This window comes from Primulina huaijiensis, chromosome 13, assembly GCF_012295235.1.
Source record: "Primulina huaijiensis isolate GDHJ02 chromosome 13, ASM1229523v2, whole genome shotgun sequence".
In the NCBI taxonomy this organism is placed as follows: Eukaryota; Viridiplantae; Streptophyta; class Magnoliopsida; order Lamiales; family Gesneriaceae; genus Primulina; species Primulina huaijiensis.
The window spans coordinates 3439577-3511665 of NC_133318.1; the positions used below are offsets into that span (position 1 = coordinate 3439577).

The window sequence follows — 72089 nt, forward strand, 5'->3', positions numbered from 1 at the left end:
TCTCACCGGAGTTTCCGGCTGTTGTTGTGTCTGTATGTGTGCATGACAACAGGTGGGACAGGAACAGGGTCACGCAGAAGATGATTGAGAGATCGAGATAGTGTGGAGATTACGGGCGTAGAAGATCACTAGTGGTTTTTACTAGACATGTACTGAATTATAAACCCTAGTATGTTGATTTCAATAGAACATGTGAACGTTAGTTGAAGTTGAATAAAATGACAGGAATTTTATATATAATGTTTTGTGCTTATTTATATACATTTGAAAAAATGTTAAAAACAAAATTTTGACCCACATTTTCTAGCAAAGATCCAATTAATCCCAAAGATAATCGAGTTAGAGCCCGGGTCCCCACACAATTCTTCCCCAATTGTGACTCATGTGATATTACCTTCAGCTAAATATGTAGGAATAATGCTCAAAACTTAACTACCTCTAAGATGAGCTGCTACTGAAACAGATCACATTAACCTAATATTACTTCTTCATATACTATTTAGATTTTTCTCTCATCTAATACCTTGTCAAGATTATTTGCTTCTTCTACAAACATTTCATTTTTTCCAGAACTAAATCCACAAAATACACAATTTTTTTTCAATGTTTGTGCAGATGATTCAACCATGTTTTTACTTTCTTTTGGTCTACAAAAATGGAGAGAGAGAGATGAGATATTTTATAAGCTGGGTAATAAGATTTTATCATGACAAAATTATGGGGCTCAGCTGAGAACAGAATAAATAGTAGAAAAAATAATGACACACACACGCATATATATAATGATGTGATTGTGGCTCACAATTTTTCTCTTATTTTAAGTCTAGAAACGGCTTCGACGCTCTCTATGAGTCGAGGATATGCATCCCATCTGATTTTCTTATAAATTGGTAAACATGTTCTTTTTTAGTCAGATTCCCAAAACTATTACGATGACGCTCATCTTTGGATTGTTTCCATAAACGGAGAAGTTCAATATGCACATGTCTACTAGAATGTGTCTCAAAAGTCAATAAGAGGCCATCTAAAAACTCTTTACTCAGCTCATTCTTAATCAAATCAATTTTATCTTTTCTGTTTATTGAAACAAATCTCAAAGATCTACATCGTTTGATACAATTCATTCTTGCACACTTATGACATCTTCTAACTTTTTTGCCTTTCTTTTTTTAGCATAGGTGTTTTTTCCTAATCCAGACATATACCGAATGGGTAACGACTGTGGAAATTCTCCTCTTAATCGGACTTTGGCTTCAATTACAAAATGAATATCTTCTAGAATTCTTTTTTCATAAGCATTCTCAATCTTTCACACATGCCGTCGTAAATTTTTCTCAGAAATATGTTTAGAAACCAAAGGAAAATATTTACAAAATTTTGTGAGAATTTCATCTATTTTGAAAAGAAATAATGTTTTTTTTAAGTTTTGTATCAGCTATTAAGGGAAACTGATTTAACCGAAGGTGAGAGCCACGTAGTACCGTTATCCTCCACTTAACCGGGAGAAAAAATTAAGGAAACTTAAAAATAGAAAAACTAAATTAAAAAAACACAAAAAACATCAAGTATTAGAAAGTGGAATAAATTCGTCTTGAAAGATCTCATTTTCTAGAAAAGGTTTAAATCTTTGTCCATTTACTTTAAAAACATCATCATTTCTATGATTTTCAATGTCCAGAGCTCCATAGGACACATGTTTTACAACATATGGTCTTGTCCACGTCGATCGTAATTTTCTAGGAAAAATGTGAAGTCGAGAATTATAAAGCAAAACATTTGACGAATCTCAAATGATTTTCTAAGTATTGTTCTATCATGAAATGATTTGATTTTTGCTTTATAAATCTTTGAATTCTCGTATGTATTATTTCTAATTTCATTAAGTTGCAATTTGCGATGTTTGTTGACATCATCCATGGTCCAATTCAAAGTTTTGATTGCCCAATAAGCTTTATGTTTCAATTTCACAGGCAAATGACAATGTTTTCCACAAACCAACCCATAAGGAGACATATTTAATGATGTTTTAAAAACTGTTCCGTATGTCCAAAGTGCATCATTAAGTCGTAGAGACAAATATTTTTTATTTGAGTTAACAATTTTTTTCGAATTTTGCTTTATATATATGTTAGTTAGTTCAACTTGTCCATTTATTTGAGAATGATGAGGAGTAGTAATTTTGTGAGTAATATCATTGTTACTCGTGGAATTGAAAATTGAAACATTATTAAATATATCTTTGTTTAAGGTGTTTAGCAATTATTAAAAGGGCAAATTTGCAATAACTCCCCATTTACATTCTCAATTTTTTTCTCACTCTCCATCCATCTATTTCTTTGTTTAAACTCCCCATTTTCTAAAATTTTCAAAAACATCCTTAATTCTATGATTTTGGTACGTGGCATTATTACACATATCGAGCCTGTTCTTAAAAGCATATAGCTTCAAGACATACAGCTACGCAAGATTTTCAGCCTATATATGATATTCAAATAAGCAATTTTTTTTTAATAAATGGCCCATCATGCTTTCGTATAATAAATTGAACTATTTACCTCTTTGACCGAAATGCCGTCGGATTATATCCACCGGGTTTTATAGACTGCTCCTCACAGCCTAACCACGCAGTCGCAACATATGGTTCCTAACGCAGATTCCTTCAACAGCACCTAGCATAACCCTGTTTCGTTTCCTACCTCAGGGTGTATAGTACATAGTTCAATTTGAAACTAATACATGAGAGGGGAAAAAGCATTGGTTCTTTTATTCAAACATACGAAGTATTATTAAATAATAACCTCCTGTAGAGGACGAGAAACTTATTTAGCTACTGATAGTAGTTGAACTTACAAAACACATAAACTAGAAAGAGAAATATTACAATTTATTTCTGAAAGAAATTGAGGAAATGTTCGATGATCTCAACTTCATTCTTCTTGCTTATTTATAGAAGGCTCTCCGGATTTGAAAATCAGGCTTTAACTCTTGATGAGCCTTTACAGCTTGCATATGGACCATTTCCTGTAGTGGTTGAGTGGTCCCTTTACTTTATCATCGAGGTGGTCTCCGGTTTTGTCTATAGTATGAATCTAGACAGAGCCTTTTCTTCTCGTTTTATCCTCTGGTATATTCGGTCGATATTGATTTGAACTATGTTTGCACAAATTTCTTTGCCTTCATCTTTTAATCGTTTATGATAAGCTCGGAAAAATCTCAGGTCTTCTCTTTTTCTTTTGATACGTCTCTTGACTGCCTTAAGATATTCAAATAATATTGGCATTTTTCAAGTTTCGTATTGTTTCTTGTGGGTTTCTTTACCCCATTTTAACTTCTTTTCATAGATGATTTTTTGGGTTAAAATATCTTGTCTTTTTATTGGATTTACTTTATCTTTAAAGATAGGGAATCCAATGGTCTTTTGTCCTTTCCCACCGATTATTGGTGGTCCTTGTATTCCACTCACATGGTGGTCTTTTCTTTTTGTTAGTGGAATAGTCACATGTCCATTTTATCTTTGTCGGGGAATCTCTGACTTTCTGTGTCCCCGAGGAAAACGTGCTTGTGCTCCTTCCTCACTTGTACTGGTGTCGGTAAAGTGTTTCCGATCTGTTCTCAGCTTGAATCCTTTACCAAACTCTGGTTCTTTCTGGTTCTGATATTCTGGGCAGATGTTCTCCGACCATCTTCCCACATGTGCCATATTGCAGAATTTCCGGCGAGTCTCTTTGCTTGTCGATAGCTTGCTGTTCCACAGAAGATTTCTTTTCTTTTCAAATATGTCTTCTGCAAAACTTGTTGTTTTTCCTGTCATTGTATTTAACAGGAAAGATCCATTTACAGAATTTTGATAAAATTTAAATTAATACTTGACTTTGTCCATCTCAGTAAGACAGACCCATAAACCACATGCTCTTCTGGTAGACATGTCGTCTTCAGTTATTGAAGCAACAAGGGGTGTTTCTTCTGACGGAGGATCCTTGATAAATTTCTGGACATTTAAATCTGGCCTCCTTAACTTGATAAAATGAAAAGCTTCGTATGAGCCTTTCCCTGCTGGTTCTGGTGCTATAATAAAAAATATAGCTCCAGAATGTCTCATCTGGACAAATAATCGTTATTCGCCGAAGTTTTATGAACAGCTTCCTGGATCCATTTAGGTAGTCCTGAAATTTCTGGGAAGCTGGGTGATGTAGTATAAACTGAGGCAAGAGCCCCGAATTCATACCAAGCTTTGACCTCCTTTGGATATGAATTTGGTTTCATCCATACCCTAGGATATTTTCCGGAAACATCAACCCTTTTGGTGGTTGGGTTAATGCCTACTCTTGTTTTTAATTTCTCTCAATTTTGTTGGTAAATCTGAAATGGAGAAATTAGAGCTTTATTAGTATCAACCTTAGATTTACCCTTGTCCGTATTAGGTCTAAGGTTGATCTTTCTCTCTTCAATCTCCGATGTGAAGGGTTGACTTGAGGACTCGAGATAAGGATCTAGATTTTCAATTTTTCTTTCAGCCGACTCATCTGGAGATGATCCCGACTTAACACTTGTGCTGGGGGTATTTGAATCCCCTGCTCCAAGTATAGAGTCCTGTACTCGAAAATTCTCCATTTGAGAAACCAGTGGCTTCTCAATGCCTTGGAGGAGAGGCCTTTGTATTACAGACCATAACTGAGTATACGCCTGTAAACAACCTTTGATTCGATCATAGACCATTCTCTTATCGGCTTGTTGTAGCCTTCCCGCAACTTCTGCGTTTAAGGCCATCTTGTTGAACTCGGTTTGAAGCATTTCAAATTGTTCCCTCAAATGCCTCTGCATCTTGATGATGGCATCGATATCACCGCTGTCCATCTCTTGTTAGAAAATCTGCAAGAATATTTTCATGAGAATTAATTATCACAATATCAAAAATATAATTCTGACATAGTGCTTGTCATCTTAATAATCTGGCCTTCTCAAGTTTAGATTCAATTCTATTCCTTAAGAAAGCTTTCACCTGTATATTATCAACTTTTAAAGTAAATTTTTTTGCAAGTAAAAATAATGGTCATTTTTCAAAAGCTCTTTTTACTGCATAAAATTCTTTTTCGTTGATATGTCATCTTATGGCTTCTGCATCTGAGAAAAGTCCACTGAAATATCTGCATGGCTGTTCTCCTTCTGGTGTGAGCTTTGTTAAGACTGCCATCCACCAATGATCACTGGCATCTGCATATAATATCAGATCATCTCCATCTTGAGGAATAGCCATTTTTGAAAGATTTTTACAAATTTCTTTTAAATGGACAAGTCCTTCTGTGTTCTTTTGTCCATATAAATCTTGCATCTTTCTTTAATAATGGACTAAATACTTTCCTGTATTTTGTTAGGTTTTTTATAAACATCCCAACAAAATTAACAACTCCCGGAAAACTTTGAAGTTTTTTCATTTCTTTTAAATCGTTTGGAAAATTTTGCACCTTTTCAACTATATGGTCTTGCAAAATTATTCCAGACTTATCGATTTCTATTCCGAAGAATTCAATCTTTCTTGTGGCAATGACTGCTTTTTTTTTTCTGATAGAACCAGTCTTTTTTTTTACAAACATTAGAGAAAATCTTTAGATGTTTAATATGTTCTTCCATATTTTTAGATGCAATCAACACATCGTCAATATAGACAAACATAAATTTAAAATAATCTTTGAATAGATTATCCATTTTTCTTTGAAATATATGTGGTGAATTAGCCAATCCCATTGGTAATACCTCCCAGATATAGTGTCCTTGTGGTGTGGAGAAAGCTGTGAATTTCATGCTTTCTTCTTCCATCCGAATTTGATAAAACTCGGACTTACAATCAAATTTAGAGAATATCTTTGCATTGCGTAAGCAACTAATTAGATGTTCTCTACTAGGTATGAAGTACCCATCAAACTCCAAAATCTTATTAATTTCTTGATAATTAATAACTAGTCTGGGATTGTTCCTTTTTATTTCACCATGATTTCTTACCAGGAATCCTGGGCTGCTGTATGCTAAAATTCCTGCTTTGATCAAACCAAGGTTCAAATGTTCCTTGATTGTAATCTGCATATCTTTTTGATCAATTATATTCATTGGGATATGCTTGCAATTGACAAATTCATACTCTTTGTTTTCCTTAATCTTAAGGCAAGCTTTGAGTTGATTTTTATCCCACCATGCCAAAGGATCTTCATTATAATTTTCTTTGATCATTTTCTTGACATCTTCTAAGGATACATTAGATCAAACTCTACCTCATTCTTATGTAGAGCTATCCTAAGGCATTCTATTTCTACCGGTTGGAGTTCTTTGTCTGCTCTTAGTTGGAGAATTATTTCTCCAAACCGTCTAGAATCCTTTATTTTTGGGTTCAGAAGATTTCTTTCATCACCACGCTTGCTGCAAAACTGGATGGACAATTTTCTGTAAAATGCCTCTCTTAGTCTATGGACTATGATTTTGTGATTATATGGTGTTCTAAACACTAATCTTCTAGTCTCATTTTCTTGAGTATAGGACTTAAATATTTGGATGAAATTATTTCCTAGCAAAATGTCAGCTCCTGTATCATGAAAATAAATCGGTGGTGTTTTTACCTTATACCAAGGCATTTGTCCAGCTTCGCAAATTATTAGTTCAGTCATCTTAATCCCTTTACATAAGATTAAGATCCGTCGAGAGAAATCTCGTCCAGCAATCTTTGGTAGCTCTTCTTCCAAATTATTTGGAAAGACTCCCCTTTTTGCTGTACAGATTCCAGCACCTGAATCAATATAAACAGCAAAATATTCTGCTTGATATTGTTCGTACAACATTCCTACTAGAATGTATATCGAGAATGGGCTTGTGGACATTGGATTTTCCACATCCTGTCGTCTGCCATAAACTCTATTCCATGCTCTAGACGTTTCCATGGTTTATGTTCCTCGAGAAACTCTAGTCCAAGAACCAATTTATCTTGTTTTTTTTTCCGAAATTCCTGTGATATGAACTTACAATTCTCCGATATTGATCATTCCTTAGTAAGTTTCTATCATAAGTTGTTCTAAATAGTATATGGTATTACAAGGAAATTGATTACTTTGTTTTGTAATATCAAATACTATTTCTACTTCCTTCCACCCTTCAGGGCATCTAAGCTTTCCTATTGTGGAAAAGCTTTTTTGCTTTTGTTGGGTTTCTCGAACAAGTGCCTTTCCCCACCTGTAACTTGTAATTATATCTCTCTGAAAAGATAGTCTTCTTGATTCCAATCTAAGACTTTGATTCCTTTGTAGAAATGGCTTGTCTTGTATTTGGATATCTGTTTCCTGTATTAAAAGAAACTCAACTCTTTCTAGATAAATTGCATAAAAAACTTTTCCAAATATCTCAGGTATTTCTATAAACTTATTTCTAATAAACAATTTTGAATGATGTGTATTAGATAGAGCATATAAAATCTGATAGGTAATAGAATATGTTCTATTACCTTCTTTCATCAGTCTTTTTTCCTTGAAATTTTGGTGCAATGTCAAGGCTCGGCTAAAATCTCTATCTGCCAAGTTGTAGGAAATTCTAGGATAGATTACTCCTACAATCTTTCCTGCACAGAGATTTCCTGAGATAGTTCCCGGTACTGAATCTTGAAAGTTCCCCATTCTTTTATCGCATATAGCAATATCAATGGATGAATCTATTCCTTCTTTGAAAGTAGCTTTTATCATAATTTGGATTGCTCCGATATGAATCCAGGACATAGTCCTTGCTACTTCTATATTGAGTTTTTGTAATTCCTCCTTAATTTCTTCAGAAAGAATTAATTGCATCTCCATTCTATATCATATAAGTTCCATTGGGATTGCCATTTTCCTTCTGAAAACTTTATAGATTAGATGATGCTTTCTGTTTCTTAGGCCAAGACTTCCTAAGAATTTTTCTACATGTCCTGCAGAGAATCCTTGATATCTCTGTAGACTAGGCTTTTCTCTCATAATCATTTGGACCATATTATGAAATATTGTTATCTGGCTAAAGAATCCAGACAAATCCTCATATGTTTCGTGTCGGAACACCTCGTCCTCAGTCAAATTCCGATTCTGTTCCATCAGATTCTCCCTGACTTAAGACTTCTTCTTCTTCATATATACTTTCATCTGAGGCAATATCCTCAAATCTGTATACCTGAATAAGATCTTGGTAATAAACTGCTTCTTCAATATCCGGGGTTGGATCGAAGCATTTAATACCTCTTTTTTCATTTTCTAGACAATTGGTTAAGATATGACCTCTTGCTCTACATGTCCAACATTTACAATCTTTAAAACTTTCATTAGCTCGAGTATGAGCTCTTCTGAAAGTTTTCTTCGTAGTTGTTCTTCCTATGCTTCTAGATGTACTCGATGCTTAGGATGATATCTTACTTTTTGATGGTCTGCTTCTTTGTCCAGATTTATAAGATCTGGCTTTTTGTCTAGACCAATCTGTTCTTGGTTTCCAAGAACTTCTTCCACTTCTTGCATAAGGATGAGTCCTAAAACTTTTCCTCTTAGGCTTCTGTGATTTGCTTCCAATAATTGTTGGAAGATCATTTTCTTTACAACACAAATGAGTGCGTTTGTTAATACTCTTTATACGTTCGTAATTCTTTTGTAATTTTGTCAAATGGCACCCTGCCATTTTTCCTTTAAGAAAAGAGGCTCTTTGTACCAATGTATATGGATTTCCAGGCACATATTCTCTTATGAGCATATCTCTCCAGGGACTTGGCATCTTGGCGAAGTAGAGCTGCATTGCTATGTCTTCTTCGACTCCTGAGTTCCATCTATATTTAGTGAATAACATAATCTATTCATCTACTAAACATATATCATGTAATTCAAGACTATACAGAGCCTGAGTATATTTCTTTTTCTTCTCTGTATCTTGACTGTTAAAATATTCTACCCCTATAAATTGTGTTTTAAATAGGGTGGTCATTCTTCCGGCTATCCCGCTAAGAGATTCTCCGGCTATGACTGATTCTTTGGTTTCTACCGAAGTCATGTCCCAAGCAATTTTCACTGATCTCATAAGACTCATTTCCAAAAGTATAATGAATCTTTCTCTGTTGAGATCAAGTGTTCCTGCTGCAATTGTCATAGCAGATGTCCAATCATCTATGAGATCTTCTCTGTTTTTGAAATCTAATACATCCAGGTTAAGCATAACCCCATAAGGATGTATAGGTTCTAGAACAGATTTCCCATGGGGTGTTTGGTGCAAAGAAATTTGATTCTTCCTTGACCTTGTTCCCGCTGGGTGCGCTTCTCCACAGTATAAAAGTCTGGTTGGGATTCTCTCATATTTATATTTTGAGATCCCACACTTTCTCTCGGTGGTTCTTGCGAAGATGACCAGGTTATGGTAGGTTGTTCACCCCCAGTCGTGTTCATCTTCAGATCTACAACCTTGATATTTGCAAAAGATTCTGCAAGCTCTTGTAGATCCTCTAGACCAATCTTTTCTAAAATCGTCATCAGATTAATTTCTTTACTGAGACTGTTTTGATTAGATTGATCATCTTTTCTTCTTCAGTTAATGGTTTGGGCAGCACTTTAGCTTTCCCTCTTTGATGTAGCAACGGTTCAGTACCAAAAGATGGTGGTAACCCTCTTTCTGAAATTCTTCTACTAGAACTTGGTTGTTGTTCTAGGTTCTGAATTCTTGTTCAAGTATCCTTTAATATTCCAAGAATTTCTTCCTGATTTTCAAAGATTTTCTCCACATTCTTTGGTACATAATATAGCATATTGCTATAATTTTGTACCGTCTTTTGAATTTCTCTAAGATCTGCGGAGAGTTTAGAAGAATCCGGTACTATTTTTAAAAACCTGTTATTTTGAATCATAAGCTTACCTTAGGACTCTGATAGGTTTATTCTTGATATCTGGCCTTAGTTAGATCTTCATGTTGCAAGTATTCCAAATTTTTGGAATAGTTGCTGTAAAGAATTAATCTTGAACCTAGGTTTGGATTCATGTAATTTGAGAAAATTCTCCTCCTCAAACATTTAATTACTTGATAATAATAATTTTGTATGTTTGAAATAATTTTACCTATGCTCTGATACCATTTATCCCAGAAAAATCGATCATTATAATATATAAGGGTATTTTTGTTAATTTAAAACGTATTAGGGAGTTTGGACAAAGTTTTTGAGGTATAGAAAATTAGCATAAAGTTAAATTTGGATTTAAGGATTTAAAACCAATTTTTCCTTATTAAAATAGTAAGATTATATTTTTTTACCCTCCAAATTTGAAGGGAACACGTGCTTAGCTTGCTTTTTGTGGCGGGAATTGGAGAAATTTCAGGTTTGTCTCCAATGGAAGGAAGCAAAGGCGAGACGATTTTTGAATCCTTGAATCTCAGCCCTCAGCTCTTCATCAATGAGGTCCTTAATATTGTCGACGAGGTCCTCGAATAGGCTTTTGATCACTTCCTCCAGTAATCCCCTCGCCAATTTCTGTTTGCCGAATCGTACACTCAACTGAAATTACTTGATTTGATTTTTTTTTTTTTTGTAAAAAAAAATTGCGGTACAGGGAGGCTTCTACGCTGCTGAAAACTGAGGGCACAGATCGATCCGAAGAACTGCTACTACTTAAATTATAATTCACCCAAGTGTAGGTTGTCTGTAAGTAATATATTTCGTAAGTACTTGATCGATCCACAGAGAGGTTATTTTAAGTTTAAATTTATTAATTTATAGATTACCAAATGCAAGAACGAAGTTTATAAATTATAAATTTTGTCAAGGCTCGAGGATTTATTCTTGGTATATGCAATATTGTGTAACTAAAAGTAAAACAATGGAAATCACCATAAATAATGGTTCCAAGAAAATTAAATATTTAAACACACACCTACTATAATATAGTTCCCACTATAGAAAATACCGAATGCACCGATATTTTATATATGGTACCTATGATTATATATATAACTATATAAATATATAACTGCATAAAGTAAATGTTAAATTAAATCATTATATTTCATTTAGAACAACAGGCAGAGCCACGCTATTGCCTAAATGAAATATATGATTTAATAAGTTAGTTGCGAGAAAATAAAAGTTAGTTGCAAAAAGTAAAAGTTGTTGCAATAAAGTAAATGTTAGATGCGGAAAGTAAAAATTAGTTGCGATAAAGTAAATGTTAGATGTGGAAAGTAAAAGTTAGTTGCAAAAAATAAAAGTTAGTTGTGATAAAGTAAATGTTAGATTGTTAGATATTAGTATTAAATCATAATATTTCATTTAGAACAACCGGCAGAGCCATGCTATCGTCTAAATGAAATATATGATATAATTTTATATATATATATATGTATAATATAACAATAATAATTGATGAAATATTTATTGTATAAAAATTAATCAACAAATCAAGATAATCACTTCAATGGTATCAAACATTTGATGTAAATTGATAACAACAAATAATACATTTATATACAAACAATAAAAAGAAATTAGATAAATGAAAAGAAATAAAAAAAGAATATACAAAATATAAACAATTTTACTTCGCCGAGAATTCATCCTCTTCACCTTGACATAATAGATTTAACTTTCCATGAGCTTACTTTTGATCAACATTAAAAACATCACTCATAATTGGGAAAATGAAATATATATTGGAACTTAGAACTTTTATACACACTCACACTATATTTTACAATGAGATAAAATGATTCTCAAGCAAGCACAAGGTTTCTATTTATAGGCCAAATATGAGAAATGGTCAAAAATTTTATTAATGCCATGTAGTTGTAATAGTAGTCTTTGTCTCCTCCAACTTCAATTCCATGTCCCTTCTTTCAATGCTTTGTTCCATGACTTTAATCACCGAATTTGACTCTGCTCAAAACAGCAAACATGTGGAGAATTGTCTGTAGATAAATTTGGCCACTTGGTTCACCTCATTTGGTTAAATATTGAAATAGTTATGATTTTTTTACTATATGTTGGTCATGATGAAAGTAAATCTGTTCTCCTTTTGATATTTTCACAATTTGATCATTTTAACCAACTTTTTAGGCAATAATGTCTTCTACAAAGTTGTAGATAATTTCTCAAGGATTTCAAACATTTTTGAATCACCTCCATTGGAATTTTCTTGCTTGAGTTATCATTATTTTACCAACACGTAGAAAACCTGGAAATAAAACATATTTAGTAAGACATTTAAATATAAACACACAATACTAAAATAACATAATTTTATAATTTTAATGAAACTTAAATTTTAAAATATAAGTTTTAACATATAATAAATTATTAACTTTAAGTTTCATCAGGAACTAACAGAGGTTTTTCGGACTAACCCTTTTTTCTTTTAGTTGAATTTATGCTCTTGTGGTTGCGTGATGGTTTTTTCGAAATTTTATGGCTTAGAATTTTACCTTTTCTATGAATTTTTTTTTGCACCTGTAGGGGGTGGCTGACATTTGGAAACTGATCGAATTGGGCCTCGACCAGCGGATGCAAAATGGGAAGAATACATTCTTCGCTTTTGTTTTAGCGTGCCAGAAGAATATTTACTGCCAAAAGCCGTATGTCTTTCTCATTATCGGTTTTAAAATCTTTTTTTAATGTTATTTGTCTTGTCTGGATTGATTGAAAGGTGTTAGAAGCATATATTCCTTGGCGGAGACATTTTACATTGCCGTCATTTAGTGGGTGTTAAAGTATCTTGCAACTTATAACTTTTTACAAGCTGTCACGCTGCTGGGTTGATTGATGAAGCATTTGAGTTGTACAAGAAACATGATACTACCGAAATGTTCCAAGGTAGCAATAACTAGTGTCTGACCACGAAGAAAGATGACATTACTTTGTAGCTTTGTGGAGCTAAAAAATTTCCTCGAAGTCTCCATTTTCACTCTGGAACAATGCTTTTTGTATACCTTAAAGGCGGTGCAAGGTCTCCTCCATGGATACCACCTATCGGTGTCCAAAAACTAGATTGCGTTGGATAGGCTATCTGAACATGAGATAGTTTTTTCCTTTGACTCGAATTTCACTGTTTCATTACTTCAATCATTTAACGAAAAGCTACAAATTTGCTAGATAATGATTTTGTTGTAGTGATGAACACCTTCTTGATTGATTTGGGCAGAGTTGATAAACATGGCGTCAGAATTTCGCCCACGCCTGGGGAACCTGAAAAGGAGAAGAGGAGAAGAATTTCAATCCGTTGATGCGTTGCGCAAAAACCATCAAAATGGTAATTACTATAACAAACTTGCAGAGACTGTCTTCAGTTACTTACCTTTATTTTATACATATACCAAGAACATCTAGCTTATTTCTATTGATTTTGTAGGGCTGTTAAATGCTACAATTGAAGAACTTCAGGAGTTTCTGGATGATATAGCAACATCATAATTAGCTTCTGCATCGTGTTCAGTCCCTATAGTTATTCAAGAATTCTGGATAATTGGTTTCAGTAGTTGAATGGTTGTTTTTCCATTTAGTCCACGCTTATCACTTAGTTAATCAAGTGAAATTAAAGTGAGTTAGATATAAAATCATATATTAGTTCTGATTTTCAAGAAATATTTTATTTAATTTACAAAATATGAACAAAGGATTGTGTGGTGGTGTATAAATAGCGGCCAAGGGAGGGCGGCCGTAGAGCACCGATTTCGGAGATCGATATAGTTAATTCCATTTGATGAGATAAAAGATCGTTGTTGTATAAAATATGAATAAAAGGGAAAAATGTTTTTTTATTTTGGAGAGTTTGAGAGGAAATGAGAATGTGTAATATATACTTCATATGGAAAAAGATATGTCGTAGAGAATATGTTGGTTGGAAGAGTTTGGGAAAGAAATAGTGAAGACGAGGAATATCACATCTATGTTTCTATACCTCTTCCTCAATTATTTCGTCTTATGTCTCAGGATCAGAATTTGCCATCAAATTAATGTGGTACGTGGTAGACACAATATCTATTGTGGTCGATGCATTTGTCAAAATTGTGCGGCAAAGTTGATGAAGAAGAAGAAGTGATTTCATGTATTTTCAAACGGATGAGAAGTTATATAAATAGATCTTACACACCTCATTTCTTAGTATCTCGTTCTTAATTCTCTTTTATCTCATTTTATAGCATTTGAGTGCTTAAGTTTTATAATATTTGTGATATGTTTGTTCTCTTGTATTAAAAGAATGTGTTCTTTTTGGAAACACACTAAGATATTATAACTCACAAAATGTTATAATGGAAATCGTTTCATCTTGTTTGTGGTTTGACAATAATAATTTTTAGTAATTTTTCACGTAAATCTCGATGTCTTATTATTTATTTTCATATTTATATATCAAGATGCCGCACTTGGGACCACCAAGTGGTACCAAAGCATCGGTTTAAAATTTCTTAAAATTCTGAGTACGCTTCGTGGTTGCTGCCTTGACTGATCTTCCACATCAGAAAAGATTTTTTGAGATTTTTATTAAGACGAAATTATTTTTTCCAGTCTACTAAATTGTTGTTGACATAATGTCGAGAAGGTGCAAGATAACAAAGTTCAATGAGAAAATAAACAAGGAAGCAATTTTAAGAAAGAAGAAATTTTTGGCGGCTAGTGGAAGTAGACCGAGGGAAATCATGAACGATGAGAAGTGGAACGAGATGGACTGTGACTCTAGTGGGAGCCACATGCATGGTAGACCACAGTCGAGAAGTCAGAACAAAATTTTTACTGATTTAAATGTAACGGTAAAAGGTATTTCAAAAAAGAGTGTACAAATAACGATAAAAGATCTCAAGGAAATGTGGCCAGTTCCTCATACGGTAGTGAAATATTATTCAGCAAAGCAACAATGATTGTAGAGGATAGAAAAAAATTTTGTGACACGTGGATTATAGATTCAGGAACGACATGACACATGACATCTCATAGAGAATGGTTAGATCGGTGTGAACAAGTCTCAGGAAGATCTGTATTCATGGAAAATAATCATGCCTTGGAAATCACCGGGGTTGATATTATCAAAATAAAATTGTTTGATTGCACTGTTTGAACTATACAAGAGCTACGAGATGTGAATGGACTGGCGAAAAATATTTTTTTCTTGGGTTAATTGAATAATATCGAGTGCAAAAATCGTATCAAGAAAGAGATAATGAAAATTATGAAGGACGCGCTTGTGGTTATGAAAGCGGAAAAAATTGTTACAAATCTGTATGTATTTTTGGGAGAAATACACAAAGTTGCAGAACTAGCTGTTGCATCAATTGATTATGGAATAAAATTAAAAGTATTATGGCATAAGAAGCTTGGGCATATGTCAGAACAAGAGTTAAAATTCTCTCAAAACGGAAGTAGATGTTGGGGCTTACAAAATATCAACCCTTTTATGATAATTGTGCTGCCACTAAAAAAAAACATATTAAAGTTTGGTACTTCTACTGAAAAAAAAGCATATTGAAACTGATTCATTCTGATGTTTAGCAAGCACTGGTTGTATCATAGGAGGAGAGATATACTTTATCTTGTTCATTGATGATTTATCTAAGAGATCTTAGATGTATTTAATCAAGAAGAAATCAGATGTTTTCAATGTCTTCAAAGATTTCAAAAGCGCAGATTGAACTAGATTTTGAAAAAAAAATCCAGTGTTTGAGGACTGACAATGGAAAAAAAATATATCAATGACGAATTTAATGCATTTTGTCAACATGAAGGCATCAAAAGACAGTTCACGATTTCTTACACACCTCAAGAGAATGGAGTAGCAGAACTGATGAACATGACTTTGTTGGACAAAAGAAGAACCATGTTGAGTACTGCGGGTCTAGCCAATTCATTTTGAGTAGAAGCAGTCAAAACTGCTTGTTATATTATCAATCGTTCTCCTTAAGTGTCGATTGATTTGAAGACTCTTATGGAGATTCAAGACCGAGAATTGCACCACAAACTTCTAAAAGACTTGATAAAACATTGGAGTTTACATATGATGCATATTCGAAAGACAAAAACTTGTGTGAGACGATCTCACAGGTCGTATTTTGTGAGACGAGTCTCTTATTTGAGTCATCCATGAAAAAATATTATTTTTTATGCTAAGAGTATTATTTTTTATTGTGAATATCGGTAGCGTTAACCCGTCTCACAGATAAAGATTCATGAGACCGTCTCACAAGAGACCTACTCGGTTGGAATTATGTCACTTTTTTAATTATGTGTAATTTTTGATTTTGTGTATTTTAGATTTATTTCAATTATGTGTAATTATATTTTTTAATATGTATCAATTATTTTTGAAATCCCAAATTATTAAATGAAATAAAAACTTAATATTTCAACATTATCTATGTAACATCATCTCAATATTGTTAGAACATACAATAAAATTATCAACACTGACATCAGCATGAGATGATGTTACCAACTTAATCTGACCAACTTTCTCACACAATTGAACATGTTTTAAGAGACCAAGTTCTTGTGTTTATTTTCTAGATCAAGTGTAAGAAATATCACAAAGCAGATTTATTTTGACTATTTCACTGGAAAACTCACTCACACATTCAATAAATATAATATACTTTTTTACAATTATAAATAGTATAACAATAATCACATTTCTAGCTATTGCTAACATATTTTCACAAAACACAATCAATGTGTTCTCAATCTCACATTGTTCCAGTCGAATGACTAATTTAATATTTTTTAAATTAATTAATTAATTAATTACAAATTATCGAGTTAATTTATTAATAACTGTTTTTTTAAATAATAATTTTTTTTTAAAAAAAAAGAAATTTACATGACATACCCCACGTTTACAGAAATAGCGACCACGTGCGTATCCAAGAATAACGGTTACGCGACGTGGCAACTCTCTATCCGTCCACGTCACCGTGCCGGTCACGCAAACCTAGGAGTTTCCGAACACCACCTCCTCCAGGGCAAAATGGGTCAAATCACTCAAACCTCACCCGAAACAAAACCGTTTTTTTCCTTTGTCAAAACCGTTGCAATATAAGACCGCTGCATTCCACCATTCTTGCCGTATTTTTCTGGCCATTTTACGTTTTCCATTCCTCTTCTTCTTCTCAGCCAAAAAACACAAAAAAAGGGCAGAAGAAAAACCTTCGTAAATCAGATCTTGGTCAGAGTTTTCCTCTACGGATCTGATCACCATTTCCTCTCCTCAAGAGGTCATTCGAAGACGAAAAGATGGCGAAAATCAGCAACGGCATCATCACTGGCCTCAACGTCGTGACCCTTCTGCTGGCATTGTCCGCCATCGGGTTCTCTCTCTACTTCCACGTGAACTCGGAGTCGGCGTGCCAAAGGGTCCTCAAGATGCCTCTCCTCCTGCTCGGGATCGCCTTGCTTGTTGTCTCGGTGTCGGGTCTGTTGGGCTCGTGCTGCCGCATTTCCGTGTTCATGTGGTTTTATCTGTTGGTGTTGTTCTTGCTCATCGTCGGGCTCATAGTGTTCACGATCTTCACGATCATCGTGACGAACAAAGGCGTTGGGAGAGTGCTTTCGAACAGAGGTGTGGGGGATCACAAGCTTGGAGATTATTCGAGGTGGATGCAGAAGTACGTGGTTAATGCAGATAACTGGGATGAGATCAAGAGTTGCTTGGTTGGCGTGAGATTGTGCCAAAGCATTGAGGCTGGCAAAGAAGAGGAGTTTTACAGACAACATTTGACTCCTATTCAGGTTTTAATATATATATATTTGATTCATATCTGTACAAGTTTGTTTTCAAAAAGAAAAATTGGGCAAGAATTTTTGAAATTTTAATATGTTAATTAGAAGCAGAAGAAATTTATGAAATACGTAATATTGATAGATTTTATAAACATTCGTTGTGAATCTTGTGTTACAAAAATGAGCGAGATGTGAAATAAATTTCAAAAATAAAAAGAGCATTTTGAAAAATTATTCGTGAAATTTAAATATTTTTTTCTTTGATTGAACTTCGAACTTTCCTTATGATCCTGTTGCTTTTAGGCTTATGATTCTCACTAATATATAAATAATTCTTCATGATGATGTTAATTGTCAACATTGATTACCAGTCTGGTTGCTGCAAGCCACCGAATTACTGTGGCTTCCAGTTCCAGAATGCCACATTCTGGACCGTGCCGAAAGCCGGTCCAGCGCAACCCGACCCAGATTGCAAGGCGTGGAGCAATGTCCAGACCCAGCTCTGCTTCGACTGCGAGTCATGCAAGGGAGCCGTTCTGGAAAACATCAAGAGGGAATGGAGGTTGTTGGCGATCATCAATGTCTGTATGCTCGTTTTCGTCACCATGATTTACTCCGTCGGTTGCTGTGCTCTCAGAAACAACAAATCCAATGGAGGATACTGGAAGCATAGGCCAGGTCCTTGATCGGATATATAAGAATTTGCATTAGGTTTTATTAAGTACAGACACCCTTTGTTTGATGTGAAATAGTATGCACTAACAATTCGTAGCTAATTCTGTTGTTATTTATGTATTAACGAATGATGATCATTTGTTGTTTCATGACTTAAGCATTTATGTTTTATGAAACACATGAGCCTGGTTTATCTTCTTGTTATATAGGAATATTTTACTTTTTTTTTTTATGTTTTCCACTTTGCTTTTCTGCCCAAAATTCGTGTTTTTCGAAAAAAGCCCAGAATTCCCCATTGATGAAATGGACACAAATTTTTTATTGATGAAATGCAACGTAAAATGTAAATCACATTGGAATAGCATTTGCATTTCAGGGCGACTATCGCAAATCGCAATCTTAATCATATAGTTAGTACCGAAGCATCAAAACATTCTACAAGAATCTTTTGCAATTTCTACACACCACCACCATGGGCATAGTTTCATTTCAGAAACGTACAGGCTAAAAACAAGAAAATATACGCTACCAGCGATGTTAGAAGTTCAAGCGTCCAAGTCGGCTGCAACAAAGATGATGGAATGAGCGGAATCAGTAAAGAACCACTAATCCAACCCACCACAAGAGCTCCAAATCTGAAATTCAGTTAAAAATTCTCATCAAGTAAGAAAGCTACAGGTTGCATAAGGTAAAGTAAGGGGACGTGAAGTTTTTGCCACACGTAACTCACCCAAAAATGGCAGCTCTAGGCAAGCTTTTGCTCTTGTCATTGAGGAAGTATATGCAGGCGGCCAAAGATAGTGCGACCTGAAATTGAAAATAAGTTTGTATTTGATACATGCAGTACAGACTTTTCAAAACATTGTTGCATCTTCTTTATAACAAAAGAAAGTTGCATCAACAATAGCATGAAGTCAATTGTTAAATCTTTCAAATGGTCAGATATTGTAAGCCATGAGGCAAAGACTGATAATTCATACAATTTTCAAAAATCAGTTGGGGTTTATACTACAGGAATGAAGAGATGTAGATAAGCAATAAGAGACCAACCTATGATAGTCATTAAGTTTAAAAACGTATAAAAGAAGCATCAAGAGAAAAGCTATGGCTAGTGTCTAAAAAAAGGATTTTTCCTAGATATACTGAAGTGATTTAAAATACGTATCACATAGTAATAACTAACATTAATATGTCAGATAATACTGTTGGAGATCACACAATACATTTTCCTATTAAGATACAGTGTGATACCAGAGGAGTTGAGAAGAAGTGAGACTTATGAAGATGGACATTGGATGGATCATGGAAGTGCTTTAAGCATCTCATGCACTGCCAATTTAGTCATACTAGAAATCAATGAGTGATTAAAGGAGTCCAACTATCTGAATGTATGATACCATCTCAAATTTGTGAATGAAATTTCATTGGAAGGTAAATATCGAAAGTAATACTTTTACAAAATGAGATTAGATTACAAGATATAATGCAAATTTTGCAATCGACTAAGGTCTCAAAAACTCATTAATAAAACCTTCCAACAAACTAGCTCTAACATTTAAGATTATCTTCAGATCATGGCAATTAAAACCAGGTGACAGAAATTAAGTACTGATTTTGTGAACAAAACACAAAAGTAAAACAGACCTGGAAAGCAGGTCCAGCTTCAGCTGAGTTCATCACACTCCAGCATGCCATGAATGAAAACAGGAACAACCTTCTTAAAATGATTACAGAAGGAGGAAGCTCCACAAAACTGAGTAAGTTCTTAACCCAGGGTGGAGATTCTTCGACCTTCTTCTTTAGCTGGGTCTTTAAGTTGATCTTGGTTTTTCTCCTATTCTTGAAGCTGGTCATCAGCAGTTTCTCGAATGCAGCTTCAATTGATTCTACACTTCTCTCATGACCAGCATATTGGTCCAACAAAAAGTTCCGTGCACTCCAAATTTCTTCCTCAGATGCATCAACAGGTATACCAAGGCGTTTATAAGGATTCCAGATATTCATTCTAGAAAATCTCAAAATGTTTCCTACAGAGAGTCCCAAAAAAAGGCATAAAATAATCTTAAAAAATGTGAGACAAGATACCTCATATATTTGCAATGTCCAAAAGAATAAGAAAAATCATAGTTTCACCATAATCCTCGGGTTCCAGCTCCACCCCAATACAACTATAGCACTACCATGCATTTTATACCTAAAACTAAAAACCACATACAAGTCAATGGAATAAGAGTAAAACGGTGTCCTCGTAAACCATTCCACTTCAAAAAATAAAAAAAAAAAAACTTAAATGATAAAAAACAGATGCCACTTCAGGATATAATTTATTTACACATGTCATTAACATTATAGCCAAACTGAACGCTCCAAAATTTGCCCAAGAACAGGATAAGTATGTACACATAAAAACATCATGATATAACTCAATGTCGCGAACATCGTTATACCTCCGACTAACAGCTAAAAAATGGAATTAGGTGTCACCCCCAGCTTCGTAAAAAATGACAACAGTTCTTCTCATTAAAGACATTTACCTCCATACGACGCATCTAATGAGCATCTAGGGCTCCTAAAGATCAAGCAACATGGCTCAATTTTCTTCGAATTACCCCATATCGAGCTGCGCAACAAAACAAAGAGTTGGTGAACAAAATAACTAGAAAATTGTCCAAAATTGACAAAATGCAAAACCAAACACCAGCTTACAGCCGTTGGCCAAGGAAAGGAGAGGAAATTAAGGTAGGGTTCGAGAGAAGAGCAGAAGCCATTAGCTTAGCTCTTGCTTCGTATTCCAGTGAATCGAAACACAACCTCAACAACTGAATCAAAGGTTTCTAAATTCGTGAATTTTGGGGATAATCGTTCGTGGAAGCCGCCCACCTCCAAATCCGTCCGGTTATATGGACGCTGAGAGGAGAGGAGGATACGAACTTCAATTAAGGAACTATTTCTTCTTTTAGTGTTGGCTTAATTACAAATTTGACCCTCCATTTATACCAGTTGTCATTTTACTACATATAAAATTTTTTTTTTTTTTTTGCGAAAAAGATTCGTTATAATTGATCTTCAATATGAGAACTCGTCAAAAATTGACGTCACATGAATTTTTCTATTTTCCTAATAATTGATCTCCAAGGGCTTCTTCACCTTTTACAACAAATTTCTTAAAGATTTAATAAAATAACGTAAAAAAAAAAATTTAACAAATTAAAGTGTCACGCCTCTTGAAGAAGCGTGACTTTCTATTATTTTTTTTAAAAAAAAGAAAGGCGAGGCGTGACTTGCCTTTAATTATTTTTATTAAAATATTGCAAGTCACGCCTCTTCAAGAGGCGTGACTTGCTATTAATTTTTTTTAAAAAAAAAGAAAGGCAAGTCACGCCTCTTGCCTTTAATTTTTTTAAAAAAAAAGCATGGCGTGAATACGTGGAATGAGCACATGTTAAAAGCTGTGATACATTAACTCTGACCCGCAACACAACACATGTTAAAAGCTGCCACACATATTTTTAATAATTTCGAATTTATTATAATATTATAAATTTTCTTCTATAAATTGAACACTTATTATCTCCTTTCATTCACTCGTTTCATATTTTTCATTCACTCTTCTCATTTTTTCATCGGTAAGTTTTTGTATATGTTTCAATTTATTTTTTTACCTTTTGCATATTTTTCAAAAGACGAATACTCAGCACATGTTTTTTTTTTGTTTTTGCAGGTTCTTTTTATTTGGACAACTTATATTAAGGTATGTATACCTACATAAATTATTATTTTTTTTAAAAAAAAAAGGCGTGACTTCTTTTTGAAAACATATAATAATATGGATTTTAAAAAAAGGGAAGTCACGCCTAATTAGTAGGCGTGACTTCCAAAAATAATAATTTTTTTTAAAAAAAAGGGAAGTCACGTGACTTCCCTTTGAGTAATAATAATTTTTTTTAAAAAGGGAAGTCACGCCTACCAATTAGGCGTGACTTCATTTTCTGTGATTAAAAAAATTTAAAAATAATTTAATTTAATTTTTTTTAAAAAAATGTATTTATATCATCGATCGATACAATGTGGTCACAAGCTGCAAATTTATTTGTTCATAATTGGATGGTAGTGAATAAATTTAAAACCATATGTTTTATCTGTTTTGGAAGCACACGTGACTTGTTTATTTTTTAAAAAAAAAAAATAATTTGTGATGTTATTGAAGAACCAGAGTAAAAAAAATGAGTTGCAGTTTTATTAATTATTGACATATGTTTGTTTGGATTTTTTTAATTGTAATTCGTATGTTAGAGTGATATGATTTTTTAATTATTTTTTAAAAAATAGATTATTTTTAATTATTGATATATGTTTGATTATAATTTTTTTAACTCAAATAACTATTTTTTAAAAAATACGCTATCCGTTAATTATGAACCACGATAATGTTATATGTTTATTTGGTTGGTTATTGTTAATATTTATAATATTTTTATAATCATATGTTAGGATAAAACTAATTGTAAATATAATATGTTTTGTATTTATATTTGTGTGAACTTGTTTTTCTTAAAAAAACCGTGACTTTTGTATTTTTTTTTCGAAAAAATAATAATAATAAATAAATTCTCAAATATTTTAATAAAATACATTTTCCAATCGTTATTATTAATTACACGTTAGATTCAATTAATTCTTTAAGAAAGATTCGAAAATTTAAATATGTGTGTGTATTTAATTTTTATTATTAAAATAACTTCGTATTTTCAAAACTCGTAGATTGTAAAAATATTATTTTTAGTGTAATTATAATTTTTTACTTGTAGTTAATGATTTATTTTATATTTTTTTATAATTGATATTGTATTTGTTTTGTTTATACAATATAGTGATAGATGATAATAATAATAATAATAATACTAATAATATATTATTCTTATTATTGATTGTAGGATGTCGTTACATGCTGGACCTGTTGATCTTACTGTTCTTTATTAGCAACAAACACATATATCTAATTTTATTACGCCTAACAACTTGGATAACACCCTAAGAGTGCGTCGATCAGATAATTTAATTTGGGCATTGTGGAACAGTGGTATACTACACCATCGTGTCCGATCATGTCTAAACGAAATGGGCTTTTACGGCATCCTCTTATGTGGTGATTATGTTTATGATAATCATTTGATAACCGCTCTTGTGGAACGATGGCGCCGAGAAACTCATACTTTCCACCTGCGAGTTGGCGAAGCCACAATCACGCTACAAGATGTTGCGTTAATTTGGGGGCTGAATGTTGATGGTGATCCTATCATCGGGACTGATGTATCTTGCAAGTTTACTGTATGGCAGATTTATTGTTATGATTGGTTAGGTTTTATGCCACTTCAGACAGACTTCAGATCCAACAGTTTAAAGTTGACTAATCTGTACTTACACTGTACACAAACAGTAATTGATGAAAACAGTACAGACATAGAAGTGGCACAATACTCCCGATGTGTTGCGATGTTGGTTATCGGTGGTTGTATGTTACCTGATTCTGAAGGTTGTGCGGTCAAACTGTTGTACTTGCATTTTCTGCAAGATATACATAAGGTTCGTAGTTATAGTTAGGCAAGTGCTGTACTTGCATATTTATATCACGAATTGTGTTCCGCCTCTGAGTCAGGAAAACAAGAAATCGCAGGCCCTTTATACATATTGCAGGTATATTTATTACAATTTTTATTTCAATGTATACTCCTTTTTATACATATTTATTAAACTCAATTGTTTTTGTAGATTTGGGCATGGTCAAGAATGATTCCTCTATGTCCTGACCGCTTAGGATACAACCTCATCGCTCGACCTTAAAATGAGAACAACGGTGATAATATTCTTCCAATTCCACCATACGGAGCAAGGTAATAAATGCAACATATGATATAAAATTGATAACGTCATCTTTATTTTATAATATTACGAATTTAATGTGCATACAGATGGAAAAATGTATTCACGTGGACACATACACCTACACATTCTGTGCGAATCATTCATGATGTACTTGACAAGATGGGAGATTGTCAGGTGTTTACATTTCATTAAATATAAATTTCGTATATGTCATACATTATTGCTTGGGTATATGATTCGTTTTTTCATTATTTATAGTTCAAATGGCTTGTTTACGACCTCGAAGTTGTGGATGTTTTGTCATTGCCCTTAGAATGTAGACATCCGACTTTCTGGCGAAGTGTGTGCCCATTGATATGTTTTAACATTGTGGAGATGCATCGCCCAAATCGAGTTCTTCGGCAATTTGGAATGTCACAAAACATTCCAATATCAGCACTTGATGGAGATCATTTACATGAATGCTCGAGACGAGGACGCAAAAATTACGATTGGGTCAAACATCATAGACTGATGGTGGATGCGTGGGAAAATCGTCGTAATCTGATTGTTGAGAGTGATTTGGTTGAAAATTATAGCATGAGATATGATTATGAGACATGGTATGATTCTATAACTCGACGTTTCATATCTCCTAAATAGCCTCAACAAATCGATTACGGTTATCAGCCCGGAGATGCATATTTCAGACGTATTGTGGTAAGTGCTTGTTAAACAATTTATTTTCAACACTTTGCATTATTCTATTAAAATTTATTATGCATGTGTTTGATAAGTTTTTTATTTTTATTTTATAAAGAGAGATGAGACATCAAATTTGAAGAATTTGTTTGGAGGACTCTCTGTTGATGATCAATCGCGTGAAGCATTAGCTGAAGTTGTTAAAAAAACTATCCAGACCTGTGATTTACTGTATGAAATGTCCTTTAGAACACCCGAGCAACAACATCATCATGCTAGGACTTCAAACAGAAGGCGAAGACTGAGAGATGATGATGTAGCCGATGAACCATCATTCTCGACCCCTGACTGGCGACAAAGCATGAGTACACAATCTCCGACGTCTCATTCCTGGCCTCACAGCTCACATGGTACATGTTTTTATTATCTAACTATTTTGTTTAATTTCACATTCATGGTTCTTATTCAACAATATATTTATTTTACTTTCAGGAGATGATCCTTCGCATGGTACGACTACACAGTCGCCCGTAACTCTTGGTTGGGCTTCCACTTCACATGGTACATTATTAAATATCAACGCAATTTCTTTATATTATCGAAGTATATGTTTATTTCTATCTCCACGTCATTCCTGGCCTCACAGCTCACATGGTACATGTTTTTATTATCTAACTACTTTGTTTAATTTCACATTCATGGTTCTTATTCAACAATATATTTATTTCACCTTCAGTGGATGATCCTTCGCATGGTACGACTACACAGTTGCCCGTAACAATATACTTATTTCATCTTAAGTTAATAATAAAATCATACTACTTATTTTTATTTAATAAATTAATAAAAAAAATTTATAATAATAGATTTTATGTTATTTGTGTAAAATAAATCAAGCGTAATATTTTTTTATAACATACCTAAATAAAACAAAAACCATAAGAATTACAATTGTAAGTGTTATTTTTATTATAAAATAAAAAATCGTATTTCTTATTTATATCTTACAAGTTAATTATAATAAAATAATATTTTAATAATAGTAAGTTTTCACAAATACGCACGTGGAATGAAATAATAATTAAATAAATTAATTATACAACTGATTTTATGTTTAATAAATTAAGAACAAAAATACAATATTTATACTAATAAATTTTATATTACTTGTGTAAAATAAAATTGTAATACTTAATTTTTTATATGCTAACTTTATAAAACAACATCAATAATAATTAAAAATAAAAGTATTATTATTATTTTCAAAAAAAAAGTTGATTATTATTCTAAAATACAAAAAATATATTTCTTAGTTGTATCTAATAAGTCAATAATATTATAAATAATAATTTTTATAATATAAATTTTTGATACTACGCATGTCAAATAAAATAATAACATATGAAATTAATTGTAATATTTATTTACATTTAAGTAATTAAAAACAATATTAACCGTATTTATAATAAAAACATTTATATTATTGGTGTAAAATAAATAAATCGTTACACTAATTTTTTTTATATACTACCTTTATAAAACAACAACAATAAGTATTTTTATTATCATTTGCATAATATAAATTAATAAAAATAACTAATAATACATAGAAACATAATTAAACATTTTAATCATAAACTCAAAACGTAAGAAGATGACAAATTCATAATTTATATTCGAATAATCAAGTAAATTAATTTAAATCAACGCGTACATCAAATAGAAGTTCAAAATCAAAATTTTATCTGCAAATATATAATTACAAATAAATAAATTAACGATTTTAATCAAACATTAAACCACAAACTTAATTTAATACATACAGACCTCATGTGCTGCAATTACTTGATCAAACATCGAACGAAAATCTACAGGAATGAACAATAAAGATGCATTTAAATGCAGAGAAACGAAGAATGATAGAAGCACAAGAATAATACATTTGCACCGAGGGCAAACATATATAAGCAAATTTTCATCAGATAAAAAACACACCATGTTAATACTTATCAGTGATACATCACATCACTTTATCACGCAAATTTTAATCAAATTTTTTTTATCGTTTTCTTTGTAAAAGAAAAAAAAGATGTATGCATTATTGAGTATAGGAGTTGTCAGTATTTCACATGCCACGATTCTTTGCCGCAAACGTCCAACAATTATTTTAAAAAAAATTCAATAAGTCACGCCTATTTACTTGGCGTGACATATTTAAAAAAAAATTAAAGTTAAGCCATTGGAGATGGTGTGACTTACTTTTAAAAAAAAATTAATTTTGCAAGTCACGCCATTGGAGATGGCGTGACTTGCTTTTTTTAAAAAAAAAACAAAAAAGTCACGCCATCTCCAATGGCGTGACACATTAGTTTGTTAAAATTTTTTTTTTACCTTATTTTATTAATCTTTTATCATATATGCTGTAAACAATTACAAAGCCCTGATCTGGAATCTGAGAACTCGTCCAAAATTTGACGTCCCATACTATGAGAGGAAAAATAATAATCAATTTTTTAAAAAATTACACAGAAAATAGATAATATTTTTTTAGACCAAAACATGTCAGACAAAAACTTGTGTGAGACGGTCTCACGGGTCGTATTTTGTGAGACAGATATCTTATTTGGTTATCCATGAAAAAGTATTACTTTTTATGCTAATAGTATTACTTTTTATTGTGAATATCGGTAGGGTTGACCCATCTCACAGATAAAGATTCGTGAGACTGTTTTACAAGAGACTTACTCAAAATGTCATCGAGTTGTGTATGTATTTAGACCAATATACTTTTGAAGAAAACGATTTTTAGTTGAAAATGAAACCAAAACATTGATTAATTTTTTTATATTTAAGTTAATTGCATTTTGTATAAATAAAATACTCCGTCTCATATAGACATAAATTTTTCACACATATTTAAAAAATTAGAAAAAAAATTCACAAAATAAATGAGTATTTTAATATGATATAAAAAATTATTGAAAATAACTAATATATTAAATAAATAAGATTATATTAATAAAAATTAGAGAAAATAATATTAAATATAGATATTTAATTACATATTTGAGACGAATGACAAAGAAAACATAACATTTATATTTGGGACGGAAGAGTGACTTGATTACAAACTAATAAAAGGTTTTTATGTCATTCATCATCTCTTTTTTGAAAACAATGTCAAATTAATTTTATTTTTATTTTTTTGAAGATCGAATTTGTAAAAGGTTTTTAATTATTATAATATGATAAAATTTATATCGAATTTATTATTTATAGACTTATTGTAATGAAACTGAATAGGCTGATTTACATACATCACCATAATGTGCTATATTCATCAAGCAAATTGCTTTCTATTTGTAGCCATTTCTTTCTGATCAGCCAGAGCTACTACTACATGAACCTGCTAGGATTTAAGCTCTCAGATTAAGCATTGCCAGTGCCTAGGAAGGATACTCTCAACTGCCAACAAAGGTCAATAATGTTAATTGTTTCGTATCAGTTGAATAAAATCTCAAGGAATTGCATATATGGACTTGGACAATCTTCTCTCTTGAGCTAACTTTCAGGATTATTGAGTTAGGTTTATGTCTCAATCTTAACAAATAATCGAGAAAACAAAAAGAACTGATAGCAAGACACCCAACTTAATGATCGAAGTAGTTATTCTTGACTATAAAAGGAAGTAATAAGATTGCCCAACAATACCAAAAATTTTCCTCCAGGTCTAATTGAAGGTGATTCAACAATGGAAAAGTATACAATGAAAGAAATATGCTTTCAGATCATGCGGTAAACAGTGAAAAGTACATAATGCAAGAAATATGCTTTCAGATCATGCAGCAGACAATTTTTGGACTTGAATAAAATCTGATCAAGGGAACCATCTTCTGTGGATATAAAACCAAGGACATCAGACAACTCAGTTTCTTTTATATGAATGAAATCTCATTAAAAATAATAAATAGAAGCATTCACTCATAGGTTGTTAATAATATCATAGTAAGTTTTAATAATGAAAATTAAACAATTTCTTGTTAATAAAAGTGAAGTGATGAATAATGAATAATATGAAACACTAAATTTTACTTTATATTTAACTTGTTTGTAGCTGCATCAATGAACACGAACACGAACATCAAGGTCAAAATTTCCAAAGTTTTGTTGTTCCTCTTTTATCTTCTCTGCAGAAGAATTGGTTGAATCACTACAGCAAGATAATGAAATTGATTGAAGTGTTGGTATTTCTCCAATACCATATGGAATTTCCTTTAAGAAAAAAAGACTCACGAGTTGAAGTTTCTCAAGGCGTGGGAAGTGAGAGCTGTCTGCTATCCACTCCTCAAGATCTGTAAAACAAATTCTCAAGGACTTCAATTCAAGGAATTGTCCTTCCACAGGATTCCATTTACGCCCTTTGACAGCATAATCCATCAAATTGAGAACTTCAAGATGAGGCAGCGAGCCGACCACAGTCAAATCTTCCCAACACAATCCACATCTTCTCAAAGTCAACTTCTTGAGCGAACGTGGAAACCTGAGATTATTTGGCGGCACATTCACTTCACTTTCAAAGAAAAGTGATTCGAGATTACGTAGATGGGCAAGATTGTAAACTTTATAGCAATCCCATCCAAATCCACTGGGGAATAGCCAGTAAGTAATTCCCAGTTTTTTTAAGTTTGGGATTCTAACAACCACCTCATCTGTACACCTGAAATTCCTTATCTTACAGAGTGTTTGCAGGTTTATCAGAACAATAATATCTCGTCTGCCATTTGTGCTGTTTGTGCTTGGAGGATCAGGCAAATATAACTCTCCTTGTTCCCATTTTAGATGCCTGAGTTGTGGCATTTCCCATATTTCAGCCGGTAGATTTATTGGTGTCTCACTAAAACTACCAGCAATGGTAACAGTCTGCAGATTCCACAGTAGGGATAGAGATTCTAAAATATTATTCAACAAATCTGGAAAATATCGAGCCTTAAAATCAAATAATCTAGAGTTAACTAAACCCACAATATTTCCATCAGAGCATATATAACCCCTTTTTAGTACTTCTCGCAGTGTATGCGGCTTTGCAAACTCTCTGACGGATCTTCGTGTTCTAATAAGCCAAGGATTATTATCAAAGGTTCTGGTATGATTGTCGAGGCTATGCGTCATAGTGTAACAAACAAATTTCTCCTTTTGAGCTTCCCTGAGTCCTAGTTCTCTTAAGAGATCATGCATGGTGCAAGTTTTGATTTTGTTTCTAGACCCGTAATCCTGAACCTTGATGAGATTTCTACCTATTAGATCTTTTAAATTATCCTCTGCAATTTCCTCCAAACATCTAGATCTATTCGGTTTAAGAATCCCCTCCGCTACCCATTGATTAACTATCCTTGAAATTCTAATCTTATGGTCCTCCGGAAATATCGCCATCTACAGGAAACATGGTTTTAGATGAACAGGTAAGTGCTTATAACTTAAAGATAATATCACCAAACAAAGCTCGTCACCTCCCAAGTTTAATGCCGGACATGTATCATTAGCAACACACACCCAATATTCAACAGTTCGACTAGACTTGGCGAGAAGTCCACTAATAGCAACAATGGCTAGAGGAAGTGCTCCACAATTTCTCACAATTGTCTTTCCTACTTCCTTGAACTCAGGAGGGCAACTTTCTTTTCCAAACACCTTGTCACAAAACAAAGCCCAACTTTGATCCTCGTCTAGAAAATGTAGTTGATGAGGGGTACACGAGCGAAAATCATCAGCCACATTTGTTAGTCTTGTAGTGATCATGACTCGACTACCATTGTTATTATCTGGAAAAAACCTCTTTATGTCATTCCAACACTTGATACTCCATAGGTCATCCAACACAATCAAATATTTTCTACCACACAAACGTTTATACAACTGTTCACCTAATTCATCCTCAGTCGCTTGAGTAACTTCTTCACCTTCCTCTTCTTTTCTACATTCAGCAAGGACATCCTTCAAGAGGGCTAAAATGATATCGTGCACGCTATATTGTTGAGAGATTGTAGCCCAAGCCCGTAACTGAAAATGCTGCACGATAAGTGGATTCTGGTAAACATTTGTGGCAAGTGTGGTCTTACCAATACCACCCATCCCGACAATTGAGATGATCCGGAGATTGGATCAGTGTCCGGTGTTTCTCCATGATTTGAATCAAATCTTTATCAAATCCCACCATAGTATTCTTGCTGTTGGAAGCACCTCGTATGAATGAACCAGCAGTCGCAGCTTTTCTTGGCTGCTCCATAATTTTTATCCCTTCGGTTTCCTTGATCTTCATCACATTTTTCTGTATAGAACCAATTTCTTCTACTACTTTCTGCAAATCTTGACTCAACAGAGTTGAGCTCCTCAATACATAGGGGAGGGTCATTTTTCTAGAACAAAGTTTGAAATAGCCTAAATAACTAAATATCCCGCTCCTTCTCCCTCTCCTTTCAGCTTCAGAATCTTCTAGAATTTGATCGACCACACGACTTGCAATGACATCTTGCGCTGCATATGCTGAACTTGCAATTTTTTCCTCCAATGCATGAATCTCATCTCCCCTTGTTAGCGAAAAATCTTCAATAAAATCTTGGAGGAAAGTAATATTTTCGAGCAGAAAATGGATCTGGGCTTTGTCAAGAACAGCTATTTGGCGCGGTGGGTATTGCAATAACTGGTCAAGAATGTTTCCGAGAGAGAGAAGGGATGCATAAGCTGCCATTGCTGATTTCTGATTTCTCAGTGCCCAAAACCAATCTGTGATTTCATGCGCCAACGTTGGCTTTACCGACGTAGAATTCCCAGTTGAGGCAGTTGAAAACGAGGATCGATCTTATGTTTGGAAGGAAAATGTGCAGCAGCTTCAAAATGGTTCAATCAAAAGGAGCGTAGGGAGATGCACCTATCTTTTTCAACAAGTACTACACTTGAAATATCAACGGGTGCTCTTCTAGATATCAGCAACTCTGTAGAGCTTCAGTTCTACTGTTCCTGGAAAATAATTGAATGCAAAGTGAGAAGAAGAAACTCACTTGAACGGAGAATCTTAGTTCAAGAGGTGATCAAATCCAAGATACTGCCTTTTTCCGCATATAATCATAGAAGATCACATAAACAACTCGAGATTAAAAAACAAAATCAAGAAAGGGATGGTTATGCTGTTTATCAAGAAAGTGAAGCCCACAAAACAGAATTAAATTTAGCAACACTTGATATGATTTATCAACCATCAAGATCCAAAAACAGAAGGAAGAAGAATCAATCAAAAGACAATACTACCGCTGCCACTGTTCAACGATAAATCAGGGAGTGATCAAAATGTTGGCTTTACTGGAATCCATTATCCACTTTGAGTAATCGTTGTTAGACCAATAATTGAGTCCACTTTGGACAATTTTTAGGAATATTTTTCTAATTTAATATTACTATTTTAATTTATATATATATTTTTAAATATTCTTAGGTTTTTAATTGAATAATACCAAAATTAAAAACAAATTTTCAAACTGATAATGCTTTCTTGTTTAAAAATAAAATAAAAGGCATGTGGTTTTTGACATGGGAGCAATTTGTTTTTCATTTTTACGATTTAATTTGTAAAATATTTTGAATTATTACAATATGATAAAATTTATATCGATTGTATTAATTGTTGAGATATTTTATTTTTTCAAATTTAAAATCCAGTTCTCTATATTTTTAATCGTAGAATTTTAATTGTCAAATTATATGAAATGAATAATGGATAAAATACTGGGGAGAAATAATTTCTTTCCAAAAAAGTATGATAATTCAGTTAATTTTTCAAAATTTCTGATAAATGCGTTAATATTTTTAATAATTATTTTATATTGTTTATATCAAGCATAATTTAAAATATACCATGTTGCCTTTATTTTTAATATTTAAAAAATTGTATTTCAACATGTATATATTTGAAAACAAAACTCAAGAAAAAATGTTATAGTTTTTGGTATAACTAATATTAAAAATATTTAACGACTGAAATATGTGGTCCAAATTACAACTAATAAATGTTTCTCAAAAGGGCTTAAAAAATGATTTCTCAGCCCCAAAATCTATACTATATTGTTTGTCAAAAGGAAAAAAAAATTTGAAGACACGCAGTCCGCAGACTTACAGAAGCTTTACAAAAAAAAATTGTCAAACCCTCCTCCCAACTTGCAGGTAATCCCTAGCGCCTTCTCTATGTATTTTGAGCTCCCCCAGTTGTTTTTTACTTGTATTTTTTCTTCGATATTTAGCCAGAATTGTGGTGTGTCGAAATTTACATCTAATTGATACATGATTCTGTTTTTTCCTAGTTAGGATTATGAATTTTCTGTTATCAGTGGTTTAAATTCCGCAGGGATTGGGCGTCGAATTCAAAAAAAAATTTACGTTATTATAAGCTTACTGCAAAAGAAGGGGGTCTGGAGACATGGCCGTGCTTATTTGGAGTCAAATGAGTCCAATGACTCAGGCCCATCTCTATTTTGGGGTCTAAAAATTTTTTTAAAAAATTATTATATATAATACTAGATAGCCCTCACATATGCATCTATGGAAGCGAAAGGAAAAATCCAGTTTGTGAAGAATTAGTGCGGCCGAAACATGAATTGTATTATTAAAAAAATCACTCGTAAAATTTTAAGAAATTATCGGTCATCTTCGAAATCAAAGTCAGGAGTGGATGAATTAATCTAGCTGGCAATAAGTTGTTGGTATGATTTACCAAACTAGTCTAGTTTTCTTATCGGGGTGGAGTAATAGTGGGAAGCATGGCGGATTAAGGACAAGTATAAAAATCAGAACAAATCAGAAAAAGAGAATCAATAATATATTACTTTCGAATTAATGATATATTCACTCTTTCTGAGGCGGGGATTCAAGATTTGAGACCTCCCTTTTGTTTTTGATTTTGTAATATATACACGAGGAAGTTTCCAAATCAAGAAATCTCATGCTATGAAACTTTGCTTGAGAGTGCATAGAAAAAACCAAATATTTCTTAAAATATGTATTCAAAATTTCAAATATCAATATATATAAAGTATAACGAGATAAAAAATTGAAACCCTAAAGGTCCCATGGAATCAGTCCATTCGTTCACCATATCAGGTCCAGCTAAGATCAAAATTCAAAAGTGAAAGGTTGAAAATGTGTATGTGGGGGGGGGGGGGGGCGTGTCAAGAATGTGTGATGATTGGTTGTAACCGATATGTATATTTGATGTTGATTTTGGTTGATGAGTAAGACAGCTTTTCCCAGTTGTTTAGTTGTGTAAAAAGTGGGAGATTCATTCAAGCTATTAATGTGGTTAAAGATTGTTTGCGCTTGATTATCAGCGTCTTTTATGTGATACTCATATGAATAATGATTGCATTTAGAATCTCAAATGCTCATATTGCTTATAAAATCTTGTTGACTATCCCGGTCACAGTAGCAAGTGTAGAGCGAACTTTCTCAAAGTTAAAGCTCATCAAAACTTTTCTTCGATCAACCATGTCACAAGAAAGATTGAATGAATTGACTATGTTATCGATTGAGAAAAAAATTACTGAACAACTTGATTATACAGACTTGATTAGTATTTTTAACTCTAAAACTGTTAGACGGGTTGTTTTTTAGCGATCATTTTGGACATGTTTGATATTTTTATTCATTTAGTTTTTTATATTGTCTTTAACGTATTGATTTAATTTGAAAAATTGCTATGGAAGTAAAAAAAAAATATGAACACACATTATGATTCAGAGGCCTCATTTTAAAAGTTAGACTTAGGCCCATATATTGTTAGGATCGGTCCTACCTGAATAGAAACATTTTTGTCTTGTCTATTTTTTCAAACATGTTTCCCTTGTATCAATGGCACCAATCGGCTGATTATCAGACACTCAATTGAGAACTTGAGATTGATCAACGTGATATTTGATTTTTACCATTATATCATATCATCAAGGGATTATTTTGTTGAGGACCGATTTACCCTTTTATTTATTTGTTTGCTTACTTGAAAGAAATGTTGATTGTCATTCGCTATTACGGGTCCTTTGAAATTTACGTGATATTGATAATCCCAAAATTCTTTAATTATAATAAAGCATCGTTAGTTCCTTTATGGTTCGGTTGGTATATATATTTATTTGTTTGAACGCAATGGTTGTCTTCTATCCAAATATGAACTCAAGAAGTTCATTTGTGTTTTCTGTAATAGTCTCTTGAAATGTATCCCAAAAGATAATGTCTTTTAAATTTTAACCAAAAATTGCACCGTAGTAATCATTCATCTAAAGTGATTGTTAGAAACAGGTCAGAAAGATTGGTTCAATGAAAAGGTCATTATTTTTATTTTGCAAGGATACAATGGTGATTCGCATGTTGGTTAGTCAAAAAATAACATCTGTGTTATTGTACACGATTAGACAGGTATCATACTTATGATTTTAATTATTATGGATTATTTTGTTTTTTGTTAACAAAATTTAGCCCGGGTAGATTTCAAATCCTTGCTCCGCCACTGGTTTTTCTGGATGTTATCTCAGTTCATTCTTGGTCTTCTTCATCGCTTTTAGTAAATTGTGTCTGGCTAACGGCTTTTGACCAATCATTGAGAAAACATCGGGCTTCCAAATTTTCGGCCTTAAGTTAGAATGTATTTCATATAATGTATTTCCTCTGATACTTAAATTTTTCTCTACTACAACTGTTGAATCAGGGCAGGCTAGGATTTCTTTTGCCATTATAAACAAAATTGGATATAAGTGTTTTTTGTAACCATCATCCTTATGAACGTTTGTTTGCTCCCTTAATAAAATTTTTGATTTAGTAAGTTTAAAATTAATACTACTAGTGGTAGTGGATTGTGCTTCATGTGGAACAATTTGTCCACCATATTTGGTGTTATATTCATTATAAATATCATATAAATAAGTTTGAACATTAAACAAAACCAATTAAATAGATGGAACAGTTTTCGTTGTAGGGTCTAAAGAATCATAATAAAATATTAACATTTCTTATAAAACGTTTAATTTAACTATAAGATCCAAAACAAAATTAAATATTTTTCTCATTTTGTTTTCATAACATAAATACATTGAACTAAAATATCATTACTAGATTTAATATATTCGGTAAATATACATGCAATGTAGCAATAATGTGTTAAATCTAAATTAGAAGCGGGATAATAAACACCGGATAATTTATCACTAGCATCATTAAAAACTTTTAAAATTTCACAAATACCGGTGTATATGTTCCATTGATTCGAAAATAAATAAATATCACGAGCTTGAACATATTGATGAAAAATATACATAATAAATCTTTATATATATTCAAATGACGATAATAACAATTTATATGTTGCATTCCAAAAAGTTGGAACGTCTCGTGCAAACTGTTTAGGTTTCATGCCATTTATGTTACAAAGTTTACCCCATTGTTTCTTAACTTGAGATGTATCCATAGATAATGAATTATTGTCCTAACTGGTTGAATATGTGACTAATTTTTTTAGTTCATCTTGAACACACAAATTTAATATATGACATGTGCACATGATATAACAAAAATATTTACCACTTACTGATGATTTATATATTTGAATAAGCTCATTAATACTAGAAGTATTTGTACTAGCATTATGAAAAGAAGTCGAAAAAATTTAAGAAATTAGATCATATTCTTCTAAAATAACAAATATAAGATGAGAAATATTTTGTGTCGTGTGTGATTCGTTAAAACATCTATGTAAAGCAATTTTTTTAGTGTTCCAAAAACTATCAATCCAATTGCATGTACTACCTATATATGAACAAGTATGTCAATGAACACTCCAAATATCCGAACACAAAGAAACTTTATTATTTAAACTAGCAAATTCTTTAATTAATTTTTTTTTGTTCAACGACTAAACTTTTAAGTGTGTATTTTGTGAGATACTTCAAATATAAAGATTTGCATTTGTAGAAATTCAATTTTCGAAAGAACAGCACAAAATTTAGTTCTTTCTTCTCTAAATTTAGCTTCAGATTTAAATGTTGAGAATCGTTACCCGATTCAAAAGATAATGTCGGAATTTGATTTTGAGGGCGGAAAATACAAATTTTCACCAGATTATTATTCTCAGCGTGTCGCGTTAAAATTTCATTGCCACCTTCTTGTTGAAATATTTGCATTTAGATTGCAAATTATCAGAGAGAAGCGTCACCTTTTCGAAATTCGGATGTCGGAGGAGGCACAGCTCAAGTTTTACTTTTAGGCGCTATTTAATTGCTCATACTTTCTTGACTTTGATGATGATGTGTTTGATGAGCCTCTTGTTTTCTTTTTTGATGTTCCTCATCGGAAAAATCACGATAATAATCGTCGACATTGAATAAAGGAAAATCTTGATGCTCGAACTCGGGTGACATAATTCCCTTTCCCTTTGCAACATGGTCATTGATCATCAACAACCACAAAATCATGGTCGTTGATTCCAAAGTCAATAATAAAAATAATTATCAAATGGTCGACCTGATGGGTTGAAAGGTCACTAAATCGTGACCTTTGATCTCTAACGGCTACATTATCATTTGATTGTGGTTGTTGATTTAAAATAAAAAAATTTAAAAATTGTCGACCCGTCAGGTCGAACCCGTCCAACCCTAGGGGTCAACAGGTTGTCTACTCGTAAACCATAATCGGACAACCCTACGGTCACGATTTCGGATAAAACTTATTGACCTGGTTCCAGTTCGGGTTCGAGTCAGATCCGAAAGCAAGTCAAACAACCACCAAGAAATATTGCACAGTTGGTAATGGATTCAAGAAACCAAAAAAAGAAAATCAAAAAAATTAACATGATACAAGGAAAAAGGGAAACGAAACCATCAAGATTGCTGCATACACTTTTACTCCCAAGTCCCAATCTAGTTTGAGTTAGCCACATGATGTTCAATATCAATCTCTTTTTTTATTTCATGTTCACACATTAATCAAGAACAAATTCCGAGACTGACAATTTTAATCAGCGTATACTAGTGAAAAACTCAATAACAACTGAATAAGGAATGAGGATGTTGGAAATCCTGGGTAGATTGTGTTAGAATTTTTCTCAAAATTCATGTTTCAACACATTTATAAACTTGATAAATAATAAGTGGAAGCGGATCGAGCGTTACCTCCGGCCATCGAATAATTTGTAAGTTTTCTGTTTTCCTCCAATGGAATCCTTCTAAGCACTCCTACTCTCATTAGATGGTGTTTTTTCTTCTTATGAGGTGTGTGTTTAGAAACCTCAATCGCTGGTATTTATACGTATCTCATACCATCAATGAGTGATTGCGGGAGCTTGATTGTCAAAAAGAAAAGACGCATGTATGCCTCAATTTTCTAAAGTTGAGGCGGTGCATGTATCTTTTTTCAAAAATGTAGGCAATGGTCGTCGTCATTTCCTACACGTCTTTTCTTCTTCTGATATGGGTCACTTTTTCTTACATTCTCCCACATGACCCATATATCTCATTTACCATAGGAGAAAACAAAACACATTAATCATGTCGATATGTTTTCTAAAACCAAGTATTATCTTTCATTTATTACAATGCATTATGTATCTCAAATCTGTATAACTTAATGAATAAACCATATATTTATTTGAGGTCCAACTTTATTGATATTTCTTGAATCAATGAATGTGTGTACAACAAATATGAGAAAATATCACATCATAGTTTCATTAATTTGTTCTTACAACAAATTACATAAAGGAACGAAGTCTCATTCTTTCTGTATGATCCTTAAATTTCAGTGTTCGCATGCCTTTATTCAAAGGATCTACAATCATCAGTTTAGTGCTAATGTGTTCGATAATTAATTTCTTATCTTAACATGTTCTCATATGACTAAATATTTAATGTCGATGTGTTTGCTTCGACTACCACTTTTGTTATTTTTAGCCATAAAAACAACAGCTGAATTGTCACAATATATTCTTAATGGTCTAGATATAGAATCCATTATTCTAAGCATCAAAATGAAACTCTTCAACCATACAACATGTGAGGTTGCCTCAAAACAAGATACGAACTCAGCTTCCATAATGGAAGTAGCAGTCAATGTTTGCTTTGCACTTCTCCAAGTTACAGCTCCACCAGCTAGCATGAAAATATATCATGAAGTAGATTTTAGTTATTCAATGCAGTCAGCGTAGTTCGAATCAGAGTAGCCAATTACTTCCAAATTCTCAATTCATATGAGCATAAACATATAATCTTTAGTTCCTTGAAGGTACCTCATCATTTTCTTTACAGCTTTCGTCTAAACCTGGATTACTCTGATATCTTCCCAACATCCCAACAACAAATGCAATGTCAGGTCTATTGCAAACCTGAGCATACATCAAGCTTCCGACAGCAGAAGCATAAGGAATGTTTTTCATTTGTTCCCGCACTATATCATTCTTTGGGTATTTTCTTAAATTCAACTTATCTCCTTTCACAATGTGAGCTATACTTGGTGAACAATCTTTCATCTGATATTTCTCTAAAATTTTGTTGATATATGTTTCTTGAGACAGACCTAGAATACCTTTAATTCGTTCTCTATTTATCTTAATGTCAGTGACATAAGATGCATCGTCCATATCCTTCATATCAAAGTTTTTAGAGGAAATTGTTTCACATCATATAACAAACATTTGTCATTGGTTGAAAGTAATATACCATCCATATATAGAATAGGAAAACAAATCTTACTTCCACTGACTTTTTGGTATATACATTGATCCATGATATTCTCTACGAATCCGAATGAAGCGTTAACATCATGAAATTTCAAGTATCATTGACGGGAAGCTCGTTTCAATCCATATATAGATTTCTTAAGCTTACATACCAAGTGCTCACCTTTACTAGAGAAAAACCCTTCAGGTTGTTTCATATAAACCTCTTACTCTAATTCTCCATTGAGAAAAACCGTTTTCACATTCATTTGTTGTAAATCTAAGTCAAAATGTGCAACTAATGCTAGAATGATACGGAGAGAATCTTTCTTAGATACTGGAGAAAAAGTCTCCTTATAGTTGATTCCTTCTTACTGAGTGAATTCTTTAGCAACAAGTCTGACTTTATATCTTTCAATTTTGCCTAATGAGTCTTTCTTTGTTTTGAAGACTCATTTACATCCAATGACTTTTACACCATCAGGAAAATGAACAAGATCCTAGACTCCATTAAATGCCATAGAATTCATCTCTTCTTTCATAGCAATAAATCATAATTTTGACTCATTATAACTCATGGCTTGTAAAAACATTTCAGGATCATTTTCGGCTCCGATGTTAAAATCTGATTCTTGTAAATACACAACATAATCACTAGATATATCCGATCTTCTTATTCTAGTAGATCTCTTTAGGTTGTTTGGTTGATCAACAATTTTTTGTTGTTCTTCATTAACAACTTGATCTACTGGATTTTTATCAACGATTTGTGGAACTTCATTAACCGGTTGCCTAACACTCATTTGAGGGATGTGAATAACGATCAATCTATCATTTGAATAAGAGAGTTGTGAATTAATGTAATCTTTCTCAAGAACTATGTCATTTGAATGATCACCCCCACTAACAAAATCATTTAAAAGAAAATTTTGCATTTCTTGATTCCACAATTCTAATGTTGTGAGCTGGACAATAGAATTTGTATATGTTGTGAGTTCGGTTTCCAACTTTTAAATAATTCAAATAGCATCTTTGGGACAACCTTAGTTGGAACTCGATTTAATATATACACATGTGTCTTAAGAGCTTCAATCCACAAGGAACGTGGCTCTGATACCACTTGTTTGAGCTAGATTTGATATAAAAAAAATTAAATCTATAAATCATGTGATTAAATCCATATATCAAAATAGGTCATGAATTCATATCAAATTATCAGAAATATAAATAACAGTAAACACATACCAACATCCATGGATTGATCAAGCGTTTAGTTATGGATCTTCCAAGGCAACAGCGAATCGAATAGTACCTTATTCTTGCCTCAAATGGGAGAAGGAGAGAGATCTAAAATATGTGCACCGTAAATATTCTGTGTTATATTCTCTATGTCTAGGGAACCATAACCTTAGCAGTTTTCGACCCATCATAGAAGACTTAATTGGATTGAGTTTTTACTTATAAGGTGGATCATACTGATTTATTTAATATTTTGGAAACTCATAATTAATTAGATCACTTTATAGCTTGTTTGTGTATAATTAATTAAATTATCTGAGTCAACATAATAGTTCCAACAAAACAAAATCTTGAGACGGTGATCGATTTCAGATTTACCAAAGAAGTAGTTAAAATACTTGTTAACCTAAATAATTTGAAAGTATTTTTCTCTACACCGGTTGATGATTGGGATTATTTTAGTATTGATAATCTTTTCCATCTACAAAACCTTGAAGAATTGCAAGTCTCTGTGCACGACGTGCACAATCCGTCAATTATATGAAACTATGCTTTTCCAATCGATCTTATGAAGTTCAGGCTAAAAGGAGTTCATTTGCCTTGGATAAACATGACCTCAATTGCCTCACTCCCAAATCTTCAAGTGCTTCACATGATGGATATTGATGTGGCTGAAGTTTCGGAGTTGAAGCCAGTGGAAGGACAATTCCTTCAACTCAAGTACTTTCGTTCTACGTTAGATTTTTTGGCGAAGTGTGAAGCAGAGAAAGAGCACTTTCCAAGCCTTGAAAGCTTGATACTCGAGGGCACATAATGGATTGATGAGCTTCCTAGTGGAACAGGAGAAATAGATTCTCTTGATCAACTCATTGAGTTAAAGTGTTGTTCGGATTCATTAGTGAGTTCAACAAAGCGAATTCAAGAGAAGCGACATGTAAAAAAAAAAAGGAGACGATGCTTTTCAAGTTCGTTTCATCGACTGTGACGATGAATGATTTTGTCGGGATGGCAGATTTTTGGTTGATTACACACTCGGTTGATTGATAAAACCGAGTGACTTTCGCTTTTCAATCTTGTAATTAGAATCACAATCATCGATCCATTCGGTTTATAACGTTTCGTTTATGCATGTTTTGTGCAAAGTACTACAAAACTTGAGCATCAAATTGATGAACGCAAAATTAATGACTAAAGCTTGATAACTTAAAAACATGAACTTGGCTTTAGGAATACATAGCATGAACAGAAAAATGCTTCTGGTAAATGGTGTTGTTGAGGTCACTAATATTTGCTCAAACGAGCATAGGAGTTGAGTCTCTAAGAAAAAAAATATTAATCCTCCTCTATATCTATATATATAGATATAGATATAGTTATAGCATGATCCAATTGACTTCATAGATATACAAATAAATTAAATTAAATTTAACCCAAGTAAAATATATATATGTTATAGCAAGAGCATGGGGGAAAATTGTTCTCATTCTCTAATTATATATATAGAATGCTTCCTCAGTTATGAATGGGTGGATGTGCCCTTGGAGAAGCATAATCTACAGCAAAAGCCATTAAAACTTGTTTCCAATGCTCTTCGTTTTCTTCCCCGGCGCCATGGATTAATGCAGACGAAGCAGCAGCAGCATCAGTATTTTGCCCTTTCTGATCAGTGCTACTGTAACTCATTCTTCTTCCTCCAGTTTTATATGTTTTAACTTCTGCTGCTGCACTTGGAACACCACCAGCAACAATATTCTCCTGCAAACACAAATTCATGATGATTCGAAACCATGTTCATTTATCGGGTCGATCGACCATTTGTTATGACCAAAGTTCAAATTTTATTTCAGAGTTCAGATTTTAAAGTTGGAAATTGTTTTAGCTAATTATTACAGTCGTTTGACTCGTGAGATCAAATGAGATGATGAATGATGTATGATATGAGGATTATAAATCAATATTATGAATAACAAAATTATTTGTAACTCTAATTATTTGGAGAACGTGATCGAAATTTTAAAATTCATAATATGAAATAATATTTTACTCTTGACGATTTTATATACACGTGTAATTTTTTTATATATGATACCTTCAAATATAAAATTCCCTGATCTAAGCATGCATGTTAAAGCACACATATTTTTCTTGTGATATATACAACTTTCTTCAATAATTTTCCAACTAATTTAGAGAAAAATGATTTCAAACAAAATTTCAAGAAAATTTAAGTCGATAAGACAAGAAAATATGCACAAACATTACCTTTTGTGAACTGAAGCTACTGTCTCCATGGACTAGTGCAAATTCTTTATCTGTGGCAACCACATTGCTAACTTCTAGTAATGCTGAACACAAAAGGGAAGTCGATCGAAACAGTTATTATACTCAAATGCATGTCGGAACGGGCCTAGCTCAGGGCGAAAAGGTCGGGATATTCCTTCAAATGAAAAATAAAATAAAATTTTGGATCGATCCCATCGTCCTCAATCCTATGTCCGCCCCGAATGCATGATTAATCAACTAAGATCAGAACATCACAATAAACAATCACCTAGACGAGCATGCGAAAACGACGACTTCCCAAACGTAAGCAAAACGAGGCTCAAAATTGCTAGCAACTGGGGAAAGCTAGTAACACTTCTGCACACCATTGCTGCTCAGTTTTTTTTCTTTAGGCGCCGCTTCCTTCTTTTAGTATTGTTTGTTGTTGAAGAGGACACTGCAAGAAGATTATATATGGATAATGGAATCATATACATGTCTTTATAGAGTGTGGAAAGTATAAAATCAAGTCAAATCTTGGTAAATTCAACACATAAAATATGGGTTTTATAGTACGAGCAACACTTTGGGAGAAATCAAGGAAAGAACGCGAAGCTGAATTTTCTTGGTAGGTTCACAGTGTTAGGGAAAAGGCAAATATGGGTTTTCTGGGTATGTCTGCCGCCATGCATGTTGCGAGGGAACTTTATATTATTTATACTTGATATTTTATTATGAGAGACTAATTATTGCATGAATCACTTGCATTTCGGGTTATCTTTCTGCCAGAGTAATGCTTTCCAGAATCTGATTTATACTTCATTTTAACAGTGTCCAGTGTGTTAATTTCAACCAAATAAAATTGTACAAATCAATTTGATATTTACAAATTTTGTGCATAAAATTTGCTTACAATAGTATGTTAATTTCAACCAAATAATTGTAAAAATCAATTTGATATTTAGAAACTTTGTGCATAAAATTTGCTTACAATAGTATTCAACGAATAAATCATTAATCAAGTATATAGTCAATTAATACGTTTTTTGTGAGACAGTCTCGTGAATCTTAATTTATTAGTGAGACGAGTCAAATCTATACATATTTACAATAATAAGTAATATTTTTGGCATAAAAAGTAATATGTTTTTATGGGTAACCCAAATAGGAGATTCATTTGTGAGACCGTCTCACATAAGCTTTTGTGATAATCAAAAATCACATAAAACAAATTTAAATAAAGCTTTTAAACAATTATACCAAACTTTGTATGATCTACTACATGCAAATAAAAAAATTAAATTAAAAATTAGGAGTAAAACTAACCTCTGTTCGATCATAAGAAAACTTTGAACAATGACAGAGAATAAGGTTCAGACATCTACGAGTATTAATAAAGGTCATTCAAAATTTAGCAAAATCTCGAGGAAATTGCGTTTTCCTTCATTGTAATAATTGCCTTATTTGAGATATTACATTACATAGATAACGATATCAATTATCATTATCATTACCGTGAATCGTGATGCTATGAGAGTTTTCCATGATGGCTATTTTTGGTGAAAACAACTTTCCGAAACATAAAAAATTATAAATTTTGGTAAAACGAAACATGCTTGATTCTTCATATATTTAAGGGGAAGTTGGTGAAAAATCCCCAATCAAAATATTTCTTTGGGCTCACTCCCTACCCACAAAATTGTGGTACTATGTCATACAAAATGTGGTACAATTCATGTGGAAATGTGGTACTAAAAAAGTACCCAAGGACTGAACATAAAAAAAAATCGACTGCTGGAGACTGAAGGCCAATTTCCCATATACTTAACCCGAATAGGACCCGATATTCAGACAATTCCATGTATTGTAAATTAAAACATGTGTGAAGGGTATGAAAAGCAATGCAGAACATGGGGGGCAATGGGGAGGTGGCCTCATCGAATTGCTAACCCATCATATGACTTACTATAACAAACACAAACATTTGCAACTTTAATTTTGTCAAATTTACAGTCAGAAAATTACATAGCACGAGGCCGTGTTTTTACACTTTAACATGCTTGTACGGGTTGCATGCCTCATTTGGTAGATTTAATTGTTTTATGTGTTTATATGTAACAATTTGGCTTAATCGTTTTCATAAATTGACGACGGATTTAGAATAGTTGTTACATGAGTGCATTATGTAATCGCGCTCAGGACGACCTAGTCCCGACGCGAAACAATTAGGGTAATAAAGAAATCGAGCCGGTATGTGAGTTTTTCGATCTGACTCGATAAGTATTATATATGTATTCGAAGTTATCGAACTTGAACTTTAATTTTGTTTCATAAAAATTAAATTTCCTCAATAAAATCATCAATTTTTTTATAATTTTTTAAAAATAAAAGTTGTATTAACTTTAAAGCATTTTAATAATTAAATTTTTTTAAACACTATCTTGGGCCCATGGGTGAATAGAATTTTGTTGATTGGGCCAACTCAGCCTCTCTCGGCTCTTTACAAGGCTAGGCTCATCTCAGTAAAGCGGTAGAGCCCGCAATCTTACAAATTTAATTACTTTTATTGATTTTTATAGAGTTTAAAAGTTTAGAGGTATTGAACATAGACTTTTATAAACTCTATAAAATTTAGTGGTATTCAAATTATATTTTTCTAGAGTCTTAAAATTTTTAGAGATATTCAAACTTTACTTTTTAAAAATCTATAAAAATCTGTAGGTATCCAATATTTCCATAGATTTACAATGATTCTAATTTAATTCTTTAAGTACAAACCTTAAAACTCTATGTACAACTTTAAAAACTCAAAAATTTTCTTCTACTCACCCTAGAGATTTTGGTAGACTTTTAATCAAACAAAATATCATTCTCACTCATATATCTCTCTTCCTCATTCAAAAACGGCACTTTTCTCCTCTCTAAGACAAGTCGAGGGTTCCTCGAATTTCAGAGGTATGATTCCTTTCTTGAATCATTATTGATTTGATTACAAAAACATATTATGATTTTTATGTATCTCTTTCTGTGTTCCGTTCGTTGTTTGTTTCTGTCTGTTTATGTGCGTGCTCTAAATTTTTGCGTATAATGTGATATCGAGAAGTCTGCACATCAGACATTCAGTTTCTTAAAAAAATAATCTGTTTCGATTTCTATATTTTCTCAAACCAATGATTCAACAATTAAAAAATCGATTACTTAAATTTGGATAATAATTTTTACATAAATTATAATATTTATGTTTGAGTTATTTTTTGCTCGTCTAATTTTGTATTTGAACTTTTATTTTATGATGTTTTTGCCATAAGAATACGAGTAGTGTAGTGGATGGATATTCGGGGAAATGTAATTGGTATGTATGGATGCTAACACCTAAATAATTTTTTTGAAAAAAAAACTCTTAAATCATCAACACGGACATATGTTATAACTATTAGTAATCTTCACACTTTATGTGCTTATTAATTAGTATTAAATCTTGATATTTTGTGTAAAAATTACAGATTATATTAAATTAAAATTATTTGGAATGGATTTTATAAACTATTTTAAATTTATATCAATTAGAAATTTGTAATGAAGATAGTTTGTTGCACAACTGACTGGTTGGAGAGGAGAAACATTGAAGATGCATTACATAATTTTCCAAGAGCACATGATAGGGATATGCCCATGATTCAAACATATTGTTCATTATCATCTCCAAGAATTCACTGGCCAAGGTCGTCACCCTGAAGAGGCAAAAGAGTTGTTCAATCTTCGTCATTCTTGTTTGAGAAACGTAATTGAGAGGATATTTAGTATATTTAAATTTGCGGTTCAAAACATTCAAAACTGCTCATCCATTTCCATATACAGCACATGCGGAGCCTGTATTGGCTTGTGCCAGATTGCATAATTTTCTTCGAAAGAAGAGTCGATATGATGAATTTCTAGTTGAACCACAGAATGAAGTTCTGCAACTTTCATCAGAACAAGTTTACGAAGATAACAACTTTGATAAAATATTTGACACTCAAGAACAACAATGAGCAAATGCAAATGCAAATGCATGGAGGGATGCTATAGCAAATCGAATGTGGAGTGACATTGATCATATTGATAATAACGAACATTAGATTTTTTTCAAAAAGACTGCTTAAAATTTTTCAAATTTCATAATGTTTTGATTAGTTTTATATATATATATATGTGTGTGTGTGTGTGTGTGTGTGTGTGTGTTATGTCAAATAATTACTAGCTCAAAAAAAAATTTTTAAAAATATTTATTTATAAAAGTACAAAATTTGTATCATTAATAAAAAAAATTTGCAAATGTCTACAAAAATCTTGCAAAAAGTCTGTAAAAGTCCATGAAATTCTGTTTACAAATCTGTGAGATTCTATAAAAGTCGATAAAAATCTACCAAATCCACAAAAATCTATCATTTAAAAAAAGTCAGTGAAAGTCATTAAATCTCATAGTTGAATACACCCCACTTAGAGAGACGAATTATGTAGATTTCATATTTGTAAAAAGAATATATTACAAATATTTATTTATTACGATAAGATTAATGACAATCAACTCCGTGGAGGCTCAGGCAACAAAAAGAATATATGTACGAACCTGATATTTAGCAACTATAATAAGAAAATGAATTAAAAAGAGGAACTCTCGAACATTTGGAGATCTCAGACATATCGATATCAGTGATGACTCATTATTTCTTATTCAAATAGTAACTTTTCCTTGAGAGAAAAATAGTCTACGTTGTTATCGACTTTAGTCTCTTAACCCTATTAAGTCATCATATTCGAAGTCGTCATCTATTTATTCTTTCATCCTGTTGCATCCGCGGGGTTAATAAACGATGAACTTACGAGTCGAATATTTTTATATCCACTCGTCAAGATCATAATCTAAATTACTCGGGGCGTGGAATTTTGGATGCTTCAAAGTTGGTATTTAGTTCAACAACTATCAGTCGACACAAGCAAGAGGGGAAATTACAATATCACCCTCAAGTGGCAATTTCTACTTTCACCCCACTTGTGGGCCAGCCCAGGTAAAACACGTCGCACTCAAAAAGTCCACTAATGCACAGACAAATTTCGAGATAATTATGTGGGGGAGTGCCCTTTAACACCACCCATGGCGCACGGGGACGTCCAGCACGTGACTACCCTTGCCACGTCATTATCACCAATTTTAATTTTCAAATATTTAATTAAGAGTGTAATCATGTCAAATCGAAGTATATTTACTATTCGAGATTGATTTAACGTAAATCTATTACATCTAAAAAAACAATCGGTTAGCCACGACTTTAAAACAAAAGTCGTAAATATTTGCGATAGTTTTGTTAAAAATCGTCGCAATCTAAAAATTTGCGACAGTTTATTAACGACATATTAAAAAAACGTCACCAATTAACGACGGTTTTAATTTACGACGGTTGATTCCAATCCGTTACCAACGACGATTTTTTATTAAACTGTCGCAAATTGTTTATAAATACACATTCATTTATGCGCACAGTTTAATATCTTTAGTATCTTTTTCTTTCGGACGATTTTAATTTCGTTTTGGGTAAGTTTGTTACAAATTTAAAAATATTAATTAATTTATATGACTTGAAGAGATTATTTAAAAATATATACAAATAATTATAAAAATAAATATTTTTATTAAATTATAAAACTAATTTTTTTAAAAAAAATAATATAATTAGCGACAGAAATAATTCTTAAACTGTCGCTAGTTGGCGACGATGTTGTAATATTCTGTCGCTAATTAAGCGACAGTTTTAAGAATATGTCGCTACTTTAGCAACAATTTTAGTGACAGTTTTAATTAGAACCGTCGCAATATTTAGCGACGCCGACTTTACTGACGATATTAATTTGAGTTCGAGCTCAATTGGATTACGTATCAAGTTACTGGAACTCCATTTCGAACTCAAAAAGCTCGATTTAAGAATAATATTCGAATAGAAATATGTAAAACTTGAGCTCGACTAGATTAATATTCAAGTAACTTTGAGCTCGGTCAAACCGAACTCGAGTCGAGTCTGACCGAACCACTCACGAGCTATTCGTGAGTAACTTGATTTGTTTGTACCTCTATATTTAGCTCGATTAATAAAAATTAATATATACTAGTACTGATCGGACAAGGATCCCTTGCCACTATGTCAAGGAACAGACGTTCATGTTACTATATCACGAGTAAGGTGTTTGTATCCATATAGTTAATTTCAGCCGCTTTATCAATTGGAAGAGTTGTTGCTCATAGACAATATAAAACCGCGCACAACCTTAATTATAATGTAAAATATATGACGCAATTTCTCTTATTTTGTCAAAAATCGTAGTTCAAAACAGCTCTTATAAATGATATTAATATGTTTTTATCGCAAGAGAAATTGTTGATATCAGATAAATCAAATTAACTAATTTGAGTTGCCACGATAACTAGCGTAGAAAGTGAGCTATATTTTTCATTTAAGTCGAAATTAAATGGTTTGAAATTTAATTAAAAATAATGAAATTAGGTTCAAAAAATGTAAATTATAAATAAATCCTCAAACTCTATTTTCATTTAGATTTTACTTTTTTGTCCGTCAACAGTTAGTTTAAGTTTCCTATTTTATTCAAACATATTCAAAATCATCTTTAAGCTGTTTTTTTGGTACGTGACATTGTTATACATATTACGCTTGCCTAAAGACATAGAGCTACCCAAGGTTTCCATCCTATATACCATGAATATGAGGACTTTTTATATAGATAGATGTTCATCATAATTCTGTATAATAAATTAAACATTTCCCTCTGTTGGTATGTGGTATATTTTGTTTAACATAAATTATGAATAGTATATGAGAATTTGTGTGTATTATATTTAAATGTTGTTCCAAATTTCGTAACACTTGGCACAACACGCAGCGGAATAATATAACACAAATAAATAGCTTTACCTAAAATAACTCAAAGCAAAATAATAACTTTCAGTTTACAAAAACCAATCACTAGTGATTTTAATTAAAATCAATTTTCCCAACACGTTGAGAAAATAACATGCTTTCTAAAATAACTAACAACTCTAAAGCGTATTCAAGAAAGCAAAAATGTGATGCTAAAAACTGGAGCAGCATAATTTGATCTTTAGTCAACACTTGCACGCGTGTTGTCTGCAGATGTCTCCAACAATCACGAAAACACGTGCAACAACACAATTCAAAACGGCAGTGTCCTTGTGAATTGTTTTTCTCTGAAAGATCACGACGTGCAAAAGTGCACTTGTAAGCAGCCACGAAAACTTCCACGCGAAGAGCAAAAGCCACGAGAACGATAAATTGAAGAAGACCTCTCTTTTCTTGGCTTGTTTCTCTTATTTATAATTCTCCTCATCTCACAAGAAAATCTACAAGATATGGAAATCAAGAATTTTATTAGAAACAACCTCTTTTTTAAAACATAATATCATATCATAAAAATCTTTATTATAAATATAATATCTAGAAAGGTAAAACCATTAATTAATAACTCATGCAATCTTATCAATAAAAAAGTTAAATTTAAAGAAATGATTATTTCAAGTAACAAATTGTATCTTAGACTCTAAGATTATTTTTCCTTTCACCCTCTTTGACCGAAATTCCGTCGAGTTATATCTACCGAGTTTTACAGACTGTTCTTCACAGCTTAACCACGCATCCGCAAAAGATGGTTTCTGATGTAGATTCCTTCAATAGCACTAAGCATAACTCTATATCGTTTCCTACATCAGGGTGCATAATTAAAAATTTTGATTTTGAAAATAATACATGAGAAGGGTATTAATCCTTGGTTCTTTTATTCAAACACACAACATATTATTGTATAATAACATCTTGTGGAGGAGAAGAAACTTGTTTAGATATTTATAGTACTGAAATTGCAAAACAAACAAATTCAAAATAGTAAAAATTTTATTTTAAAAGAAAAATGAAAATGATGAATGATGTTTTCATCTTCCTTTTGTCCTGATATATATAGAAGTCTCGGTGGATTTGAAATTCGGACTTTAAACTTGTGAATTGTTTTGTCAGTTGTGATCGACATCTTTTATTTGGTATACCACTAGTCAGTGGTATGTCATGTTGTCGTAGTTGAGTGGTCAATTCTCTAGTAATGGAGTAGTTGGATTACATGCTTTTTTTACTTTTCTCGAAGAATCTTTTGCTTTTGTATGTCCCTAGGGAAAAGACTCTTGTAAGCCATCACCATTTGGACTTGTCTCCACATTATGTTTACATTCAGATCAGGGCCGAAAACCTTTTCTGAATTCTAGATGTTTCTGGTTTGGGCATTCTAAGAAGATTTCTTCTGATCATCTTCTCACATGAGTCATATTGCATAATTTCTGACGAGTGCTATTCCACAGAAAATTCCTTTTTTTCAAATATTTATTCTGCAAATCTTTTAGTATTTCATGTCGTTATATTTAACATGAAATATCCATTTACATAATTTTGATGAAACTTAAATGGAAACTTGAATTTGTTCATCTCTTTGAGACATATCCATATTCCACATGCTCATCTGGTGAAGATGTTGTTTTCAATGAGTGATGAAACAAGATGCGTTTCATTCTCCGGAGGATCCTTGATGAACTTCTGAATGTTCATGTTTGGTCTTCTGAACTTGATGAAGGTTTCATGTGAGCATTTCCCGTCTGGGTCTGGTGCTGCAGTAAAAAAGTAAAACTCCAGAATATATCCTCTTTACAAATAATAATTATTTGCCTAGGTTTATAAACAGCGTCATGCGTCTATTTTGGTAGTGCTTATATTTCTGAGAAGTTGGGTTATGTAAACTGAGGCAAGAACCTCAAATTCATACTATGTTTTTACTCTTTTGAAGAGGAATTTGGTTTCATCCGTATCTTAGTTTATATTTTTTGCTATATCAACGTGGATTGTGGTTGGGTTGATACCTATTCTTCTTTTCAATTTTTCTCAGATCTGTTGATATACCTGAAATTGAGAAAATATAATCTCGTTAGTACCAATCTAGATTTTACTTGTCAGTTTAATGTCTAAAGTTGATCTCTCCCTCTTCAATCCTCAAGGTGAAAGATTAACTTGAAAGCTCGAGATAAGAATTTGAAGCTTCAATTTTTTCTTTAGTCGACTCATCTAAATATGATCCTGGTTTAGCACTTGTGATAGGGGTACTTGAATCCTCTGCTCCATGTATAAAGAAATATACTCGAAAACTCTCCATTTAAGAACCAATGGTTATTCAATAGCAACTCAAATCTTTTAAACTGCACAGCAGCTCAAGCACCATGGTTCGATCGCTCTTTTAGTAGGGACAATTATTGCACCCAACAATTTTTTTGCAATTAAAAATAATGATCATTTTTCAAAAGATTTTTTACTGCATAAAATATCTTTTCGTTGATATGTCATCTTTTGGTTTTTTCATCTGAGAATAATCCACTGCAATATCTGCATGTTTGTTCATCAATGATCAGTGGCATCTATATGTAATACCAGATCATATTCATATTAAGGAATAGCTATTTTTGGGAGATTTTTGAAAATATTTTTTAATTGGCTTATTCTTTTTGTGTGTTCTTCTATCCATAAGAATCTTGCATCATTCTATAGTAATGGACTGAACATTTTCCGTTGTTTTGCTATATTTTTAATAATATTCCAGCAAAATTCATAACTTCTAAGAAACTTTGAAGTTGTTTCTTGTCTTTGAGTTTTTTTTTGAAAATTATGCATCTTTTCCATAATGTGTTCTTGCAGAATTATTCTCGACTCGTCGATTTCTATTCCAAGAAATACAATTTTTTTACTTGTTCTGATGACTATCTTTTTTCGATAAGACTAGTCCTTCATTTTTACACACCTCAGAGAAAATCTCTAAATATTTAATATGTCATTTCATATTTTTAGATGTCACATCAATATAAATAAACATAAATTTAAATAGATTATTCATCTTTCTTTGAAATATATGGGGTGAATTAGCGAATCACATTGGTAATACTTCCCAAATATAGTGACCTTGTGGTGTGGAGAAAGCTGTGAATTTATTCTTTTCTTCCTTCATCCGAATTTGATAGAATTCAGACTTACAATCAAATTTAGACAATATTTTGGCGTTGTATATAAAATTGATTAAATATTCTCAACTTCTATAAAATGCCGATCAAACTACAGAATTTTATTAACTTTTTTTATAATTAATTACTAATCTCTTTTTATTTCATCATGATTCTTTACCAGAAAACTTAGACTACTATATGATGATATTCATGATTTGATTAAACCAATGTTTAAATATTTCTTGATAGTAATATGCATATTCTTTTGATCTACTATGTTCATTGAGATAGGCTTACATCTTAAGAACCCATATTTATTGACTTTCTTATTTTAAGACTGACTTGGAGTTGGTTTTTGTCTCATCATGGCAAGGGAACTACATTGTGGTTTTCTTTTATCATTTTATTGGCATCTTCTAGGGATTTTTTTATTCGAACTCTACATCTTTCGGGTGTAAAGTTATTTTGAGGAATTCTATTTCTTCTGATTGACGGTTTTTGATTTGCTCTTAATTGAAGTATTGTTTCTCCAATCTTTCATTTTTGGATTCAAAAGGTTTCCGTCATCACCACGCTTGATACGAAACTGGATTGACGATTTTCTGTAAAATGTCTCACATAGTCTCTGGACTATGACTTTGTGATCACATAATGTTTTTGAACACCAATCTGGATAGCTATTCTTGTAAATATTCCAAATTATTAGAATAAGTTATGTAAATATTCAATATCAAATATATATTCAAATCCATAATTTTTCGGAAAAATCACATCCTCAAACATTTAATTACACGGTAATAATTACATTGTACGTTTAAAATAATTGTATCTTGCATCTGATATAATTTTGGTCCAGTTATAAAATCAATTATATAGTTGATATTTTTTAAATTGAAGAGTTCAAACTAAAATTTTATGTATAGAGAGTAAATGATAATTAAAGTAAATTTTGAATCGATGATTTTTTTTTTATAATTTATCAAATTTGAGAAATAATTATTATTTTAGAAACAAAGATACTCTAAAAAACAAAAAAAAAAAACAAAACAAAACAAAAAAAAGGGTGCCAAAACAGTCCGTTCCTTGTATACATTGACTCCCACGTGACTTTGTCACGAGAATGAGAGCGACGCACCGCCTGCCCATCTTACCCCCCACGTGCTTTCATTGGTTTCGCCTCCAAACTATACATTTTTTTATTTAACTCGTACTTATTTTAATATATCAATCTACAAAATTCCGAAATTTTCTATATACTAAATTTTTATGCATGCATTATGTTATGCACAATATATTATTTTTTAGATATATTTGTAAAACAAAAGAAAATTTAAAAAATTTATGCAAAATATCATAATAAAAAATTATTTAAAAAAGAATAATATAAAATTGTTAAACAAGTAAATAAATTTTTATTTTTTTTCTCTTAAGATATCGATTTAGTTATTTTTATTATTTAATAAAATTTTATGTCGATTTGTTTAGTTTGTGGATAATTTATCAACATTTAAAATCTCGATATCTTATCTATTTTTTTATGAAATTATTCTAAAATTATCCGATGGTCGACAATATATCTAACATCAAGATGTTAAACCTAAAACAAAATCTCAAATTTAAGACTTGATTATATTTATGGGTGGTATATTATACCGTACCAAAAATTTTATATCATATACCATTTTGAAAATTACGGTATAAAAAAATTCATGCCGATATCGTACTGAAATTTTCGATATACCGATTTTCAGTATACCGAAAATTTCGGTACACATAACTAGCATATCGATTATACCGAAATTGTACGATATATCGAGATTTCGGTACGGTATCGGTATATACTGTTTTATACCGAAAAAGCCTTGCATTTTAAAATTTTTATAAATTTGTTGTTTTAAAATATTATATATTTTAAAATTTTTGTATATTTTTTCGGTATTTCGGTATATATCGAAATTTTCAAATTACATACCGTTACCGTACCGAAAAATTCGATATTGTTACCGTACCGTACCAAAATCTTCGGTATACCAAAAATTCGGTATTTTTTCGATACGATAATCTCGGTATACCGAAAATTCGATATTTTTTCACACTCCTAATTATATATAGAGAGATTTACCTAAATAGACTTTACACAATTGCTATAATAAATTTTAGACTTCATTTAAATTAATTTACCAAAATAATCTTTTTATCATATCAAATTACAAAGATATCCCCTATCTTTTAAATCATATTCACTATCAATTTATTCATCTCAAACTCTTTATTTTATTATCTCATCAATTTCGTGCGTATAGAGGCGGCCGTGAAATACATCAATCCTATTTTTTTAAACAAGTATGCATTTCTTTTTTTCCTCTTAACTTTTACGTAAAAAAATTTGATTTTATATTGATATTACTGTGTAAGTAGGTATATGGGTTATGACAAAATCAGTTTGTTATTAATTTTGTTTATGTCAAATCATTAGAATATATTGCCTAGAATTGATTGCTGTAATTTTGATTTTAATTTTTTTAATATTTGACTTGATTATTTTCATGAGCAACAATGGTAATTAAAATATTATAACTTTGTTGTTTTCGTATGCACTAATCCAAACTAACCATTCATAATGTTATTAAAATATGTTTATTGATATGAGTAAGTAGTATTAAAAAAAATCTTATAAATTAAATAAAATAGAACAAATGTTAAATCAACTTTTTAAAAAAATAGATAATTAAATAAATAAATCAAGAAAATGGAACATGTGTGGTCATAGAAAAAGGGTATTTTAGGATTTTTAAATTATATAAGACATAATGTAAATTATGAAATAAAAAATGATATTTTTAAAATTATGACTTTGAAATAGACTAAAATAATCCATTTCCCTTATATCAAACTCCTAAACGTTGATTTCGAACTCAAACTCCCACAACACTTAAAATTCGAATTTACGTGGTGTGTATAAATATGAAGTCCGAAGAAAAAACTGACGGCGTTAGAATAGACGGGATTGGTAGGTGGACCCCACCGCACGCGAAGACTGTAAGCAGGGGATGGGTGCACGTGACCTGTTGCTTGTTTCCCTTATTCTTCTCACCTCACGTGTTACTGTTCTTGTTTTTTTTGCTTTTCAAATTTATCCCATAAGAAAATTAATTAAATACAAATTATTTCATCCCTAGCTTATGATATGTCAAATCGGGTTTAGTTGCTTTATTGAGTTGTGTAAATAAATTCAAAAACAATCTCTGATTTATTTTTAGAGTAATGCTATATATACAACTAAATTTATACAACAATTTTTATAACACAAAAAATTCAATACAAAAATTTCATTTATAAAAATATCACGATAAATTCAATACAAAATCTCACGAAATAATAGCAAAATCTCACGATATTATTGTTGTACATATCGTTGTACGATTTTTGGTTGTACCTATAGCATTATTCTTATTTTTATTGAAATAGTTTGGAAATTAAAAAACGAGTGGTTATTCGAGAAAAAAATATCGAATCTTTCACCAATGATGCTTAATTTATGACATTTGCATTGTCATATGTTTTTTTTACTGTTGTATAACACCGAAAGACGAAAAATTATGTGAGACGATCTCACGGGTCGTATTTTGTGATACAGATCTCTTATTTGAGTCATCCATGAAAAAATATTACTTTTTATGCTAAGAGTATTATTTTTTATTGTAAATATCGGTAAGATTGACCTGTATCACAGATAAAGATTCGTGAGACCGTCTCACAAGAGACTCACTCCTAACAAAAAGTATAGATTTCACGAAATCATAGCGATACATGACGTTTGAGTTATTTGTTTATATGTAGTATTATCACTAACTAAAAACAACAAGCAATAATAACCATATGTATGTATATATTAAATATAATTTTCGAATTAGTAATATTATAGTTTTTGATATAAAAAATCGAATCATAAATATTTTGACTTTTGCATTTATTTATTTATTTATTTGCAGCTTTATGGCGTCACAATTAACACCTTCACGTGCCTTATTTTTCGCCTCACACTCATTTTCAATCTTCTCGACTCACTAGACAGCGATATTTATGGCTTTTACATTATTATTAATTATTATTATTATTATATACTGTTTTAATCATAAAAAATATTAATAAAATGGATTAAATGAGTTTTCTTTTATAAATATCACAAAATAATTAACTATGTCTAAGAAATTAAAGACATCGTTACAAATTAACCTCCAAAGATTTTAAAAACAAAAAAAAATTATCCTAGTTAAATAATTGTTTTAAATAATTATAAAATCTTTAAAAAATTCTTGACTTAAATTAAAAAAATAAAATAAAATCGGTCACCACCAAATAATAATTAATTATATGCACATAATTATACGTCTACATAAATTTATATTTTGATGATTGTATTTGTTTTTTTACTAAAAAATTTGTCATATTTTAAGTGGTTAAGAGGTGGGGGCCAATCTCCAATGATGGTCATGTTCAACTTTCCTACACAAATTTTATTTATAATAATAATATATTATAGACATCTAAAATTATTTTGTTTCCTTCGAATCTACAAAATGACTTCATTTTTTAAAAAAAATATACAAATTGATTAGGTTTGCATATTAATTAGTAAAAGCTCTTTATTTTTAATTAAAATATCTAAATTTTATAAACGTAAGTAAATAAAAAAAATTAGCTACTATATTGGGGTTTTATAACTTGAGGAATGATAAATAAATAATAATAATAATATATTAATATTATTAAATAATTTTCTTATATTTTTGAAAACCTTGAAACATATAAAAATATAGATACGACAATTTATTTATAATGAAAAGAAATTTAAATTAAACGTAAAAGAGTGGATCGTGTCTAAGTGGTGGGCCCATTCGTCCATGATGCATTAGTTGGCCACGTGATCTGGGAGGCGGATGTGGTAGGCATACTTTTTTCAATCACGTGACTCCCCCCGGGTTACACGGAATATTGGCCACGTAGCACTTTTTTTTTTTTTTTATTTATATATATCTATAATATTTATATTATTAAATTATTAAGTAGTAATTAATTTTTGGTGTCATGGTCTGTTTTAATAATTCTATATATTAATATAGTGTTAAAATTTTAAAGCAATTCACATGTAGCTCAGCTGATAGAGTTATGTTTTCTAAGCATTAAGTTGTAGGTTTAATTCCTACATGAATTTTTTTCCCCTTTTTGTTTCTTACTTATTTTATTAATTCATATATCAAAATTGTAATGCAGTCACTCACTATTTTTTATAATTATAATTTGATCCTCATTTAAATATAAACAAAATAAATTATAAAAAAAATATTGTATAAGATTAGTACGCTAGGATAATATATTCATCAATATTAGCAGAAACTTGTGTGAGACGGTCTCACGGGTCGTATTTTGTGAGACTGATATCTTATTTGGGTCATCCATGAAAAAGTATTACTTTTTATGCTAAGAGTATTACTTTTTATTGTAAACATCGGTAGGGTTGACCCGTCTCACAGATAAAGATTCGTGAGACTGTTCCACAAGATACTTACTCTCAATATTTTATAAGCACTAATACATTGGATCTCGTCGAAACTCTAAAATCCATCGTATTAGAACTTCAAAAAAAACAAACAAATATGTTCATAAATTATCCATTTTTAAAATCAAACACATTTATTCCTTTTCTTAAAAAAACAACCCCAAGCACGTATTTTTTTATTTAATGAAGATGGAACTCACCATTTCTATAATTCGGCACGTATTCAGTAAACCTATGAGCTAACGTAGTAGCCTGCAAATTATTTCGTGTTACTATATTATCAAAAAAGGAGATTCATATAATAACTAATTTCGGTTATTATAACATATTAATCGGAGTGTTAAAGCTGGAATAGTGAGATTATATTATCCTAATCCAGACACAGCAAATAATAATTGTTAACCGATCCCAAAGCTGATACCTTAAGCAAAGAATGTTAATGGTTAGCGGGGAAGAATCTTGCACTTTCTTAATTAAATTAATCACAATACTTAATTAATTAAATTAATCAATTTTGTCATTTAATTAAAAGTCGCAGCATAACAAATAATTGAATCCTGCCATGTGCTGTGTTTGGATATGATTAAGCGATCGTGGCTTTAGCTTTAACCATGGTTAAGCTATTTAATTAGATTACGTGAGTATTAACTTTAATCTCGTACACCGGGAGGGTTAGGCAACATATATATGGGATCAGTCTTAATCGGAGCAAACCGGGCAAAAGAGGCATCTACCGCCCTCGATTCGACCCCGTCTCGCCCCGCCCCGATGCCGAGTAGGTTCTATCCTCACTGTGAGCAGTGACGGAGCCAGGTTTTCGATTTCTATCTGGACTAGAATTTTTTAAACCATGGTTGAGCTAATATTGACAAATGGAGTCCCCGGACTACCAGAAAATAAGATAGTGTATAAAAAATATCGGAAAACAACAAGCTACTTGGGCTACCGTCCGGGCGGAGCCATGTGCTGTATGTCTTTGGGTAAAATTTTCGTAAAGTTTTTACGAAAATATCTTTTAAAAAATATGTTTTGTAAGTATAATTTTTCAAGAGTAGTTGAGAGACTTTTTTTATTTGTTTTTAAAATATTAAAAAAACAAACTGTAAAAAAGTTTTTAATATAATAGTTGTTCAAACGCATATTTATTCTTGAAACAAATTTTAAAATTTTTTATACATTTTTTGTAAAAAAAAAAAAAACACTTTATAAAAACGTGTTATAACTACTTGTCTAAATAGAGTGAATGAACCATGCATATCGTAGCAATTAGCTAGCCAGTCTGTTTGAGCTAACCTACGGTATAGACATTAACGTGAAAGATTACCTTAATTGTCGGATAAACAAACAATTAATTTTCAAGCATGCTTTCCTTTATTAATTAAACATTTGTCATTAGTTAATTGGCTAATCAAAATAGTCCACAAAAAAATGCAAATTTTTCAACAAAAAAGTGTCAATTATATTCTCGATTATCTTAATCTACTTCGCCTTCCTCTTTTTCCTTTTCAATATATTTATTCTACTTTTATATATATATATATATATATATATATGGTTGTAACATCACCTTTTTCGAGAATTATATTATTAGTCCGTTTATATAATTTAACGTGATTTATAAATTATTGTGTTAGTTTGGATGTTTACTTTGTACATATCAAAGAATAACGAGCTGTTTGCTCCATCGTCATACAAATATTATTAAATATAAATTTTAATATTAATTATTTAATATATATATATATTTTTTAAAAATAATTCGAATTAGAAGAGAGAGACTGAAGAGTGAGATCACGTGGGTGAGGAAGGTCCCGCGTTTTGCTGAAAGGGCAATGCAACTCACACTCGAAAGGTTTGCACCACCACGTGACCTTTCTTCCTTTATTACCAACATCAATTTTTTTTTAATAACTAAAATAATAAATTTTATTATCATATAATTAGAATATAATACTTTTCGATGCTTCAAATTTCACATGTTATATTGAGTTACAATAATTACTTCTGTTAAAAGAACGATCGACAAATGATCGATCTTTAGGTTGTTATAATGCTTAAAAGATTAAAGTTGCATATTTACTATTATTTATAACTTTTTTTTGTAAATAAACAAATATTTGATCTTAAAAATTTTAATTATTTAGGTTTGTGGCAGAGAACTGATGAATATATTTGCTTTGTTGCCGAAAACCCTAGCTGCTGAAATTTGGAATGAAATTACATTTTTCCTGGTTATCTAGCATTTACCGTGAACATAATAACATATTGTTGCGATTGAATCACCGTATTTACCTATGATTCATTTTGAAATTTTGATTGTATGTTAAAATAAAAATCAACACGAAAATATTTAAATCTTATTTTTCAAATAATTATAATAATATAGTGACAAAAATATTAAAATTATATTTTGTAAGATCAAAAATATTAAAATTATATTTTGTAAGAAATTTGTGAGATCGTCTCGTAAGAAGATAGAGTAAAATTTATTGACGGGGTGTGTGATCTAATCATGGTATTTTGTGTTAAAATTTTGTGTTAATGTCAACGGGTTCAACTGTTGATAAGTAAGCTTTCAAATGTACCCTCTCTTATCCCCACGTGATCTAACCCAATCCATTAAATCATGTCATTACAATCTATTTGCCTATAATATATTTAAATAAATCAAATATTGAATGTGATTGTCGCATGTTTCAATTATGTGGTTTTTTTCAAAATTAATTTTTTTAAATTAAGTTAAAAAATAAGATAGATTTTGGAGTTTTGGAAAATTAAGGGAAAAAACTACCATCAATAACGGACGCAGCAATATTTTTTACAGTGTCTACCACTAATAGCAGCGAACTTTGCAAAATTGCAGCGTCCAAGCTGTCATGTGGTAACTGCCAACAACGGACACTACTTTTTTTATTATTATTATTTAATAAATTTGAACACATATCTTATTAGTAAAATATGAAAATTATATGCAAAAAATATTGTTGAAAATCTATTTCAATAATTTGAAAATTAGATCACTAGTGAATTAGTCAAAAAAATTTAAACATATTCTTTATTTGTAAAATATTAATTAATTTATCTTTCAAAAAAATTGAACTTATTTTTGTTTTTTTAAAAAATATTTATTTAAATATTTGTTGGTTTAGTTTTTGAAAAAAATATATATTCGTGTCCATCCACTTATTTTTTATTTTCTTATTACTATTCATATGATTAATAAAAAAATAATAATAATAGTTGGAATACGAACAATCTTGAATTTCCGTACGCGAAATTCAACTACCATGTATATACGTAATAGTTATCATATAACTATATATATATATATATAAGCAAAAACTTGTGTGAGACGGTCTCACGAGTCCTATTTTGTGAGACATGTATCTTATTTGGGTCATCCATGAAAAAATATTACTCTTTATGCTAAGAGTATTACTTTTTATTGTGAATATCGGTAGGATTGACCCGTCCCACAGATAAAGATTCGTGAGACCGTTTTCCAAAAGACCTACTTAAATAACTATATAAATACGCTAAAAAACAATGTCCATTACACATATATTTCAATTATTCTAATTAAAACTACGTACAAAACAAAAAAAAAAAATTTATATTTGCCTAAAACTTTTTCCATAGAAATTGTATTTTAGGTTGTACTAAAAAAAAACCTTTGAAAGGCTCGGATTCCCAAAAGATTTAGCTTCAGTAAATAACGAGTATTAATCGGGATCACCAAAATATCATTAAAATATTCGCCAACGCCGTTAATTAACGCTGTCTCCTCCTAACGGCAACAACTCCCACCCCTCTCTCAGAACGGAGAACAAAAACTCTGTCCTTCAACTCTCTCTCTCTCTGTGTATATATATATAGAGAAGAAGAAAAAATTTCTCGCCATCTTGGGAAGGAGGAAGCTTGAGCGAGAGATTTCTCCTTGTTATACCCAGCACGGTTTTCTCCTTCTCCTTTCCGGGTGTTCGGGAATTGGGTTGTTTCGAACTGGGCCTACCAGCAGTCTGAGAAAGTTCTTGTTCGGGATCGCTTTCATCTTACATTTTTGGAATTTTGGAGAATCTGGAGCTGAATTATGTGTAGTTCGCCTTAATTGCTATTCTGGGTATGCGTCTTTTTTGTCTCCAGCTTTTACTTTTTCTCCATCTTTCTTCTGCTTGGTCCGATCGTTTTTCGGTGTTTCAACTGCTACGGTATGAGTTCCATCGGTTTTTCGAGTGTGTTCAGTTGAATTGTTAGAATATCGGCTGAGTTCTTACCTGCAGATTTGGTGAGGAAGCGGACAAAGAATGGAGTAATTAACTGAATTGTCCGATGTGAGATTTGAGCTGGATTCTCCCGGCGATGTATTCACATGGAATTTTCGCCGTGAATGCTTCTACGAATATCACTGTGCAGACGGATCTGATTTAGTTCGCACCTTTACGCTTGAATTTTGAACTACCAGCTCGAAAGGATTTCGAACTCATTTCCGTTTATCCGGTCGAGAAATTACTCGCAATTTAGTTGAATTTCGGTTCACTGCACATGGAATTGCCTCGGCCCAGAGCTTATGAAACGGAAGGTAAAAAAAATGTCCTGATTAAAACTTCTTGTTTTGATTTGAATCAGCATATATATTTTTCATTTTGTTCATGTATGAAAGAAAAAAATCATTATGGATTCGTGTGACTGATGGGAATATGATTTGTGTTATATGAACAGGTGGAAAGGCAACCCAAGATTTTCTTTCACTGTACTCGTCCTCTTCACCGGTCCAACAAGATCCAACACCTCAACAGGGTAAAAATTATTTGATCTCCTCATGCAGAAATCCCATCAGTGTCTCTCTTTTAAAAAATATTATTATTATTCCAGCAGAAAAGTTACTGTGTTTCTTGGAAGTTGTGAGGATTATCGTTGGTCTTTAGACCAGCAAGTTTTTCTTGATTTTTTATTCGTTCTAATTCTTATATTTCGAGGTGGGAGGAAAAACGATATAAAGAATGAAAGAACAAAGAAAACCTGAATCGCAGATAACAATTTGCTAGATTGGGGACTGTTAAAACTTGCATGATTGTGGGTGGGGAAGAGGAAATGTCTGATGGCAACCCACGAGTGCCGCAGTTAATGTACCCGTGACCCCATTGGCGTACGTTTGAAATCGGCTCCTTCGTGTTCGTGGGTGGGCCATCACATTGATAGGCTTACATTTCATTTCAAATTAAAAAAGGGTGAGGTTAGGACTTAGCTGCTCCACTTCCTTTGGGCATTTTGGACAATTTTCTTTTAGTCTCTTCTTCCACGATCCATCCTGTTCGAATGATTGGTAATCATGGTATCTCTTCTTTAGAATCAAGCCGCGGAATTTTGTCTTGGCATACCATATTTTGGATGTGGAATTTATATTAAAAATAAATATAAAAAGTATCGGCGTACTCACATGTTCACTCTTAACTGACTAGATCATCATGCTGACAAAGAACACATAACTTCAATTTATATGTTGCTAGGCAGGAAAATGGGCTTCATCTGGATGTAAAGATTTCTCCATATGTTTAAAATGAGATCTTTTGACTTAGCAAATTGATGCCGGATTTAAAAATTCTTATATATATATTTTTTTTATTCAAGAACCACCTTTCGATATGTCCCTCTTATCTTGCTTAACCATCATCACTGTAATCGCAAACGGCAGGTGGCTACCTTGAAACTCATGACTTCTTACGACCACTGGAACGAGTGGGGAATAATGAGACAAAAGAGGGAAACAAAGTTGAAATGAGTGTCGTCAATAAGCTTCCACCGCCAGCAGCGGAGCATCTTCTTCCTGGTGGAAATGGCACGTACAGCATCTCTTATTTTAACCAAAGAGGTTTGAAGCCAGAAGGAGAAGGAAGCTTATATACGATGCAAGCAAGTAGTGCCACGAGAAATGATGATAACTCAAACAGCAGTTCTCACACGGGCAGTGGTTTCACACTGTGGAATGAATCTGCAGTTAACAAGGGAAAGACAGGGAAGGAGAATTTTTCTGCACAAAGACATGTGCTAGGTAACCCGTTTATTTCTGGAATCTGGACACGGGAATGAATGATAGGCTCTTGCAGTGGAAATATAACTTAGTTCATGCATGCAAATATGGTATCAAGTAACATCTTTTTAGCTGTGTGCAGTCCATGGTGGATAATTCATTGATTTTTTTACCAACCCTTTTCATAATGTTTGAAGGGTCACAAAAATACAATGCCAAGTTGAAATTGAATTATTTTTTTGTTTGACTTGGCTTTGTATTTTTGTGACCTTCAAACATCATGAAAAGGGTTGGTTAAAAATTTATTCCCTTAACCTCGGAATGCTAGCTCCGCCCTGATGGTACCTACTCTTGGAAAGTTCCTAGTAATGAATGGGGTCTATAAAATGCTTGGCTTGAGGTATCAGCATTACCATCTCAGTTTTGGGTTGGAACTTTTCGTTTTCAATCAAGCCTCAAGTTCTCAAGAAGTCATGCAGCTACATGATCAAGAACTGCCATTTATATTCCACCGGAAAGCTGCAATTTCATTTTCATAGTTTCCTTGTCCTGAACATGGACATGTGGCAAGTTATCTCAGATTCTCAACTGTGGGATGGATTAGAGAATTTTCTCTCTTTTAAGCTATAGAAATTTCTTATCGGACGCTTGAAGTTTAATTTTTCAGCACTTGGCCTAACTGAATGTCAGGGATTGTCTCTTTCATCTGTTTCCAGCGATCTTCATGTTGTGCTAATGATGAAATTTTAAGACTTTGCACTTTCATGATCTCTGTCTCAAAAATTGACTAATTTTTGGCAGAAGAAGGTCTGAATATGGTGGGAGGACAATGGATACCAGCGTTGGAAAGGCCATCACAATCATCTTCTAACAATAAGCATAACACCACAACCTTGGGCTCTTTCTCGTCCTCTCAGTCAGTAATTTTGTTTATCCATTTTCATTTATTTTTAAATGTATTAGTAGTATCAAGAATATATGTTTTTATTTAGTTTCCATCTTTTTTTGAAGTCCTCTATGAACGTTTGCTGTCATTTTGTAGGCCAGCATCATCTCAGAAGAACCACAGTTTCATGAGTATGATAAAGTCAGCTGAAAATGATCAAAAGGAGTGTGACGACGACGACAAAGCTTTCATTATGAAGAAAGTGCCTTCATTTCAACCAAAAGGTCTCTTTTTATTGTGTATATTGGTCATGGACTCCCGAGTCCTTGTGTTTGCATTTATGATTAGAAATTTCGCAGGTAATTTGTCAGTAAAAATTGAAGCCAGGACCATAGATCAGAAGCCTAATACACCTCGTTCAAAACACTCAGCAACTGAGCAACGTAGGAGAAGCAAGATTAATGACAGGCATGTCTATGAACACTCAAACTTCAAACTTAAGCATGTTGGCATCCAAATATGTATTCATGATTTTATCTCTAGTTTGTATGATAATCTTCCTGCGTAATACAGATTTCAAAATCTGAGGGAGATCGTTCCTAACAGTGACCAGAAGAGAGACAAGGCATCGTTCTTGTTAGAGGTAGTTGGAGATCGTAAAATAAAATTTGTTTCTAACATCAGATATATATAATTCTTGACTTTATAAATTGAAGTTCACGATATATTTGCAGGTTATTGAGTACATTCAGTTCTTGCAAGAAAAAGTTAAAAAATATGAAAGTTCGTACAGTGTCTGGAATCACGAAACATCCAAGATCATCCAAAGAGTAAGTTTATATTTTTTAAAATTGTATTATTTGATTTTTTGGATACAATATTTTTTTATAATTCGGATGATTGTAAGTTTGATGCTTAATTTATTTAATATGTAGCATTTGCATTTAAAAAAAATACTCACTTTGCTTATAGCTTGATTGCAAGAATCTATTGTCGACGCTCTTATCATTTGCAACCAAAGTAAATAAATTAGTAATTTCATTTCACTTGTAAACAGAGGAACTGTCATATGGGTGAAGGTGTTGTTGATCACTCACAATGGGCGAACGCTGGTTCAGGCCCAGCTTCAGCATTAGCTGCGAGGTTTGAGGAGAATAAAAGCCGAGTTTCCCCGGCTATGCCAATCAATGGACAAAATTTAGTTGAATCGGACACAAGCACTGCTACAACATTCAAAGAAAAGGCTCAGCAGCCTGAATTAACTTCTAAGGCAGCACCGGTTCATCCACCAATTCAACCAAGCATCTTCGATTTAGGGAGAACAAGCGCTGTAGCTTCCCCACTCTCACTGCCACAAGCATCAGATTTGAATAAAACCACATCATGGATCCCGTCTCACGTTCTTCAGAACAGATCATGTACAGATTACTGGACCAGGGATAAGCTGAAAGACCAGAATTTGGCCATTGAAAGTGGTACTATTAGCATCTCAAGTGCCTATTCACAGAGGTGAGCCTCTTAGTTCTGATAGTTTGGCTTTCTATGATTTGGTGATAACCACATGAGTTTGTTGTATCGAACAGGTTGTTGAGTACACTTACACTAGCGTTACAGGAATCGGGAATCGATCTCTCTAAGTCCAGCATCTCGGTGCAGATTGATCTGGGAAAGAGATCTAACTCTGCTAATTCTTCCACATCCGCTGTCAAGGTTAGGTGCTTGGCTACCTTATTCTGTAGTCTTAGCAACAAAAATTATCTTATCCTACTGCTTTGCTCTTCACGCCATAAATTTCGAATTCTTGCACATTTTGCAGCAGGATAATGTTCCACGAGATGCATGTATGGAGGATGAATTCGGCCAAGCTTTAAAGAGGCTTAAAACTATCTGAACTGAATCCTAATGCAAGTGTAACAGTACAGTAATATTCTTTTGTGCTTTCATTTTTTTTCCTTTTCCATCTTGACAGAGAGAACCTCCTAACTGATATCAGGAGCTGATGTACATATATTTTTGTGTATCTATATTTTTTTCCCAGGAGTCTTGGGGATGCACAGATTCTCCAAGCACAAAATTTATCATTATACACTACCTTTAATATTATTATTTTTATTAACTACTATTATTATCAGTATCTATTTTGTTGTAACATTGACAAACCCTTCTTTCTGTTTCAAGTTCTAAATATGAAGTTTCCAATATTTGTCTGCACTTTGAGTTTACATTACATATTCAACGAAATATTGTTGTGATTAGTGGTTTATGTATGCATTAAAGCATGACACCTAAACAATAACATGGAATAATGTCTTTTTAACATTATATATGGTGAAATAGCATCAGACTTATCCCATAAACCTTCAAACTTTGTACCATTAATCCGTTACACCATATGAAGTTTCCAATATTTTTCTTGATCGTAACCATCAAGGAATTAAGTGAACTCTAGTTAATTGTTACTTGGATGGTCTCACATCACACAGTAGATTTTTAAATTTTTTTCTTTATCTATTAGGTAGTTTTAGTGCAAACATTATTTTATGATATCTTAACATAAAATAGAACACCAAAACGTCAATAGGAGACAGTAGAAGGAATGAATTGTTAAAAAGCTTCAATGATCAAAACCTATACGTGCATCAATCCGTGTACAAAGCAGACAAGTTTATGAACCCCTTCAATGATAGGGTGGATTCTATACATGAATTGTAACAGTATCATTGACATAAAAACATAAACCCAATCGAACCGGTCATTCGAACCCTCTCCCAGTTCATTCAAGATCACCTCGTCCTTCTAGAAACTTCAAGAAAATACCCATATCTTGAGGACCATGTCCAGAATTACAGTCCCCAATTTCAACACATAACTTTCATGTATTTTCTGATCAAACACATCCAAGAAGGTTCATAATATTCTACTTGGGGGCTCATCTTGGTCCATCGGTTGCAAACACTCGGATGGGTTGGCGTAGAAGTAGTCCTCTTCTTTAGGTCTATCTGGAATTACCAACCTTTTAGTCGGTTTCCCCATGTGTTCTGAGTGAGCATCCTTAACTGCAGCAGAGAACTCGTCCCAGTTCAGAGATCCTGAATTGTATCGATCTATTAGATCGACCAGTAGTCTTCTGTCAAGTAAAATAGTTTTCTTGTACCCAAGATATCTGAAAGCCAAGAGACATGAGCAGAGAAAAAACGTTATACTTCATAGGCCAACTAAGTTTTCTAAACTGCAATTTTCTATGTCATTACTGGCAAAGCATAAACCAAACTGAGGCAAGTATTCATAGCATTCTCAAGAATTAGGAACTAAGTAACTAATTTACTAGAATTATACCTGCGATGGCCTTCAACGACCTTAGCCATGTTCCCATCATAGGTAGGGACAAAAATATCGCTTTGCAGCGAAACAAGATAATCCAGTGCTGCCATTTGAGATGAGTGATTTTGGAAAAACTTAAGGTCTGATGGCTCCAATAGAGTCTCCTTCCTGACCTGAGACAACACAACAAAGACATCAGACCGATACAAGACGGCGAACCCATGGAAGACCCAAAACTATAGCTTCAGCATCATCTACTGACCAAATTTGGATAAGATGATTCAAGACTATGCAATCTTCTCTGTCCGCCATATATTTCTCCAGCTGCTATGTAAATCTGAATATTATGATCGATGTCCAACGCCCTTAATGTTAGTGCGGTTTCCTCTGGAGTCAAAGGGCAGAGACCGTCTTTCCTTTTTAAATCAGAGTCGATGATTTTCTCTTTCCACCAGGGATACACATATCTACCATTTAAGGATATTTAGCAGGAGAATAAATATTTAGTTGTGTGTCGCATTATATACTAGGAAAAAACCAAGAAAAAGGTGCACCTCATTCTTGTCAACTCTTCCACCTCCTCAATATTGCAACCATGAGTACAGCCAGAAAAGGCCAACATATCCATTTCATACCGCAGATGAAGTACCAAAACCGGGCCTTTTTGTCTCAGCAATTTCACAACTTTTCTACCCAATTCTTCTATTTCAGGCGTAAACTTCAAAACATTAAAGTTTACACGGCAACGAAGCTTTTGAATCTCTAAAGGCAAGCCATTATTGGCTAGCCGAGCATCAGTTCTGTTCAGATGTACGACTTTATACTTCTGGATGAGAGGAAGAATCTGCATGTAAGAAGGAAAAATATAACTTCACAATAAATCATAAGAGTGACAAAAATGGAATCAAAGAAACGCCATAAAAAACCTGCCAACCTGACTCTGATAATAAGAGATGTCGGACCAACTAACAGGGGGCATGTTATAGATTATTCCTTGCTCCACTCTCTTCTTCACCCTTGGTGGTAGATCCTTAAGTATCCGAAGTTCGTCTCTCAGGGATGTAATGAAATGATCGATGTCAAATATGTCCTGGAACTCGCTGCAGCAACCCAAACAATTTCTTTTAGGATGGACAAATACTATCTTAAAACGCTTGAAGAAAGTATCAAACTTCAAAAGAACTATTCATCAGTTGGTGGACAAACCTCGGATCATTCCAAAAGGAAGTTCTATCAAGTTCAGGAACTATGAGAGTAACATTCAGATATCTTGCAATTGCTACCATGTCACATATCTGTACGCAAATGATAACAAAATCATCCATTGGATTTGGTCAAATAGCACAAGACACCAAATAAATCGACATGTGGCAACATGTCATTAATAATACAAAACAACCTACCGCTGCCCTCATTTGATTGAGCCCTCCATTGCATGAAACCATCAAGTAGCCGTTGTTCTTGTAAACTCCTACGTGTGAAAATTCGAGTCAAACTGAACATCAACACACCATAACTAACGGAGGAAAACGGCTAATTGCAATAAAAAATGTAATATCACACAAAAAAGCATGTGACCGTCAATGAGAACAATATCCAGTTAAAAAACATATAGAAATCCAATTTCGATAAAAGTTCAAAGATTCAAGGCCTGCAGCACATGAAAAACGAAAGTTTGCAGAATTATAAAGCACCATACAGCATCTATATGAACAAGCACCATCCAACAAAAAGAAGAATTTGATTGGTTCGCAAAGAAAGCTAATGCAACACATTTTGCAATAAAATCTTTTCACTGAACCTTGGAGATTTGCAGAAAGTAATAGAAGAGCTACATACTCTACAGCAAGCAATAAAGAACAACCAAACATATCCCAGTTCTCCACAATAACTCAATTTCGTAAAAGGAAAACAATCAGGGCATACAATAAGACATTTAATAACCCAAACCCACAAAGAAAAACCTCTTATAATAACATTTTTTACCAAACAATCTATGCACTAAATCAATCATCTTCCTTTTATGCAATCTAAACAACAAAGAATTCCAAGAGTTCTCGTAGGAACACAGTAGAGCCTTGATATACTAACTCTTTGGTTGAAGAACTCTTGGAATTCTTTGCGAGAACACAATAGAGCCTTGATATACTAACTCTTTGGTTGAAGAACTCTAAGGGGGAGTTCGGGTGATGAATAAGCATCCAAGGCAACCGATTCTTGGGAAAAGCAAGATGGCCATCCCTTCAACACGAGAGGCCCCCACGAGTCACCCAATGCCGTCAACTGAACAATGCAAGTCCACAGCAAAACCGTCGTCGTGGCCCTTATGATCCACAGCTTGATTCTAGACCGTGACACCACCCCACTATTCCTCAGTTTCTCGAATCTTTCCCCACCAAAAGCCGCTGTCTTCAGCCCCATTATCCCCCAACGTCTCCTCCTTCTATTGCTCTCCTGACGACCCTCTATTCTGCACATTTCACCAACCCATACACACTCCACACTATCCCACCCAAACAACAGCAATCAGCTCGAATTTCGTCGTTCTTGGATCTATCTTACGATCCCAACGCTGCTCCTTCTTGTCAAAGGAAACAGTCTTATTAATATCAAGGAATGGGAAGGAGAAGTTAAAATGTCAAAATCTACAGGGACAAGGAAACTAAATTGTTCCAAGATTCCTCCCCCCAAATACAAACTCCAATTACAATCCCTTCAACAAACGCGTATTATTCCACGGATAAACAAAACAAAAGTCGCGATCTTTAGCAAACCCAAGTCAAGAAATTGAAACATCCAACGTTTTCACGGGCAAAAACGAAAAGGGCCGCAGCGTTAATGGACAATGTAAGAGATCCGGGGTCAAATCCCAGCAACATTATAGGTTTCACGGCGGCGGACAATGGTGGGCAAGCCGCAGACTAACCGTGGAGGATGCAATTGAGGACCCCTGTTCCCATCTTATTCTTAACCAGGAAAAAGCCTATCTGGTTACTACAATTTCCGATCTA

The 72089-nt window shown here is 32.5% G+C and overlaps 6 protein-coding genes and 2 long non-coding RNA genes across 13 annotated transcripts in view; 4 read left to right on the top strand and 4 right to left on the bottom strand.

Annotated features, from left to right (window-relative positions):
- The first annotated feature begins 10297 nt into the window (after positions 1–10297).
- On the top strand, positions 10298–10625 carry LOC140956303 (uncharacterized). Its single transcript, XR_012171425.1, has 2 exons — positions 10298–10476; positions 10575–10625. It is a non-coding gene; the product is annotated as an uncharacterized lncRNA (long non-coding RNA).
- Positions 10626–12717: 2092 nt separating this feature from the next.
- Positions 12718–14115, top strand: LOC140956302 (uncharacterized). The gene is made up of 3 exons (XR_012171424.1): positions 12718–12826; positions 13155–13262; positions 13362–14115. It is a non-coding gene; the product is annotated as an uncharacterized lncRNA (long non-coding RNA).
- A 2951-nt stretch (positions 14116–17066) lies between these two features.
- LOC140956282 (tetraspanin-8-like) lies at positions 17067–18586 on the top strand. Its single transcript, XM_073412992.1, has 2 exons — positions 17067–17725; positions 18088–18586. The coding sequence occupies exons 1-2, from the start codon at positions 17231–17233 to the stop codon at positions 18400–18402; spliced, it is 810 nt and encodes a 269-aa protein (XP_073269093.1). The 5' UTR covers positions 17067–17230; the 3' UTR covers positions 18403–18586.
- Positions 18587–18777: 191 nt separating this feature from the next.
- LOC140956283 (protein CHAPERONE-LIKE PROTEIN OF POR1, chloroplastic) lies at positions 18778–21352 on the bottom strand. Its single transcript, XM_073412993.1, has 5 exons — positions 21098–21352; positions 20926–21011; positions 20036–20418; positions 19122–19198; positions 18778–19026 (listed from the first exon to the last, which is right to left on the bottom strand). The coding sequence occupies exons 1-5, from the start codon at positions 21157–21159 to the stop codon at positions 18876–18878; spliced, it is 759 nt and encodes a 252-aa protein (XP_073269094.1). The 5' UTR covers positions 21160–21352; the 3' UTR covers positions 18778–18875.
- A 7679-nt stretch (positions 21353–29031) lies between these two features.
- Positions 29032–32364, bottom strand: LOC140991587 (putative late blight resistance protein homolog R1B-16). Of its 2 annotated transcripts, none has more exons than XM_073461629.1 (2): positions 32258–32364; positions 29032–31969 (listed from the first exon to the last, which is right to left on the bottom strand). In XM_073461629.1, the coding sequence occupies exon 2, from the start codon at positions 30383–30385 to the stop codon at positions 29075–29077; it is 1311 nt and encodes a 436-aa protein (XP_073317730.1). In that variant the 5' UTR covers positions 30386–31969; positions 32258–32364; the 3' UTR covers positions 29032–29074. The 2 variants fall into 2 exon arrangements, with proteins under 2 accessions (XP_073317730.1, XP_073317731.1); XM_073461630.1 differs by having other exon boundaries at positions 29032–31963; positions 32258–32346.
- Positions 30386–31700, bottom strand: LOC140991887 (disease resistance protein RPP13-like). Its single transcript, XM_073462053.1, has 2 exons — positions 31072–31700; positions 30386–30977 (listed from the first exon to the last, which is right to left on the bottom strand). The coding sequence occupies exons 1-2, from the start codon at positions 31698–31700 to the stop codon at positions 30386–30388; spliced, it is 1221 nt and encodes a 406-aa protein (XP_073318154.1).
- A 30324-nt stretch (positions 32365–62688) lies between the features above and the next one.
- On the top strand, positions 62689–67873 carry LOC140991714 (transcription factor BIM1-like). 5 transcript variants are annotated; one of them, XM_073461833.1, is made up of 12 exons: positions 62689–62963; positions 63124–63422; positions 63563–63640; positions 64536–64892; positions 65679–65787; positions 65914–66041; positions 66117–66225; positions 66331–66400; positions 66492–66587; positions 66815–67266; positions 67341–67467; positions 67574–67873. In XM_073461833.1, the coding sequence occupies exons 2-12, from the start codon at positions 63386–63388 to the stop codon at positions 67646–67648; spliced, it is 1638 nt and encodes a 545-aa protein (XP_073317934.1). In that variant the 5' UTR covers positions 62689–62963; positions 63124–63385; the 3' UTR covers positions 67649–67873. The 5 variants fall into 5 exon arrangements, with proteins under 5 accessions (XP_073317934.1, XP_073317933.1, XP_073317931.1 ...); XM_073461832.1 differs by having other exon boundaries at positions 62690–62963; positions 65673–65787; positions 67577–67873; XM_073461830.1 differs by having other exon boundaries at positions 62691–62963; positions 63077–63422; positions 65673–65787.
- Positions 67874–68345: 472 nt separating this feature from the next.
- The window catches only part of LOC140991548 (rhamnogalacturonan I rhamnosyltransferase 1-like), a 3861-nt gene continuing 117 nt past the window's right edge, over positions 68346–72089 (bottom strand). The window contains exons 1-8 of the mRNA XM_073461554.1: positions 71232–72089; positions 70482–70549; positions 70285–70373; positions 70013–70178; positions 69633–69922; positions 69341–69545; positions 69094–69251; positions 68346–68920 (exon numbers count right to left, since the gene is read on the bottom strand). The exon at positions 71232–72089 is cut by the window's right edge and continues 117 nt beyond it. Coding sequence (XP_073317655.1) covers positions 68665–68920; positions 69094–69251; positions 69341–69545; positions 69633–69922; positions 70013–70178; positions 70285–70373; positions 70482–70549; positions 71232–71556 — 1557 coding nt within the window. The 5' untranslated portion in view covers positions 71557–72089 and the 3' untranslated portion in view covers positions 68346–68664. The remainder of the gene's footprint in view (positions 68921–69093; positions 69252–69340; positions 69546–69632; positions 69923–70012; positions 70179–70284; positions 70374–70481; positions 70550–71231) is intronic.

Bases quoted from the DNA above. Each gene is read 5' to 3' on its own strand.
- LOC140991887 (XM_073462053.1), bottom strand. From the start codon at position 31,700: ATGGCAGCTTATGCATCCCTTCTCTCTCTCGGAAACATTCTTGACCAG. The intron at 30,978-31,071 runs GTAAGACCACAC...TCAACAATATAG, and splicing joins TGTCGGGATGGGTGGTATTG to CGTGCACGATATCATTTTAG.
- LOC140991714 (XM_073461830.1), top strand. From the start codon at position 63,386: ATGGAATTGCCTCGGCCCAGAGCTTATGAAACGGAAG. The intron at 63,641-64,535 runs GTAAAAATTATT...CGCAAACGGCAG, and splicing joins AGATCCAACACCTCAACAGG to GTGGCTACCTTGAAACTCAT. The intron at 66,226-66,330 runs GCATGTCTATGA...TGCGTAATACAG, and splicing joins AGAAGCAAGATTAATGACAG to ATTTCAAAATCTGAGGGAGA.
- LOC140956283 (XM_073412993.1), bottom strand. From the start codon at position 21,159: ATGGCTTCTGCTCTTCTCTCGAACCCTACCTTAATTTCCTCTCCTTTC. The intron at 20,419-20,925 runs GTAAATGTCTTT...GACTCTCTGTAG, and splicing joins ATTAGATGCGTCGTATGGAG to GAAACATTTTGAGATTTTCT. The intron at 19,199-20,035 runs GTCTGTTTTACT...TTTCAATTTCAG, and splicing joins AAGCTGGACCTGCTTTCCAG to GTCGCACTATCTTTGGCCGC.
- LOC140991587 (XM_073461629.1), bottom strand. From the start codon at position 30,385: ATGGCGATATTTCCGGAGGACCATAAGATTAGAATTTCAAGGATAGTT.
- LOC140956282 (XM_073412992.1), top strand. From the start codon at position 17,231: ATGGCGAAAATCAGCAACGGCATCATCACTGGCCTCAACGTCGTGACC. The intron at 17,726-18,087 runs GTTTTAATATAT...ATTGATTACCAG, and splicing joins AACATTTGACTCCTATTCAG to TCTGGTTGCTGCAAGCCACC.